This window comes from Molossus molossus, unplaced genomic scaffold (genome assembly GCF_014108415.1).
Source record: "Molossus molossus isolate mMolMol1 unplaced genomic scaffold, mMolMol1.p scaffold_m16_p_5, whole genome shotgun sequence".
In the NCBI taxonomy this organism is placed as follows: Eukaryota; Metazoa; Chordata; class Mammalia; order Chiroptera; family Molossidae; genus Molossus; species Molossus molossus.
In genome coordinates this window covers 21133107-21203564 of record NW_023425388.1, presented here as the reverse complement: position 1 = coordinate 21203564, position 70458 = coordinate 21133107, and the positions used below count along the sequence as shown (strand labels likewise).

Sequence of the window (70458 nt, the reverse complement as noted above, 5' to 3'; positions counted from 1 at the left end):
TAGTCAGAATCTCTTCCAGAAATGCTTTTAGTTCAGGTCCACACCACCTGTACCCTGTGAAACGAGCTAATACAAAATCAGTTGTGTAACCTGAAGAGACCTATTGGGTGTTATGAAACTTAAGAGGACAGAATTCCATTTTAGGCTATGTCTTCAGCTCCTCTCATTTTAAATTTCTGTTAATCCAGAGTTCATTCTAATTGACTTCGTCAGGGATTCTCACTGATAATTTCATTTGAAGCAACGATCAAACATTTATTCTAGAAATATTATTGGTAATCATCAAACATTTAAAAAAAAAACGGTGTTCAAGCGTTTCCATGGGAGCTTAGCATCGGTCAGGCACGGCCCTGTGTCTTCCAGGCAAAAGCAGTGGATTCCACTTGACACCTAAGAGACTCGACACTGTCTTGTTGAGTCAGCCAGGATAACTTGAAAAGAAGTGATACCTTAGTTCTGTGCTTTGAATATGTAGTTTACAGGTGTTTACTTATTCTAATATTCCCATTAGAAGGAAAAAAAAAAGAAATCTGCCATGAAATTGTTACAGTGGAAATACAGCCAGAGTGTGTCTTAGGGGGAGGTTAATTCAAGAAACACAATTAGATTATCGGTATGAATTAATATCTGATTTTTATTAAAAAGATAATTTTCAAGATTGAGTTTTATAAATTAGGACTAAGTGAAGAGGCGAGTAAACCTTTTGATTAAATATCAAAAGAACTCATTGCATGAAGTTGGATATCGAATTCTGTGATGTATGGCATTTTAAAATAACCCTCTCTGTCCCTTTGTATGCGTGCAGCATGTAAATTTGAAGTTATGTGAATAGTTCAAGTTTTTCTTCATCTCTTTTCACCTCCACAGTGTTTAGGGCTTTCAAATGCCTTATTCCAGTGTGAACAGAAAATGTCCATATTATGTGGCTAATGCTTTGATGTGTCATGTAAGGGGTAGTTTGTAGAAAATGTTGGCACCATTTTAACTTCTTAGTGGCTTTTGTGACATTATATATATTATATATATATGTACATACATCTTTGTAATATTCTGTGTTTAGTAGTATAAATGTTCTGGGCAAGTTTTAATATTTCAAATGCCTTTGGATAGTCTTGCAATAAAGGCAACATAACATGCTCTGCAGTTGGATTTTTTACTTGTTTGCCTATTTTGACACTAAAATATGGTCCATCACTGAGCACAAATTCTACTTATTGTTCTAGAAGCAGGGAAGAATAATTTGTGAATTGCAGCAGTTCTGTTTGTCTTACAGATAGTAACACCAGCAAATATTTTATGCCTCTGGAGTCTTACTATTAATTAAAATCAAGTTTTACAAAGTGTCCTGTTTCGTAATTTAAGAGTGTGGAAAATGTTGGGTTTGGTTTTGGTCGTGAACACTAAAAGCTGCAATCAAGGGAGAACTTTGTGTTTTCTACTAACTTACTTAATAACACAAGTGTTCAGAAAACCACAATTCACCTATTCACTTATTCTCATCCCTAACTGTGAATTTTTATAATAAATACACATGTACTACTGAGAAAAACTATTTTAACACTTCACATATGCAAGTAGAGAATTGATAGTGTCAGTTTCAAAAATGACTTTTGTATTCTGGCTTAAATATCCAATGGTGCAGATTTTGAAATTTGTAAAAACAAATTTGGTTAAAAAAAGCAAGAACTTGCTCTAGTTTTGTGAACTTGTGTACTTTTCAAATAAAATTAAGAAAGTAGTTTCCTGCCTCATGGTGTGGCTTCATTGTGCTTCTTTTTTAAACCTACTTTGTAAAGCTTCAATATGATGTTCCTCCTTGCTTTTCTGAGTCCAGGTTTCCTTCCCCCACCCCTCGCATCCTTTATTAAACAGTAAAGATCAGAACAATCACACACCAGTGGAAATGTGAAACATACATCTGTGTTTCCCCACCTGCATTTATAGGACAGTGTATAACTTTATATTGGGGTTGAAACCTCCAAAGTTCTGCGATCATTTCAGTGTTTGCAGCATAAACTCAAAGCATTTTTCAGCTGCATTAAAAATGTGCATGCATATATGTATTAAACACATCTGGTTCTGTTTAAAGCTATTTTCATTGACTCTAAACATTGATTTCCAAAAAAAGCAGGGTAGGGTAGTAATGCGTCTATAAGGCGACTTTTTGAAGAATATTTTGTTTATGCTATAGTTTCTCAATCTTGGCACTTTTAACATTTTGGGTTGGGTAACCCTTTTCGGGGGGAGGGTGTCCTATGCATTGTAGGTTGTTTGATATCATCCCTGGTATCTACCTACTGGGTACCAGCAAGCACTTTTCCCCCCGTTCCCAGATGTGACAACCAAAAATGTCTCCAAATGTTCCCTGGGGTGGGGGACACAATGCGCCCCCCCCCCCCAGGTTGAGAACAGCTGGTTTATACTAACATGAAATTTTCTGCTGAGAGGTTTAAAGGAGAAGAGCATAAGCCTTAGAGCCACATGTTTGAACACCACTCATTACTAGATGCTTTATTAGCTTCAGTCTCCTAGTGCTGAAAATGGGAATAAAAACACCCACAGCACAGAGCATGTTGGACGGTTCTAAAGAAACAGAACTGATACAATGAAAAGTCTTTGTATTCGTTCCTGGTAGCTGGGATGCTGATAGCGATACACAGGTTTTCAAGGAACCAGTATTACAACAAAATATGCTACGTGAAACTACTGATTCTAATTTAATGCCTTTAACTTAGACCATATTTTAATCTTGCAGCTCTAAAGGCCAGATCTTATTTCTGGTTAATTAAATCCCAAATGGCAGAACTCATGAAATTGAAACAAAATTGAAGGAAGTAATTTGTTATTAAATAAAAGTGGTTTAGTTTTAAGTCTAAGGCATCATCAAGTTTAATTTCTAAATGCAATAAAGGCATCAGATTAGGAGGGCAGTCCTTAGAATTCAGATCAGTTTTTCTTGCTGGTATTTCTTTTTGTTGTTGTTCAATATGGTTTTTATTGATTTATTAGAGAAGAAAGAAGAGAGAGACACGTCGGTGTTTCTCACATCGATCAGCTGCTTCAGGAAAATGGGGATCAAGCCCATAACCCAGCCAGGTGCCCCGACTGGGAATCGAGCCAGGACCTCTGTCCATGGGACCGCACTCAATCCACCGAGCCACACCTGCCGGGCATGGTTATTTCTAAAGTATAAATCAAATGAGAATTGTTTTGTAACCTAAATGATTTTTCTAAATTTGATAACTATGGGGGGAAACATTGTCCTAAGGTAATTACAGAAAAAGAAAAATTCCTGGAGTTAATGAAGAACCAAGAAGTAGATTTCAGTCTACATAACCAAGGATTAGCTCCTTGAATCGTTTGCTTGTGGTTTCACCGCTGAGCTGTGAAAATTCTAACTGATGGGGAATGAGAGAGGTGGGCGGAGATAAGGCAATTGCAGAAGTAAAGCCTGATGTTAGTCCTTAAGAAAGTAGGACAAGCCATCATGATCTTGTCTTGCCCTGAGTCATTGTCCCCACTCAGAGTAGGTTGGTTGTCTGAAACTATAAATCTGATCATATTAAAATCCAGACCTTTTCAATCGGATATAAGAGATCTCTTGTGGTCCATTCCATTTCTCTCTAGTTGATTTTCTCCACACCTTTAGATGCACCTCTGTGCACCTGCTGGGGGCCCGGCGTTTATACCGCATATTGCCCTACAAGTAAATGTAAGTCCAAACACTATCTCCTTGGAGCCATTCTCCTGATTTGAACCCCTGCCCCTCACTCACATGCTAGCTTAGGGGTGCATCTGGGCCCCTTCAATATTGCTAGGACAGGTCTTTGGTGGCACAAAGCCTTTTGTATTCTAATTACTTAGCATGCTTAGTATACCCCCTTTGTGAGTTGAGCTTAGTTTGCTCACCGTCCTCCCCAGGTCCTACTTGGGCACACTGCTCAGCACACGCTGAATGACGTTTTAGAAGAGAAGTGGCACTAGGGGAAGTATGCATTCCATAAGTTCCCGTCATATGTTCTGCAAGACACCTGGGTTCTTCCCAAAAGGCAGTATCGAGAGAGTGAGTGAGCCCGTGTGGCAAGAAAGTCTGCACCGGGCTTGAAAAGCCACATGGCACAAACAACGGGGCGGCCCGACTCCACGGGAGCCAACACAAAACAAAAAAACCTGAAGAAGTGGAGGAATTAGAAGGAAATTTCTAAAACCCCCCTGAGATTCTGAGTAGGCCTGGAGTGAAGTCAGTGACTGTCATCTCGGTTATAGTCTGTCACAACTGGCCCTCCACTACCGTACTTGACTTGCATATACATTTTTTTAGATATATTTTTATTGATTTTTATACAGAGATGGAGAAAGAGAGAAACATCAATCGGCTGCCTCTTGCACACCCTCCACTGGGGATCAAGCCCGTAACCTGGGCATGTGCCCTGGCTGGGAATCGAACCAGGACCTCTTGGTGCATGGGTCAATGCTCAACCACTGAGCCACACCAGCCGGGCAACATTTTTTTTTTTTTAATTTAACAAATCCTCTCAGATTATTCTATGTTTACATTATCTTGTTTCTGTCATCTGTACACCTATCTACCTATCTTATTTATTTTTAAAACCATAATATTTACATCAGAGTGATAGAAAGTAACTTATTTAACCAGTCTCCAATCGATGGCCATTTAAATCTATCCCATCTTTTTGATGTAATAAGTAAAATTTGTTTGTGTATGCATCGTATGTACATGTGTACATAGATCTTTACGGTGTACTCCTAGAAGGGGAGGTGCTGAGTGTAGAGTGTTTTGATAGCTTTTATTTTATTTTTCTTTATTGATTTTAGAGAGAGAGGAAGGGAGAGGGAGAGATAGAAACATTGATGAGAGAGAACATCGATTGGCCACCTCCTGCATGCCCCCCACTGGGCATGTCCCCTGACCAGGAATCGAACCGGCGACCTCTTGGTGCTTGGGTCGACGCTCAACCTCTGAGCCACACCAGCCGGACAGCTTTTATTAAAACAGCTTCGTACACGATGCAGCAGCCTCTGCTTGCAATGGATGAGAGTGCTTGTCTCGCCCCCGTCCTAACCAGTACCCATATCCAACTTTTTGATCTCTGAGAAGAAAATGATCTCATAGTTTAAAACTGTCATTTGTTCAGTTGAGCATCTTATGTTTAAAAACCATTTGAGCCCTGGCCGGTTTGGCTCAGCGGTTACAGCGTCGGCCTGCGGTACAGAGAGACCTGGGTTCGGTTCCCACTAAGGGCTCGTACCTCGGTTGCAGTTTGTCCCCGGCCCTGGTTGGTCGTGCGGGTGGCAGCCACTCGATGTGTCCCTTCACATCGATGTTTCTCTCTCTCTCTCTCTCTCTTCCTCTCTCCCTCCCGCTCTATCTAAACAAAAAATGGAAAAATGTCCTTGAGTGAGGATAAAAAAAAAAAAAACCATTTGAGCCCTAGCCGGCTTGGCTCAGCAGTTAGAGCATCGGCCCACAGACCAGAGAGACCCGGGTTCGGTTCCCGCTAAGGGCACGTACCTCAGTTGCAGTTTGTCCCCGGCCCCGGTTTGGGTCGTGTGGGTGACAGCCACTCGATGTGTCTCTCTCATGTTGATGTTTCTCTCTCTCTTCCTCCCTCTCTCCCTCCCACTCTAGCTGAAGATAAATCCTAAAATGTCCTCCGGTGAGGATTAAATAAATAAGTAAATAAATAGATACCATTTGAGAACTGTGTTCATGTGCTTTGCCCATTTTTCTTTTATATTACTATCCGCTAATTTTGAGCTCTTAAATATAATAAAATTAGTCTTTTGTGATATGAAATTAAAATTTTTTTTTTGTCAAGTTAGCCTTTTGTTTTTTACTTTGTTTATGGTCTAAGCCTTCTGACCATGCCGTCCTTATCCTTCCTAAATGGTCCTGGTTCAACCTGACTCCCCTGCCCCCCCCAAAATTGTGCCCTCAAAAGAAGCCGAGGGTTGCCTGTTTTTCATGTATGTGTTTCCCTTCCCTAAGCAGATGTGATTTCTCAGACAGAGGAAGTATCTTCACAGCTAAATGTTCAGCACACAGTCGACTCACTGTCATCTGGCAGCAGCTCTGGCCGTGTTCCAGGCCGGCCATCGCCACATGTATTCCCACAGTGTATTTCTTCCTTTATTTTTGGTTTCTTCAAGTTTCTGCCCAAAGCAGTTTTGTGACATCAGCACAAACTAAACTAATGAAGAAAATCAGTTATCTTGCACTTGAAGAGATGTGTCCAGGTCACGTGTTCGGTCAGCTGTCACACACTGCTCCAAGCTGAGTGCCGGCTACTGGCAGTGTGCTCCTTGAATGTTGCTAAGGAGGACGTTTTTCCTCTCACGTAGTCCCAGAACTGTCAACACTGAGAACATTTCTAGGGAACAGTAGCCTGACCTTGCAGTTCTGAGAGAGAGTGTGTAACAGCAGATACTAATGACTTGCAACCTGTTGGAAAATCACAGTCCTGTAGACTCACCCTCCAGCAGTCTTTTCCTCTAGTGACAAGGAGGGACATTTTACTCGTTCACAGCACACAGTGAAATAATTCTGTGAAAGGAAACATAATCTGTGCCCTGCCCACTAAAAGATACTCCCTTCGATGACCAGGACAAGGTCAAGAGGCACTGTCCAGCGCCAACGGGGCTTTGTGAAATGTGTTTATGTGGGTTTGATTGAAACGTTTTGTATTATGGGCAAAAGATTTGTGATACAGTTAAGTGAAGAAAATTGACATAGCAGTTCAAATGTTGTAAAAACAGAATATCCATAGGCTATATTATCTAGTTCAATATCATTTTATGAAAAAAAAAAATCAAGATCCAGAAAGTGTTGATTTCTCACGGCCACAGTTAGAAACAAAATCCAGGTCTCCTGGTTTCTAGGAGCCTGGCGTCCTTGGCAACCCGGCTCTGAGAGATCAATATGACAGAAAAGAAGGGAAGGGCTAGAATGTATGTCTCTGTCACCCCCCCCCCCCGGCCCCCAGCAACACCAGCCTGGGGGACAGCCAGTGAAAACAGCTGCACTCTTCTGTGAACGCCCCTGTAGGGTGTGTGCCCGAGTCACCTTGTTTGGTACCAAGCCTGCTTCTGCTTGCTATGTTGCTGATTGGATAATTTGAGTCAATTATGCATATCAACTGTACTAGGTATGGTGAAGACAATGTAACTGAGGAAATGATTCTGCTGGCACATTGCTTAAAAAATGTATCATTTTTACTCACTGCAAAGAAGCCACACTTTAAGATTGATATTATTATGGATGTATGTTACGAAGAAGACATCCTTAGCACTAGACTCATATTCTAAGGAAAATTCTTAATTTTACATTAAAAATTTGGTGACTGAAAGTATATTGCTATATGTTAAACATTTAAAAACATGTTTAAGGGATATATAATTTTTAATGGTTTTCCATTTAAACTTTCTGATTGGCACTCCAAATTGTGTCAGGGAAGGATTTTACTGTAAATTTGCATGCCGATCCCCTATTCAAGATCCTGTATTTCAACTTGTGTGTGTATATCGCTTCCCAGATTTCACGGTATCAAGCATCACAATGGTATTTTCAAAATTATTTACCAAAGGATCTTATTAACTATCAATATCAGATTTTAAGTGTGGTCTGTCTTATCCTTGAGCAATCTTAGGAAACGTGAAATAGTGAGGTTGCATTTAGTAATAACTCAGATGACAAAAGTGAGTTTTACATTTGTTATGCTCCACTTCCTTTAGACAAAATTCAAAAATTTAAATATACGTGTGTTTTTTTCAATTTTTATTAATTTATTTTTGTTACAGATGTTTCTACTTTTTCCCCCATAGACACTGTCCACCCCATCCCGTCCCCTTACCCCCAAGCATTGTTGTCTATGTCTATTGGTTACACACACATGCATATAAGTTCTTGGATTTATCTCATCCATCCCCCTGCCCCCCTCCTCTGAGGTCTATCAGTCTGAAATGTATTCCCATCTATGTCTCTGAATCTATTTTGTACATTATATTCCACAAATAAGTGAGATCATGTGGTATTTGTCTTTCTCTGATTGGCTTATTTCGCTTAGCATAATAATCTCCAGGTCCCTCCATGTCATCTCACAGGATAAGAGATCTTTGTTACAGCTGCATAGTGTTCCATTGTGTATATGTACCACAGCTTTTTTATCCACTTGGGCTGTTTCCAGATCTTACCAATTGTAAATAGTGCTGCTATGAACATAGGGGTATATATATTCTTTTTGATTGGAGTTTCAGGCTTCTTAGGATATATTCCTAGAAGTGGGATCACTGGGTCAAATGGCAGATCAATTTTTAATGTTTTGAGTAAACACCGTAGTGTTTTCCATAGTGGCTGCAATAGTTTGCATTCCCACCAGCAGTGTAGTAGAGTCCCCTTTCTCCACACCCTCACCAGTATTTGTTATTTGATGACTTGTTGATGGTGGCCATTCTGGCAGGTGTGAGGTGATACCCCATAGTTATTTTAATTTGCATCTCTCTGATGACTAGTGATATTGAGCATTTTTTAATATATGTATGTCCTTTCATATTTGTATGTCCTTTTTGGAGAGGAATCTATTTAGGTCCTGTGCCCATTTTTTAATTGGGTTCTTTGTCTTCCTTTCATTGAGTTGTGTGAGCACTCTATATATTTTGGAAATTAACCCCTTATCTGATGTATCGTTGGCAATTACGCTCTCCCATACAATGGGTTGCCTTTCTATTTTGATGCTTGTTTTTTTTGCTGCGTAGAAGCTTTTTAGTTTGATGTAGTCCCGTGTGTTCATTTTTTTCTTTCTTTCTTTTGCCTTAGGCATTGTATCAGTGAAAGTTCTGCTGTGTATGATGTCTGAAATTTTGTTGCCTACATTTTCTTTTAGGATTTTTATGGATTCATGAGTTACATTTAAGTCTTTTATCTATTTTGAGTTTATTCTTGTACATGGTGTAAGTTGCTGGTCTAGTTTCATTTTTTTGCATGTAGCTGTTCAATTTTCCCAACACCATTTATTGAAGAGGCTGTCTTTACTCCATTGTATGTGCTTGCCACTTTTGTCAATTAATTGAGCATAATGTCTTGGGTCAATTTCTGGGATCTTCATTCTGTTCCATTGATCTATACGCCTGTTCTTGTGCCAGTACCAGGCTGTTTTTATTACAATGACTTTGTAGTATAACCTTTTATCCGGTATTGTGATCCCACCTAATTTGTCCTTCTTTTTCAAGATTACTGTGCTATTCGGGGTCTTTTTTGGTTCCAGATACATTGTTGAAGTATTTTTTTAGTTCTGTGAAATATGTTGCTGGTATTTTGATGGGGATTGCATTGAACTTATAGGTTGCTTTGGGTACTATGGACATTTTAATGATGTTAATGCTTCCAAATCCATTTCTAGGTATGTCCTTCACTCTTTTTATATCCTCCTCTATTTCTTTTTTCAATGTCCTATAGTTTTCTGCAAATAGTCCTTTATTTCTTTGGCTAAGTTTATTCCTAGGTATCTAAATTTTTTTGCCACAATGGTAAATGGGATTGGTTTTTTAGTTTCTCTTTCTGTGAGTTTATGATTGGTGTATAAAAATGCCATCAATTTCTTGATGTTAATTTTGTATCCTACTACTTTGCCGAATTCATTTATTTAATCCAGTAGGTTTTTGATGGAGTCTTTAGGATTTTCTATGTGAAATATCATGTCATCTGCAAATAATGAGTTTCACTTCCTCCTTTCCAATTTAGATTCCTTTTATTCTTTTTCATGTCTAATTGCTGTGGCCAAGACTTCCCGTATTATGTTAAATAAGGATAGCAAAAGTGGCATCCCTGTCTTGTTCCTGTTCTTAAGGAAGATGCTTTTAGTTTTTGCCCATTGAGTATGATGTTGGCTGTAGGTTTTTCATATTTGGCCTTTATTATGTCAAGATAAGATCCTTCTATTCCCACATTGCTGAGCATTTTTATCAGAAATGGGTACTGGATTTTGTCAAATGCTTTTCCAGCTTCTATTGATATGATCATATGGTTTTTATATTTTATTTTGTTTATGTGTATCATATTTATTGATTTGTGAATATTGTACCAGCCTTGCATCCTTGGGATGAATCACACTTGGTCATGGTGAATAATTTTTTTAATGTATTGCTGGATCTGATTTGCTAATATTTTGTTAAGGATTTTGGCATCTATGTTCATCAGGGATATTGGTCTGTAGTTTTCTATGTGGTGTCTTTATCTGGTTTTGAAATTGGAATTATGCTGGCCTCATAAAACAAGTTTGGAAGTCTTCCTTCTTCTTTAATTCTTTGGAATAGTTTGAGGAGAATTGGTGTTAGTTCTTTGAATGTTTGGTAAAACTCTCCCATGAAGCCATCTGGGCCTGGGCTTTTGTTTAGTGGGAGAGTTGATTACATCTTTAATTTCCTTAGTTGTTATTGGTCTGTTCAAGTTTTCTATCTCTTTCCAGTTCAGTTTTGTGAGACTATGTGTTTCTAGAAATTTGTCCATTTCGCTTAGTTGTCTAATTTGTTGCCGTATAATTGTTCATAGTGTTTGTTAACAATCCTTTGTATTTCTGTGGTGTCAGTTGTTACTTCTCTCTCATTTCTGATATTGTGTATTTGGGTTCTCTCTGTTTCTTGTGAGTCTAGTAAGGGTTCATCAATCTTTATTTCATTGATCTTTTGAGTTGCTTTTTTGGGTCTCTATATCATTTATTTCTGCTCTGATATTTACTATTTCTTTCCTTCTACTTGCTCTAGAATTTTCTTTTTGTTTGCTTTCTAGTTCTTTAAGTTGTGAGATTAGATAGTCAATTAGAAAATTTTCTTGTTTCTTGAGGTAGGCCTGTAGTGCTATGAACTTCCCTCTCAGGACTGCTTTTGCTGCACCCCTTGGATTTTGTGTTGTTGTGTGTTCATTTTCATTGGTTTCCAGAAAGTTTTCAATTTCTTCCTTGATTTCCTCGGTAACCCATTCATTGTTTAATAACATGCTATTTAGCCTCCATGTGTTCAAATGTCTTTGCAAGTTCTTGTTGCAATTGATTTCTAGTTTAATGCTGTTGTGATCTGAGAAGATGCTTGATATGATTTCAATCTTCTTGAACTCGTAGAGACTTAGTTTATATCCTAACCTGTGGTCTCTCTTTGAGAATGTACCATGTGCACTTGAGAAGAATGTGAATTCTGCAGTTTGGGGGTGTAATTCTCTGTAGATATCTATTAAATCCATTTGATCTAGTGCTTCATTTAGAGTCTCTGTTTCCTTTTTAATTTTTTGTTGAGAGGATCTATCCAGTGATGTCAGCAGGATGTTGAAGTCCCCTGCTATGATTGTATTGCTGTTGATTTCACCTTTAAAGTCCTCCAGATAACTGTTAATATATATTGGTACTCCTATATTGGGTTCATATATGTTTACCAAGGTTATATCTTCCTGTTAGATAGATCCTTTCAATATTATGTAGTGGCTTTCTTTGTCTCTAGTTATGGCCTTCATTTTGAAACTTATTCGATCAGATATAACTATTGCTACCCCACCTTTTTTTTTCCTTTCCATCTGCTTGTAACATTTTTTTCTATCCCTTTACTTTCAACCTACGTGAGTCTTTTGTTGTGAGGTGGATGTCTTTTTCTTTTTCTTTTTTTTTAATCTTTATTATTGAATGTATGACCCGTCCCGCAGGTCGAGCAACGAGGACTCTAGAGGGGGAGTGAGGATGAGGAGGGACAAGAGACACGAGAAATGGAGACAAGACAGGATTCTGATCAAGTCTCGTTTATTCTGGGGAGATCCACAGTATATATAGGGCAAGGAGCAGAAAAACAAGAACATTTGTTGCCAAGCAATAAGTTTGTGGTAACCACCCTGAAGCAATTTCAGGTAAATATCATGTAAATATCCCGGGTGGAACAAAAGATAAACAGCATAACTGGCTGAGTAAATGGTTACTTAAAGGAATGCAGAAACATTGTATGCAGAGATGCAGAGATATCCTGCCTTGGCGCAGGTGATGGCAGAGCAGATTTTAGCAAAATTGATGCCATGCAGTCTCCCACAAATGTAAATGTATTACAGATGTTCCTCATTTTTCCCCCATTGACCCCCTCCTCCCCATTCTCACCCCCCTCCCGCCTTTTCCCACACTATTGTCTGTGTCCATTGGTTATGCATGTAAGTTCTTTGGTTTATTTCTTCCCACCCCCCAACCCCATTCCCTTTGAGGTTTGTCAGTTTAGCAATGCATGTGTACTTCTTAATCCCTTCACCTTTTTCACCCATTCTCCCCCCCCTCCCATCTGGCAACCAAAAAAATGTTCTCTGTATCTATGAGAATGTTTCTGTTCTACCTGTTCATTTTGTTTGTAGATTCCATTGTTGATAGATATGTATTCATTGCCATTTTGTTTGTTCATATATTTTATCTTTTTCTTCAAAAAGACCCTTTTTCATTTCATATAATAACGGTTTGGTGGTGATGAACTCCTTTAACTTTTTCTTGTCTGGGAAAGTCTTTATATGGCCATCGATTCTAAATGACAGCTTTGTAGGATAGAGTAATCTTGGTTGTAGGTTCTTGCTTTTCATCACTCTGAATATTTCTTGCCACTCCCTTCTGGCCTGCAAAGTTTCTTTTGAGAAATCAGCTGACAGCCTTATGGGAACTCCCTTGTAGGTAACTAGCTGCCTTTCTCTCGATGCTTTTAAGATTCTCTCTTTTACTTGAACCTTTTGCATTTTGATGATGATGATGTGTCTTGATGTGGGCCTCTTGGGGTTCATCTTGTTTGGGACTCTCTGTGCTTCCTGGACTTGTATGTCTGTTTCCTTCACCAAGTTAGGGAAGTTTTCTGCCATTATTGTTTCAAACAGGTTTTTGATTTCTTGTTCTCGCTCTTCTCCTTCTGGCACCCCCAAGATGCGAATGTTGGCACGCTTGAAGTTGTCCCAGAGGCTCCTTACACTACCCTCATTTTTTTTGGATTCTTTTTTCTTTTTGCTGTTCTGATTGGGCGTTTTTTGCTTCCTTATATTCCATGTCGATGGTTTCCTCCTTGGATTTACATACTCTATTATTGAAACTGTGTAAATTATTCTTTATTTCAGTGAATGCCTCCTTCAATTCTAACTGTGCATCCATGATTTCTGACTGGTCCTTTTTTATGCCCTTGAGGCCCTCACTAAGTTCACTGAGGTTCTCACTAAGTTCACTGAGCATCCTTATCAGCAGTATTTTGAACTCAGCATCTGTTAGGTTGCTTATCTCCATTTCGCTTAGTTCTTTTCTTGGGGTTTTGTTCTGTTCTTTCATTTGGGACCTGTTTCTTTGTCTCCTCATTTTGGCTGCCTCCCTGTGTTTGTTTCAGTTTATTACCAAACAAGAGGTATGGGGCTCGCTGTGACCAGATGCTGCTCGTTTGAAAGAATTTAGGAAAAACCTGAAGCAGGATCCAAGACAGGCCAATCCTATGGTTAAGCAAGTGGCAACAGCTTGGGTGGGCCTAAAAGTTGGGTAGTGCAGGGTGGGGCTACCAGTGTGAGCCAGGTTGCTGGGGTCCCAGATATGGCTTCTGTCTGCCACCCCAGGGAAGGGCTCACCAAAGGAACAAAGGCCTCTGACAGCATGTTTGTCCCTGAGAAAGCCCCCTCTCCAGCGCTTGCTCCAGTGCCAAACAGCTCAGTTCTTCCCTGTATGTCTCTGGTGCCCCTCGCGCTGCCTCCCCTCCAAGCTTAGAGGGAGAGAGTCCGATAAGTCCGTGCGCAGGCCCTTTAAGGAGCTGCCTGGGGCTCCAGCCGCTTCAGCTTCCCTGAGCCTCAGGTTTTGCTGGTTTTCCAGCCAGAGGTGATGGGGATTCTCTTCCTGGCACTGGAACCCTGAGCTGGGCACCTGGTGTGGGACGGGGACCCCTCAGTCCTCAGGGAGGACCTTCCCAGCCGAGGTGTCCTCCTTATTTTTATCCGCCACACGTGGGTGTAGGACCAGCCTGTCCCCTCCGCCCTCCTCCCAGTCTCAGTGTGGCTGCTGCTTTAATCCCTTGTTGTAGGACTTCCATTCAGCTTGGTTTCAGGTGGTTTTGAAAGATGGTTGTTCTGTAGTTTATTTGTAACTTTGATGTGGTTGTGGGAGGATGTGATACCGCGTTTACCTACACCGCCATCTTGACCGGAAGTCTCGAGGTGGATGTCTTGTAAACAACATATATATGGGTCATGCTTTCTTATTCAATCAGCTACTCTGTGTCTTTTGATCAGAGTGTTCAATCCATTCACATCTAAGGTGATTATTGATATGTACTTATTGATTGCCATTTTTGTTTAGTGTGGTTATGTTTTTCTTCCTATTTCTTCTACTAATAACAGCAGGGTTTTTTTAGCATATGTTGCAGTGCTGGTTTGGTGTTAATATATTCCCTTAGTCTTTTTTTTGTCTGGTAAGCTCTTTATTTGACCTTCTATTTTGAATGATAGCCTTGTTGGATAGAGTAGTCTTGGATTCAGATCCTTGTTTTTCATGACCTTAATTACTTCATGTACTCCCTTCTGGCCTGTAGTGTTTCTGTTGAGAAGTCAGCTGAGAGCTTTATCGGGTTTCCTTTGTAGGTAACCTGTTGCTTATCTCTTGCTGCCTTTAGGATTCTCTCTTTGTCTTTAATTTTTGGCATTTTAATTACTATGTATCTTGGTGTGGGACTGTTTGGGTTCTTCTTACTTGGGGCTCTCTGTGCTTCTTGAACTCAAATGCCTCTTCCTTCACCAAGTTAGGAAAGTTTTCTGTCACTATTTCTTCAAATATATTCTCTAACCCTTGCTCATTTTCTTCTTCTTCTGGAACTCCTTTGATGTGAATATTATTATGTTTCCAGTTGTCCTACATTTCTCATAAACTGTCTTTCTGTTTTTTAATTGTTTTTTCTTTTTGGTTTTCTGGTTGGGTAATTTCTTCTACCCTGTCTTCTAATTCACTGATCTGATCCTCAGCTTCTTCTACTCTGCTGGTTATTTCTTCCAATGTGTTTTTTATTTCTGCTATGTCATTCTTCATTTCCACTTGGTTGGTGTTCAATTTTTCTATATCTTTACTCATGGTGCTGAGCTCTTGACTCATACTGTTGAGCTTCCTCATTGTCATAGCTCTAAACTCTACCTCTGATAACGTGCTTAACTACATTTCATTTATCTCATCTTCAGTAGAGTTCTCTTGTTCTTTAATTTGGGATTTGTTTCCTTGTTTCACTATTTTGGCTGTCTCAGTGGCTTCCAAATTTTCCCTGTGGGTGTTAGTGTTCTGCTGTTTGTGGCCCCCTCTACTGGGTTTAGATGAGTGTAGAAGGACCCATGTTAAACACCACTGCCAATTCTTACTTCCCTGGGTAGATTTGCAAGCCCAGGAAAGTTTCAGTTATCCTCTAGCTTTTTGCCTAGAGGCTATTAGTCTCAGTTACTCGATAAATTTTGCATTGTAGCCCTACACTGAATTTTAAAAATCCCTCAGGTGTTCAGGGTAAGCAGATTTCCACAGAGTAGGGCAGATGCTAGCTGTTAATGAGCCTCAATTTGCATTTCTTTGGCCCAGCTGCGTGGAGTTAAATTTCTGAGGGTGGGCTGTTCCTTCTCCCAGCAGCTCTGGAAGGGACTATTTGGGTAACATGTCTGCTGTCCTGTGAGGGAGTGATTCAGCACAAAATTCCCAGTGCCCTCTCAGCTCTCCAAGCTCCCATGTCTCCACAGCATTCCAGTCCAGTCTGCCCTCCCTCTACCAGAGCCCAAGGTGAGTGGGTGCAGCCAATTTAGTACTCCATCCTGGCCCTCTGCACTGTGGAGCCAGCTTGGGATTTTAACCCCAAGGGAGCTGCTCACAGCTAAACAGCTGCTGTTTGTGAGCTCCCAGCCTGCCCTCTCATACCTCCGCAGATCCTTCCAGGCACGATTCAGTGTCCTTTTTTCCTGCCCTGATTATATGTGTCCTCTCCAGCTGCTTTTCTGTTGTTTTTTTTCCCAACAATTTATCTTTATTTTAGTTGTAATTCCAGTTTGGTCCTGGGAAATGGTCTGTGTAGCTTCCATTCACTCTGCCGCCATTTTGGAATCCTCTATACTTACATTTTTAATCAGTAAAGTTTATTTTGCTTCTTTAGAAGCATTTGATAAATGATCTATAAGATACAAAAACAGCCTGACCGATGTGGCTCAGTGGTTGGGCATCGACCTGTGCAACAAGAGGTTGCTGGTTCGATTCCCGGTCAGGGCACATGCCCAGGTTGTGGCCCAAATCCCCAGTGGGGGGCATGCAGGAGGCGGCCAGTTGATGTTCTCTCTCATTGATGTTTCTATCTTTCTCTTCCTCTCCCTTCCTCTCTAAAATCAATAGAGAAAATTTTTTTTAAAAAAAGATACAAAAACAATTTTTTCCATTAAATTTAGTGAAACAGATAGTTAAATGTGCTGGCTTTTTTTCTGTTAATTTTACAGTTTTACTTATTAATATGGCTCTAAAATATTTATTATCTTTAATGTTCATTTTCTTTTTAAATATTTCATTGATTTTAGAGAAAGAGAAAGAGAGAGGGAGAGCGAAACACTGATAGGCTGCCTTCTGCGCACCCCCTACTGGAGATGGATCCCACAACCTGGGCATGTGCCCTGACAGGGAATTGAACCAGTGACCTCCTGGTACATGGGACAATGCTCAACCAACTGAGCCAACTGGTCAGGGTCATCTATAATTTTCTTTGTGTGATTTCAAAAATTTGGCAGTTCTAAAATCGGTTTGCTTTATTTCTGAACTTAAAAGGATTTTTCCCCTCTCCCCAACCCACTCTCAACAAAGGTGGATTGAAAAGACATTTCCAAAAGAGATTTGTAGCTTTATATCTAATGATAAAGATGAGTTACATCAAGGCACATATATATGAAATATTAAACTATTAAAAATCATGTTAAAAAAAAATCAGTGACATAATAAAATGTTTCACATTTTCAAATTGTATGACCATAAAAAGCATATATTTCATATCATAAAAAATAGTGTAGGAGTATCTAAATGAAGAGCTCTCTCTTTTGGGCTTCCGGTCAAGATGGCGGCGTAGGTAAACACAGTATCGCGTCCTCCCACAACCACATCAAAGTTACAAATAAACTACAGAACAACCATCGTTCAATACCACCTGAAATCAAGCTGAATGGCAGTCCTACAACTACAGAATTAAAGCAGCAGCCACACCAAGACTGGGAGGAGGGCGGAGGGGACGGGTGGGCCCACACCCACGTGTGGCGGATAAACATCAGGAGGACACCTCGGCTGGGAAGGTCCTCCCTGAGGACTGAGGGGTCCCCGTCCCACACCAGGCGCCCCGCTCAGGGTTCCAGTGCCAGGAAGAGAATCCCCATCACTTCTGGCTGGAAAACCAGCAAAAACTGAGGCTCAGGGAGGTTCAGGTTGCTGGGGCCCAGGCAGCTCCTTAAAGGGCCCACGCACGGACTTATCGGACTCACTCCCTCTAAGCTCAGAGCGGAGGCAGCTCCAGGGGCGCCAGAGACATACAGGGAAGAACTGAGCTGTTTGGCACTGGAGTGAGGGCTGGAGAGAGGGTTTTCTCCGGGACAAACGTGCTGTCAGAGGCCTTTGTTCCTTTGGTGAGCCCTTCCCTGGGGCAGCAGACAGCCACCATATCTGGGACCCCAGCAACCTGGCTCACACTGGTAGCCCCGCCCTGGTGACTCCCTGAGGCCCCGCCCCGCCCCACCCAACTTTCCGGCCCACCCAAGCTGTTGCCACTTGCTTAACCATAGGATTGGCCTGTCTTGGATCCTGCTTCAAGTTTTTCCTAAATTCTTTCAAACAAGTAGCATCTGGTCTCAGCTATCCCCATACCTCTCGTTAAGTAATACACTGAAATAAACACAGGGAGGCAGCCAAAATGAGGAGACAAAGAAACTGGTCCCAGATGAAAGAACAGAACAAAACCCCAAGAAAAGAACTAAGCGAAATGGAGATAAGCAACCTAACAGATGCTGAGTTCAAAATACTGCTGATAAGGATGCTCAGTGAACTTAGTGAGAACCTCAGTGAACTTAGTGAGGGCCTCAAGGGCATAGAAAAGGACCAGTCAGAAATCATGGATGCACAGTTAGAATTGAAGGAGGCATTCACTGAAATAAAGAATAATTTACACAGTTTCAATAGTAGAGTACGTAAATCCAAGGAGGAAACCATCGACATGGAATATAAGGAAGCAAAAAACGCCCAATCAGAACAGCAAAAAGAAAAAAGAATCCAAAAAAAATGAGGGTAGTGTAAGGAGCCTCTGGGACAACTTCAAGCGTGCCAACATTCGCATCTTGGGGATTCCAGAAGGAGAAGAGCGAGAACAAGAAATTGAAAACCTGTTTGAAACAATAATGGCAGAAAACTTCCCTAACTTGGTGAAGGAAACAGACATACAAGTCCAGGAAGCACAGAGAGTCCCAAACAAGATGAACCCCAAGAGGCCCACACCAAGACACATCATCATCATCAAAATGCAAAAGGTTCAAGTAAAAGAGAGAATCTTAAAAGCATCGAGAGAAAGGCAGCTAGTTACCTACAAGGGAGTTCCCATAAGGCTGTCAGCTGATTTCTCAAAAGAAACTTTGCAGGCCAGAAGGGAGTGGCAAGAAATATTCAGAGCGATGAGAAGCAAGAACCTACAACCAAGATTACTCTATCCTGCAAAGCTGTCATTTAGAATCGATGGCCATATAAAGACTTTCCCAGACAAGAAAAAGTTAAAGGAGTTCATCACCACCAAACCGTTATTATATGAAATGAAAAAGGGTCTTTTTGAAGAAAAAGATAAAATATATGAACAAACAAAATGGAATGAATACATATCTATCAACAATGGAATCTACAAACAAAATGAACAGGTAGAACAGAAACATTCTCATAGATATAGAGAACATTTTTTTGGTTGCCAGATTGGAGGGGGGGGTTGGGGGAATGGGTGAAAAAGGTGAAGGGATTAAGAAGTACAAATTCATTGCTAGATTGACAAACCTCAAAGGGAAAGGGGTTGGAGGGGGGGGGGAATAAACCAAAGATCTTATATGCATAACCAATGGACACAGACAATAGTGTGGGAAAAGGCAGGAGGGTGGTGGGAGGGGGGAGGAGGGTCAATGGGGGAAAAATGAGGAACATCTGTAATACATTCTATATTCAACAATAAAGATTACCAAAAAAAAAAAAAAAAAAAAGCTCTCTCTTTTTTTTTATCCTCACCTGAGGACATTTTTTTGATATTTTGTTCAGATAGAGTGGGAGGGAGAGAGAGAGAGAGAGAAACATCGACGTGAAAGGGACACATCGAGTGGCTGCCACCCGCACGACCCAACCAGGGCCAGGGACAAACTGCAACAGAGATACTTGCCCTTAGCGGGAACCGAAACTGGGTCTCTCCAGACCGCAGGCCGATGCTCTAACTGCTGAGCCAAACCGGCCAGGGCAGCTCTCTCTTTTTATAAACATTAACAGTGGTTATCTTTGCTAGAGGTGATTTTAATTATCTTTCTCTGTTTTTAGCTATATTTTTCCTAAATTTGACATTAGTTATATTAACAGAATAATAATAATAATAATAATAATAAAGACATTTTATTGTGTATAATAAGTATGGCATACGAGTTAAAATCATTACCAATGGCAATTTCTACATGTAGATCCATAGGAAAAGCAATGATTTAAACTAACCACTAATGCTTTTCATGGAGAAGGGAGATTATTATTTTCAAATACAACTTTTAGCTGCAAGTTGGAAAAGACTATCTGATGCCATCTTGTGGCCAATAGTTTTTCAAAGGTGATTTGTTTTCTTTCATTATTTCAATCTGAAGAAAAAAAACAAAATATCTCTTCTGTCTTTCCAAATGACAAAGTACTACTACTAATAATAATAACAATAATATTCGCACACTATTATTAGTAGTTTAAAGGTAACCGTTATTAACAGTTTATTCTATCTTTTTAATCTTCTGTCTAGCTCCTAAAAACTTGTGTCCCAGGAGTCATACTGCCTAGGTTTGAAGTTTAGATCACCTGGGGCAATTTACTTAAATACTCTGAGACTCAATTTCAATGATCACCCTGTTACGTTCTATTATTATCTTCACTTTTTACACCTACTTTCACCCCTCACACAATATGGTGGACAGCTTTGCACATCAATATGTGCAATACAATAGAATATTCTTGTATTGCCTCATGCTCTTACATGGTATGGATTAAAATATTTATTATGGGAAATAATGCCGCATCAATTGTACATTGATTTTTATACATTTGCAAAAGTATTTCCACAGGTTATATCCTAGATATATAGAATTTGAATTACCGAGTAAGAGAATATACACATTAAAACATTCTTTTGACATTGTCAAATTGCCTTCTACAAAGAATGCAAGCCACAATCTTCTCAATCTTTGTCCATTTGGTAGGTGAAAAATGGTACTTCATGGTTTCTGCTTTTATTTCCCTTGTCATTAGTGTGCCATTAGCACATCTTCTATTTTTAGCCATTTGTATTTCTTTATATCTGCTAAATAATTTAATTATATGTATAAGCTTTTGGTATATTAAGAATGTTAATTCATTTTCTTTTAAATATTTTGTGGAAATGTTCTCCCTCTTTGGAGTTTGTCTTTTGATACACAGTTGAAACTTTTTTTCTATTCCAAATCACCAATCTTTCTGTCATCAGTGGGAGAAATGTTCCTATGCTAAAGCTTGTAAACATCTCATTTATTTCCTCAGTACTTTTGTTTCATAATTTACATTTTATCTTAACCTATCTGGAACGTTAATGGTTTGAAGTAGGAATTTTAAAAATGCATAGCCAAATAGTTCACTAATAATTTTTTATTAGTAAATTATTTTCAACTTGTAAAGCCACATTCACCATCCATTCAACTTCTGTATACACTCACGCACCACCTAACATTTCCATCAGTGACAGACCGTGTGTACAACAGTGGCATATCATATAGCCGAGGTATTTATTAGGCTGTACCATCTGGGTTTGTGTAAGTACCCATGTTCTCAGGACGAAATCACCTAATGATACATTTCTCAGAATGTGTCCTCTTTGTTAAGTGGCACATGACTATATAAATGTTTCTAGTTCTGTACTCGTAATTCTATCATTAGTGTATTAGTTCACTCCTGTTTTATACTTTAGAATAGTATATATTGATAAATTATGTAAAAGGAAGAACATTCCCTATCCATTGTTCTTTTTTTTTATCTTTACCCAAGGATATTTTTCGATATTTTGTTCAGATAGAATGGAGGGGGAGAGAGAGAGAGAGAGAGAGAAACATCAACATGAAAGGGACACATCGATTGGTTGCCACCCACACAACCCAACCAGGGCCAAAGACAAACTGCAACTGAGGTACGTGCCCTTAGCGGGAACTGAACCCGGGTCTCTCCAGACCACAGGCCGACGCTCTAACCGCTGAGCCAAACTGGCCAGGGCTGTCCATTGTTCTTTTAAAAAATTCTTGAAAATTATTCTTCCATGTAAACTTAAATTAATTTTACAAGTTCCATTAAAATTTCACTGAGATCTTAATTATGATTTATATTGACTTAACATATTATTTTGGAAAGCAGTGCTTTCATAATCTTGAGTCAACTTAGAAATATGGTTATTCTTCTAGTCATTTATTTTTGTTTTTTGACAAATTTTTATACATTTTTCTCCTCAGTAGGACTCACACCTTTCTGTTGTTAAAGTTCATTTTTATGTATTCAATACTCTTTCTTAATAATAGAAATTTTTCTCCCACCAGGTACTATTTAAATTTTTTTATCACAAAATCATGTGATAGATAATTAGAAACACTACCACTCTATTACAAGCATTTATTATTTTGGAATATTTCTTTCTAGATAGAGTATGATCAGCAAACAAAGCTGTGTAACCACCTTGTAATCATTTAATTCAGAAATGTAACAAATCACCCCCGAAACATACATGCAGTTTGGTTACCAGTGATGTTTAGTATTTTTAAACTTACCTTTACTGTGGAAGGTATTACAGATGTCCCCTTGTGTCCCCCCACTAAGCCCCTCCTTCCATTCCCACCCCCCTCCTGCCTCCCGCACACTGTTGTCTGTGTCCATTGGTTATGCACACATGCATAGAAGTTCTTTGGTTTGTTTCTTCCTGCTCTACCTTCCCCCTTCCCTTTGAGGTTCATCAGTCTAACAACCAATTTGTACTTCTTAATCCCTTCACCTTTTTCACCCATCCCCCCAGCCCCCTCCCATCTGGCAAGTAACAAAAAGTTCTCTGTATCTATGAGTCTGTTTCTGTTCTGCTTACTCATTTTGTTTGTAGATTCAATTGTTGAGAGATATGTATTTATTGCTATTTTATTGTTTATATTTTTCTTCTTCTCCTTCTCCGTCTCCTTCTCCTTCTCCTTCTCCTTCTTCAAGAAGACCCATCAGCATTTCATATAATACTGTTTTGGTGGTGATGAACTCCTTTAGCTTTTTCTTGTCCGGGAAAGTCTTTATATGTCCATCAATTCTAAATGATAGCTTTGCAGGATAGAGTAACCTTGGTTGTAGGTTGTTGCTTTTCATCACTTTGAATATCTCTTGCCACTCCCTTCTGGCCTGCAAAATTTCTTTTGAGAAATCAGCTGACAGTCTTATGGGAACTCCGTTCTAGGTAACTAACTTCTTTTCTCTTGATGCTTTTAAAAATCTTTCTTTGTCTTTAACCTTTTGCATTTTGATGATGATGTCTTGGTGTGGGCCTCTTTGGGTTCATCTTGTTTGGAACTCTCTGTGCTCCCTGGACTTGTATGTCTGTGTATAATATTTGTATTATTAAAAAGTCTACTGAAAGTGTCTTCAGTGTTTTCAAAAGTGTTTGTCTTTTTACCCCTCCAGTTATAAAGTAATAAAATCTAGACTGTATAGCTCAGTATAAAAATCTAGACTGCAATACACAATGTAGAAAATTAAAGTTCAGTGTCTGCCCCCTTTCCCCTGCCTCTGACAACACTACTGTTAACAGTTTGGCATTTATTTTCCAGACATTATTGGCACCATCCTAGACAAAACATTTTTCTTTCCCCATTTGCAATATTTCCCCAACTTGTAACATTTTATTTCACGTCATTACAAGTCCATCTTTTGTGGCTACGTGGTATTTTCCAGTGTCTTTTGTTTTGTTTTATTATTTACCAGATGTTCATATTTTAACTGTTCCTCCATTGGTGGCTACTCAGGTTTTTGTTATTTTTGCCATTCACAATTTTGCAATGAATACTTTACTTATGGCTCCCTTGTTTGAGTACTTCTGTAGATGAATTTGTAGTATAGTTACTTGGTCAAAGGATATTTGCATTTACATGTTAGCTGCCCTTCTGAAAGGTTATACTCCTTTAAACCTGTACTAACACTGTATGAGAGTTTCCCCACACACTTTCATCAACACTGAACATTTCCAATCTTACAATTGCCAAAAAGTTCATACATTTATCAGCCATGACACTAAATTGTGCCCTTAAGTTATCCATTAAACTTCTTCCTGGATAGAAATGCTTGACAACTATATTCCCTATAGATTTAATATAGCATATATTAACATATATACAACATATATTTTAAAACATCCACAAGCCAAGCTATGGATGTCTGGCATACTTGGTATTTTCAAGTCCTATCAAATTTAAGCAAGCCTCCCAAGGCTTCCATACTCAGTAAGCTAGAAACCATTTCTGTAGTAAGCTATTCCTTTTTTGAGGGTTGAAACAATAAAATTCAATGCTTTTGTGTCGATCATGTGCTTTAAGAAATAATCAAGCCATCCTAAACAGTGGCGTATCCACTATAATCCAAATGGTTAATTTACTTTTGGTAAGGGTTAGATGGGTTCCCCTTTAAATTATATGTGAAAGAGCAAAGGAAATGGAAGGTGCCTAATGCTATTAAATTGGGAGGCAGGGGATGCTTTCTGCAGTGTGTACATTTTAAACAGGAATGGAGAGTCTCCTCTACAACTAGTGTTTGTGTGACAATTTCCAGTATGAGCTGATGCCATAAAGTTCCATCTGTAATGCCCAGATATTGTTGTTTCCCTTAAAGTCCCAGTGTTACTACCTCACAACTGGAACACGAACTCCAGGGAATAAGTGAGAACATTGTACCCCATGTTAAACCACAGATAACTGAGGGAAAAGGTTAAAGCTTATGATAAACGTGGTCCTCACTAAAACACAATATTCTCTATGTGATCTTTTCTCTTGACCAATCATTGGTACAGCTTGTCATCTCAATCCTGTCGATTGGACTATAATTTCTATTGCCGTTTGATTTATAGTTCAAGCAAATAAAATGACAATCAAGTTATTAGTCATCCTCTTCTCAGAAATATCTGAAGGGTGTAAAAAGGAACTTTGTCAAGACTTTATTAGTCTTTAATACTTAAATGTTTTGCATTCTCATTTGCTTAATCTAATCTTTGCATCTGCTCTTTTTTTTTCTACCCCAAAATTTTGGCTTGATGCTGAACCTTTTCACAAGTTTCAAGAGTTGGTAGATTTTATAGGTAATGAACTGAACCAAGGCACCATGAACATGGGCTCTACAGAGCCCAGTTTGATTTTAAGTCAGGGCTTTATTATTTAGCTGTGATCCTATGCATTTTTTACTTCTCTGGAGATCCTTACTTAAACTGAAATAATACTGGTACCTACCTCATGGGGTTATTATGAGGATTAAACAAGTTACTGGCACACAGCAATAACAAATTTAAGAAGTTAAATCTGTAGAATGGCTACTCTGGCAAGGTAAATGCACAATAGGTGTTTGCAAGTTCTTTTCCCCTCTTCCCAATCATTGAATAAATCATTTTAACCCTGGCCAGTGTGGCTGAGTTGGTTGGGCATCATCCTGTGTACCAAAAGGTCACCAGTTCAATTCCCAGTCAGGGCACATACCCAGGTTTCAGGTTCAATCCCCAGTAGGGATGCATATAGGAGGCAACAAATCAATGTTTTTCTCTCATACCGATGTTTCTCTCTCCCTCTCCCTCTCCAAAAAGTTTTTATTAATTTTTGGAGAGAAAGGAGAGGGAGAGACAGAAACATCGATTAGAGAGAAACATCAACTGGCTGTCTACTGCATGCCCCTTCTGGGGATCAAGCCGGCAACCCAGGCACGTGTCCTGACCGGGAATGGAACCGGCGACTTCTTGGTGCATGGGTTGACACTTCAACCACTGAGCCACACCGGCTGAGCAATAAAAACTTTTTTTGAAAATCATTTTAACAGTGATAGCTGAATAGAAAGTCAACATAAATGCTTATCTTGGCTTGAAACAATAGAAGCTTGCTGAAAAGTTTGAGTTTGAGACAGATGTTACACTAAAAAGCCAGAAGTATTTATCGATATAATAAAACTTACCAAGAGTTAATATTTATTTTTAAAATTCCCAAGTTTAACCTCTAAATTTAGAGCTTTGCAGTTATGCCTTCAAATACAAAATAAAATGGAGAATTAAGACAAATTTTCATCAGGAGTTCTTTCAAACCACTCCTGTTAGAAAGAAACAGCCTGGTTCAAGCTGAAGTTATGCTGCCCCATTCTGTCTTCATGAAAGCAGTCCTGAAGTCATGGAAGAAACTTAGAGATGTTAGAACTCTTAGTCCTAATTAACAACCACTAAGTCAGAGGAACTTCTGTATTCCATGTTTACTAGACTGACATTAAGACCCTGTTGCTGAGAAAGATGGTCTTCATTAGGAATGGATTGGAAAAACTATTTTGATAAAAGCTTTCTTTTGCTCTGAATGAATTTTAGAACAAGGTGGAGGATAGTCAAGTCAGAAATCTACAGGTAGTTAATCTAATACACAAATTCAAAATCAGCATTTTCTCCAAGGCACTCTGCCAATTAGTTGTCAGCACGAATGAATGAGATTTAGATTTTAGAGTAACCTAATGTGGAAAGAAATGTCTGATTACCATGGGTGTGCTAAAAATACTTCCTTGACAGTATAGCTAGTATACTTCTGATTTTCCCAGGCTAATAAAATGTGAGCAAACTAACAGAACAAATGCTAACTCCATGATACAAATACCTGAAACCTGTCACCTTTACAATTGACTACAAATATGCCCTTATCACACAAAACCCTCTCCCATAACAGTAAGTTTTTAAAAATTTCAAACTTAAATAAACTAACCTACCTTATGATGCAAGTTACACCTAGAAAAATAAACGTAAGTTTGAATAGGCATTCACTATATACAGGGGTGGGCAAAAGTAGGTTTACAGTTTTCCGTATTGTAATACATACATTGTTTTGTGCACTCACTATTAAAAACCTATTTTTGCCAATCCCTGTATTCAAGGAAAAAGTAGATATGGTTTGGAAGTATGTTAAAACTTGTATATGGCTTATCAAAGAGTACAATTAACATTAAAACTAGAAAAGTATCTAAGGTTTAGAAATGTTTTATGTAGACATTGCAAACACTAATTTCCACATACTTTCAAATTTGAGTTATGTATCCTCATGATTTGTGTACTTCTCTAGTATTCTATGTAAACAGAATTTATCAGAAAAAAAATTACAACAGGAATATTTAGAATAGCCAAGGCTATCTAATGATTTATTAGCAAGTTATTTTTCTTATAAGTTAAATAATTTAAAGATGTGGGAGATGGGGAAAAGTATATCGATCCTAGTTTTAAAAAACTTACTGTGGTAAAAAAAAAATGCAAATTTTTTTTTTTTATCCTCACCTGAGGACACTTTTCCAATTTTTGTACAGATAGAGTGGGAGGGGGAGAGAGAGAGAGAAACATCGACGTGAAAGGGACACATCGAGTGGCTGCCACCCTTACGACCAACCAGGGCCGGGGACAAACTGCAACCAAAGTACATGCCCTTAGTGGGAACCGAACCCGGGTCTCTCCAGACTGCAGGCCGACGCTCTAACTGCTGAGCCAAACCTGCCAGGGCTAAAAAATCCAAATTCTTATCTCTTTTCCTAGTTCCAGTACACTTACAAGACTGATGGCATTACAGCAGAGTAAATATGGAGGACTAAAGAATCTGAAGTACTGTTCTATTCGGCTTTTTTCTTTGATTTGAAAGCGAGAGGAAGGGAGAGGGAGAGATAGAAACATGGATGAGAGAACATCAATTGGCCACCTCCGGTATGCGCCCCCACTGGGGATTTGGCCCACAACGTGGGCATGTGCCCTGACTGGGAATCAAACCAATGACCTCATGGTGCATGGCTCAATGCTCAACCAGAGCCACACCAGCCGGGTGAGTTCTATTTGGCTTTATTTTGGACTTCTAAAATGTGTTGGGGAAGAGCACATGGCACGGGAATTAAAGTGGCTGAAAGGGCATTTCTGCTTTATGCACATATCTCAAATGTCATATCACAATTAGTCTAGGCCAGCCCTGGCTGGTGTGGCTCAGCACCGTCCCTTGCACTGAAAGGTGGCAGGTTCTATTCCCAATCAGGGCACATACCTAGGTTGCAGGTTCAATCTCTTCTTGGAAGGCGTATGGGAAGCAACTGATCAATGTTTCTCTCGCTCTCAAAAATAAAAAAAATTAGAGGCCAAATTCTTGGTTAGGAGAATCCTATTTATAATGACTTTAATATTTTGAAAAATATTTTATTATATTTATATTTTCAATGAGCTACTACTAACAAATTTAATTTTTTTTTATCCTCACCCCAATACTTTCCATTTTTGTTCAGACGGTGAGAGGGGGAGAGAGAGAAAAACATCGATGTGAAAGGGACACATTGAGTGGCTGTCTCCCACACGACCCCAACCAGGGCCAGGGACGAATCACAAATGAGGTACATGCCCTTGGCCAAAATTGAACTCGCGACTCACTGGTCCATGGGTTGACACTCTAACTGCTGAGCCAAACCAGCCAGGGCACAAACTTAATTTTTTATACGCATATTTTGATACTATAGCTTTGGGAAAAGTATGGTTTTTTAAAAAGCTGACTTTTTAAAGGAAAATTTAAAATTTTACAACTTTTTCTTTGCTAAATGTTTAAACAGTGAAGTGAAATATCCTCTTTACTCTTTCTCCCTTTTTTATGTACAGAACAGAAACACACATTGTCATGCCTCCAAACTACTTTTTATTTGCAAATGCAACTACATGATTTCACACAATTCTAAACGACATAAAATATATTTCCTTGTGTATAAATAACTTACATACTCTCCATAAAGTAAATGCTCAAAGGTGCTAGAACAGATCGTCCACTTCTACAGTGTTCTCGTATGCAACAGAGTTGATGCACAATATATAAATACTCAAATCCAATATTAAAAACTCAGGCACTTGACTAACTTTAATAAAATTTCTCAAACTATATCAATATATCTAAAGTGCATATATTTTTTAAGAAAGATTATTCTCAATAACTTCTCTATAAAAATAAGTTTGATGGTTTAACCCATCTAACTTTACTACTATGAGTATGAACCTTTAACTTTTAATACGTAGTCAGGCTTATTCTACCTTCTCTGAACACCAACTGAATCAAAAGCAGCTAGTGAGGTGCTAACATGTGAGGATTAATCCAGTGATTCCGGTCACAGTGCATTCCAGGAGGAGGCACCCATGTTACTGGAATTGGGCGATACGGTTTATTATTCTTCCGTCCCTGATTTGGATAACCAAATGGAACAGGAGGAGGGTAGTGACTCTGATGGCCATTTCCTCGGTACATTCCTGGCTTTTTTCTGGGTAAAGGGTGCCACATTGGAAGAGGTGGGAATATCAGTTCTGAAATCTGTAGGAGGGAAAAAACAGTCAATTAGTCCAAAGGAAAAATTAGTCATGTGTTATGTAAAAACCAGGTGAATTTTCAGATTCCTCATTAAAGAAAAACAAGACCAGCCCGTGTGGCTCAGTGGCTGAGCCACCCACGCACCAAGAGGGTGCCAGTTCGATTCCTGGTGAGAGCACATGCCCAGGTTGTGGGCCTGATTCCTAGTGGGGGGCATGCAGGAGGCAGCCATTCAATGTTCTCTCTCATCGATGTTTCTCTCTCTCTCTCTCAAATCAATAAAGAAAAATAAAAGAAAAACAAAATCACTCACCTATAACCCTAAGAGTGACATTCCTATGCTTAAGTCTAGGGTGGGGCAAACATAGTTTTACAGTTGTGAGTACTCCACAGTTTATTCTTGTATTATTTATTATTACGTTATTTTCCATACAAATAACCTGTAAACCTATTTTTGCTAAACCCTGTTTATGTTAAAACCTTTACATAAAACTCTCCCTTTATTTTCTTCTAAAAACATCGGACACATTTATTTAGCTTTATGTTTAGGTTTATGTCCATCTAATTAATTTTTTAATGTATGGTGTCCAACAGTAGTTAGGTTCTTTTTTAAAAATACATAGATTATACAATTCTTAGTACCAGTTCTTATAGACTCTTCCTATTGAATTGCCTTGCACTGTTATTTTTTAAAAAAAGACTGCACATATGTGGGTCTATTTCTGGACTCTCTATTCAGTTACATGAATATATTTGTATATCTTTAAACCACTATCACACTATCTTGATAAACATAATGGTTTTATTTTAGTGTGAGGCCTCCAATTTGACTCTCTTTTAAGTTTTAGAATCAATTTTCCACTTTCTAGAAAAAGCCTTTTGGGATTTCGATTGATATTGAGTTGAATATATAGATCAATTTGGGGAAAAGTGACATAATCTCCACTTTTAGTTAGTGGAGAGTTATCTCTGAGGTTACCGTTCAGAAAACACAGACTCCTCAGAAATAAAGACAAAGCTGGGAATTCGTGTCCTTACTTTGATAACTCCCTTTCTAAAGTTCTTGGCAATGCCAGGTTCAAGATGAAAAAGTACAGAGCTCTCGCTGGGTAGCTCAGTTGGTTAGAGCATCATCCCAATACACCAAGGCTGCAGGTTCAATCCCTGGTCAGGCAAATACAAGAATCAACCAATGAATGCATAAGTAAGTGGAACAACAAATCAACGTCTGTCTCTCTCCTTGGCACGTGCTCTCTCTCTCCCCCTTCCTCTCTCAAACCAATAAAAAAATGTTTTACTTAAAAAGCAAAAGAAAGGGACACTCATTTCCTATTAAAATTTTATCCTAACAGTCTTTCAACATGGGGGGAAATAAATACAATTTAATTTAAAAATAAAATCTAAAAATTAAAGGTCAATTTACTCTTAAAATATTAGAAGCAATCAGTTCAATTTGGGACTTAACATTTTGCTTTGTTGAATAACAAATACAATTCGGAGATAAAATTGCCACTTATTTGAATGAATCCCAGGCAATTTAACAACAGTAATTTACTATATATAAAATGCAGAGAAGAAAAAAAGAAAAGCCCAACATATTTAAAAATGATCCCTGAAACATAACGAATACATGTACTTATCTATATAGAAAATCTCTCAGAAAGAATAAAAAAATAACTGGTAATGAGTTATCTCCATGGGAGGGCACAGTACTAGTGCTTGGGGACAGAGGGAAGATTTATCACTATTATTCTTTTATAATGTTTCATGTTTTTATTTATTTTTAATTGATTTTAGAAAGAGAGGAAGGGAGAGAAAGAGAGAGAGATGGAAACACTGATGAAAGAGAACATCAACTGGCCGCCTCCTGCATGCCCCACACCGGGGATTTGGCCCACAACCGGGGCACGTGCCTGACTGGGAATTGAACCAGCAGCCGATCTCTTGGTGCATGAGTCGACATTCAACCACTGAGCCACACCAGCCGGGCATAATGTTTGATGTTTCTAAAAGCAGGTGTGCATGTTATCTTATAATACACACATATACATGTATCGATATGTAATGATCTTCAAAGCTAATCTTCCTCTCAAGCCTAGGAAGGATAATTCAATGAAAAATAAAATGAGAAATCAAAAATTAAGTTATACTAAAAGAATATTCATTATATATGCTGAATTTAAAGGTTTAGTTTTTCATACTCAAAACTCTGATATCTTACTATGGTCTAAATTCTCATTTCATCCCAAATCCAACTCTACCATAAACCTGGTATGTCTCAGTATGTCTAATTAAGGCCAAGTTAATAAAAATGTGTATATTTAAAAGCATACAGTTGACTATTGAACTCTGGGGGTCTGGTACACTGACCCCCCCCAAATCAATGTATTAACTTTTGACTCTCCAAAAGCTTAACTCTACCAGTTGCCCCTGACATCTGCAGGGGATTGGTTCCAGGACCCTCAGGGATACTAAAATCTACAACTGATAAAGTCTTCTATATAAAATGGTACAGATCAAAGCATAGTTGGTCCTCCATGTCCTCAAACTCCCAATCTCAGATTGAAAACAGTATGGGTAATTATTGAAAAAATGTACATTAAATGGATTTGTGTAATTAAAAAACCCATGTTGTTCAAGGGTCAACTGTGCTCAAAATTAGAAAAAATGTTCACGTGTAGAATAAGGCTCAATATTTTACTTTAAAATATTTTTTTCTGTTGAGAAGTACTGTTAATAATTTTTTTAAGTATATTAAATGTTCAATGTGAGATAGAAATAGTAAATAATTAAACATATCTTATAAGTTCATGCATGGTAGCTATGTAACTCTTCAAGTTAAAGCGTAGGAGACATTGTTGTGGCTTAAATGAAGAAGTAACTGAAATATAATTTAGTGAGATTTCTCTTGAATCATGGAAAAACAGAGAACAAGAAAGTTAAACTGAAAGGTACGAATTGGAGGTGTTAAAAACTACAAAAAAATGACTGGTTATTTTTTTTCTTTTTTTCATTTTTAAATTCCTCACCCAAGGATACTTTTCTATTCATCATCAGATAGAGTGGGAGGAAAGGAGGAAGAGAGAGAAAGAGAGAAAAACATCGATGTGATAGAGTCACATGGACTGGTTGCCCCACACACAACCCAACCAGGGCTGGGGATGAACCACAACCAAGGTAAGTACCCCTGACTGAAATCGAATCCGGGACTCATTGGTCCGAAGGCCAACACTCTAACCGCTGAGCCAAACCAGCCAGGGCATGAGTGGTTATTTTTCAATTTAAGGATTTTTAAAACATCAGGAATGTTTTTATCACTACGGATTTTTTTCCTCTTCTTTGCCACACTCTTTGAAATATACATATCCTACTTATTGAGTACTAAAGCAGACCTTCAATAAAGTGACTCAGTACGCCTATTTATATCTCAGAGGAGCAACTTCTGTGGCAAGACAAGAACTGTAATCCCGAATCTCAAATCAGAGAAACCTGAGTAACAGGGAATGACCTGACACTCCCTGCTCATGGACCTTCAACATGCTGTTTCATGGTTACCTGGTACATGGGGCTTGGAGTCACAGTCACCGAACTGGATTTCACCTCTACTTCCTTACTTGTTTCTTCATCTGAAGATGAGGATCCTGAATGATAATCAGAGGTAACCTTATCAAGGGCCCTGGTAACTTTCTTAGAAATCTCATCCTTGTTCTCATCCTCACTTTCAAAGCTGGCAACAATGAATGCATTGTTTTTTTCTCCATACCTAAGAATTAAAAAGCAAAACAAAACAAAAAAAAACCCTTACAAAACTTGAAGTCATATCAACAAAGCAAGAAATGTCCATAAAAACAATTAAACTGGTCTGGCCTCCCAGAACTTGGTCCTACATATAGGATCAAGTTTAATCCTTGATTTTTTTTTTTTAATTCTCACCTGAGGATTTTTTTTCCCCATTTATCTTCAGACAGAGTGGGAGAGAGAGAAAGCAAGAGAGAGAGAGACACTGACTGGTCGCCTGGTTGACCAGGGCTAGGACCAAACCACAACCGAGGGACGGGCCCTCCACTGGAACCAAACCCAAAACTCTTTGGTCCGCGGGCCAACTCTAATTGTTGAACCAAACCGGCCAGTGTTTTATATATACATATAGTCTTAAACCCAGCTCCATACCAACAGTTAGGCCACAATTTTCTACTTCTGGTCTATTCTCTTTCCCAATTTTCTTTTCTACTGCCTCCTAATAAAAATCATTATTTAAAACATCAAAGATAAATTCATTGTTTTTATTACATTTTCTATATACCATTAAAATGGGCTGTACGGTAAAATCTTCTAATGTATTTTTAACTTACTCCTGTAATGTAGATTCCAATAATTCAAATCACAAATCAACTAGACATTTCCAATATTTACTTTTACCATGATTAAATAAAAAAGGGGCTTGTGTTTCCAATATCTAAACTGACAAAAATAAGAACTGAGGCAACTGTTGATGCTGAAGAAAAAACAAACAAAAAAACACCTATTGTTGAGGAAATAAAGGGGATTTGCTTGAATTATGCGGCTTACTTCATACAGATTCCTAGGACAACTGTGCACCTCTCATTTTTAATGTTTTTTTAAAAGTAAAATAAACAAGCCTTTTTATCCTTCCAAAACGTTTTTAAAGACTTGATCTAAGAAAAATAATTGTCAGAGTATGTAACTTTGGCTATTGGTTACTAAAAAAGAAAAATGAATCCTAATGAGGAAAAATTACATAATGAACAGTAAAACTAAGAATTTCACTTAAAGGACAGAGGGAAAAAACCACAAATTTATTTAAATAGACTACACAACATAAACACTATGAAACAATTCCTAGTAAGAGTCAGGACAAAGGAAATAAATTGTTAAGCAGTTCTTATATAATATGTCATTAAAGTTAGAAAGACAAAGTAATTCTAAGTTTAAAAAACAAATACAACTTCAGTAAAAACGGATAACTATGACTGATGTCAATTAATTTCATTTCAAATAACTTGTCTCAACTTATTTCTGAATCACGGTATCTACAATAAGGTAAAAGTCCTACCTGCAATAAAGCCTTTGAAAGTTTATGTAGAAATTAAGTAGTCTCATAAGTGAGTTCTGTGTCTTTATATATTTGTGCTATCTTCCATTTGCACAGGCTGAATTAGATCAAAAATACTACCTAAATATAGTACATAACTCCCTCTTCTATTTTTTTTTTTTTTTCAGTTTTCCTCTTAAAAAGGAGTTGCTATAGGATGGCAGAAAGAATACTGGACACATTTCTGGTTCTGGCTCTGCCATTAACTAGCTCTGTGTCTAGGGGCAAGTCATTTAATCTCTCCAGGCCTCAGTTTCCTATCTGCTGGGCAAGGAAACTGGGCTGGTTGAATACTGGTTAGTCTTGGATTGGTGCTTCTTTGTATAAGATGCCTCAACAACTGGACGAATTCCTCACAACACAGAATTCATGTATTACAATTTCAAGTTTACTTAACATAGGGTTTTAGCAATGGAAATTTACCCTTCTGTCCACTCCAGCATTTATGGACTAAGCAAATCTTGATACAATCAAAGGTTAATTCATATGTTAATGTCAATATTAACAATGGGTTTTAGGCCTGTCTTCAGTTTTGTCCATTAATGGAGTAAAATTTTAAGCAAAACAGAAAGGCAAGCAATTTGAGAAAAATCCGTCTTTGTAGAAGCAGAAACCTAAATCAAGTGCAGACATCTAATGATTGAAAGATTATTAACTCAGATTTCTTTGACGTGCAATTTCAATTAGGTTTTGCAACTTTCCCTTTGTAGTATTTTTGTATGAGTGTTCTCCTCATGGTAAGTGAAGCTGTTTACTCTATCACTGTAACATTAGAATGTGTAGCTAATTCCTTAGAATTAGTAGTGAACAACTTTTAAACTTTCCATTTTTTAATGACACACTACTACATTAAGGCCAATTTAGTTAATTTGACAAATCAATAATATCTAATGCTCTTTATCAAGAAAAAAAGGATCATAGAATTATTTTTTAAAAGGTATAGAAATATGTTGAATATATAATAAAGTTGCCAGATTCTTATTGGAAAGATCTGTTATCTATTCTGAGTTCTCTCAAATATTTCACTAAGTAATAACCTTGTTAAGTACATAACATTCGGCACCCTTCCAATATTTTATCCTAATAAAGTAACTCAGGCTATGAAGAATGTTCTCTTTGAGTGCATTTCAATTTTTTCATAACCTTAGCTAATCTCTAGTTATTATACGAGTTACTGAGTTATTATTTTTAATGACTCTCAAAAATTGTTCAATTATATAACTAACTGCTAGATCAATTTGTTTTGATTTTCAGAATATTTCTTTCTACTTTTGGTCCAAAAGCACTAATCACTATCTCAATCCCCTCTATTAACTTAATAGTATCACCTCTACTCAATTGCTAACCATCTTTCTTTTGGGGGTTCTGTTATCATTGAATGAAGACCCCACATTCTGAAGCTGTTATCTGTGGGGGGAAAATCACATCACAGGCAACCTTTGGCAAAATTTTAATCATCTATAAATTAGAAGGCTACTGAATGTGAAGATTTTCTTATATTAACCAGATGAAAACAATATTACCTAGCATTAAGTAATGAAGTACCCACTTAAGTAGATTGTCTACGTAGCTAGAGCTCTTATCTTCCAGTGCAAGATTTAGTTTAAACATTTCAAATACATATGTACAAAATGTTTATATAATTATAGAACTTCTTAAACATCTTTGGACATAGAAACTTTCACCTAATAATTTAAGATCATTATTAAACATCCATTATTTTACTGTGTAATAATGCCTTTGTACCAACTCTTCAGCTTTTTTGCTTCCACCTCTACATTAGACTATATGACCTTTTTGGTAGCCTGACTACTATGAACAATACCCTTTCAAATGCTGCTTACAATTTTTTATTAGTTGAAAACTACACAACTAGTTAAAGAACAATGTTAAAAAGAGTCAATCAGGATTTACGTGCAGGCCTAATAAAAATGCAAGCAATTTGCCCTGGCAGGTTTGGCTCAGCAGTTAGAGCGTCGGCCCGCAGACCAGAGAGACCTGGGTTGGGTTCCCACTAAGGGCACGTACCGCAGTGGCAGTTTGTCCCCAGGCCCAGCTGGGGCTGTGTGGGTGGCGACCAGTCAATGTGTCTCTCTCACATCGATGTTTTTCTCTTCCTTTCTCTCTCCCTCCCACTCTATCTGAAGATGAATGCAAAAAAAAAAAAAAAAAAGAAAAGAAAAAAAGTGCAAGCAATTCAATATAGTAACTATGTGAGAGCTATTTCTTGTATAATGAGGTCCTCTGCAATGGTTCAGAGGCCAAAGTCTACAAAGTCTGACCCTGTTCTCACTTGAGTCCATATTTAGTCCCAGAATCTAAAATTGTTTGACCTTCTTAAATCAAAACTTGAGACGTCTTGCTCTTCCTTTTCCTAACTGAGAAGAAGGGCATGTTGGAGAATATACTACCTGTACCTGGTTTCCCAAAGCAATAGCTTATAAACAAGCAGCTCCAGGGCAGTCCAGAAAATTCAGTGAAAGAATAACCATGGATTTCTTTTAACATGATGTGTCTTTATCTCCACTTTCATTGTTGGAGAGCAAATTAAAGGCTATTATAATATGTATATTTGGAATGTATTACGGTTACATCATAAATCATCTCAACTACAATAAACGGGTAAATTGTACTTCAAAATTAACAAGAAATACCATGAAGAAACAGCTGTAGGAAATTACTCACAGGAGGTCCTCCAAGCATCAACCTGTTCCTCCACCTGGAAATGTCCTTCCCACCTTGTCATCTAAACTGCAACTCACCTTTCCCCAACCAGCTCAAGTATCACCTACTCAATAGTTTTTTCTGCACTTGGCAGAGCAGTGATTTCCATCATTGTGCCATCAACCACTGCATTTTGTACATATTTCTATTATAGCACAAATCATACTGTTGTAATCTACTTATTCTTTCTTCTAATTTATATTACTTTGAACTACCTGAAAGACAAATGGCACTTTCATTTTTTAAATCTCCACAACTAAGAATGCCTGGCCCACAATGAATGTTTTTAGAATGAACGAAGCACAATTAGATTTCAGACCCAACACTCACTTTTTACAATTCTGCTCATTGGGAGACAAAAAAATAATTTGCATTATGAAGGTAAAACCATGAAAATATCAATCAGTCACTTACAAAAGGGAGGCAAGAGTAGAAAACAAACAGAAACAGAGACAAACCAAAAGTTATAATCCAGTATTATTTGAGATGAGCTTCTTTCCTAATTTGAAGAGGGGAAAGAAATGTGTACTACCAATAAAAGCAGACAATAACTGACCTACAGGAGTCTAGGTATCTAACTTTTACTTCTTGGTCTACAACAAACTTCTTGGCAAAGCTCTAGAAAAACCCTGTCAAATCAGTTTTTGAGGTTTTTTTTATAAGCTATAAACCAGGAATGTAACCAGTCCTTCACTATCACCTTCAGAAAAGTACTTCACAAAATCCACATCTGAGAAAGCCAAGCAACCAACTCTGGCCATAAAGATACACAAGCAGGCAGTACCTGAAAGAATTTCATCAAGTCAATCCCAGCATGGTATTCAGTTCAGCCACCAAACTACAAAACTCACCGACAGCACACCTCACATGGGTCCACCCACAGAGTGAGTTCCTTTGGCAAGCCCAGGTCACTGTACAAGATGCAGCTGTTCTCACAGGCTTTCAAGACGTCAGGGTCAACTCTCTGAAACTTATTGACACGAATGCATCTACAACAAAGTAGAATAATGTTAATAGCTTTAATTGAATCATAATCATAAGCTTTGTTATATCTTTTAGTATTTACCAACATGAATTTAAAAAAATAAAAAATACCCTAGCAGAGAACTCAGGAGTGTATATCTATCCTAAACAGATGATAAATATGAACTAAAGTCAAAGAGCAGCATCAACAAGGCTACCCAGTCTGGTAAAAAGAAAAGGGCATTGGTGGCTCAGAGAAATAATCAGAACTGGCTCTACTTCATTTTTCCTAGAAACTACTCAATCTAACAAGAAATTACTTAGAGCTTTGAAGGTAAAGTTTTTTTTTTTCTTATTTTTATTTTTTTCATCCTCACCCGAGGACATTTTTCGATATTTTGTTCAAATAGAGTGGTGGGGGGAACATGGATGTGAAAGGGACACATCGAGTGGTTGCCACCCACATGACGCAACCAGGGCCGGGGACAAACTGCAACCGAGGTACATGCCCTTAACCGAACCCGGGTCTCTCCGGACCACAGGCCGATGCTCTAACCGCTGAGCCAAACCGGCCAGGGCTGAAGGTAAAAGTTTTAAAAGGCCAAGTCCATATATCAACATAACCTCCAACAGCAGGTTGCATTTTGGGAAGTCAACCAATGTTTCAAATAATATTTGGAAATTCTTATGACAAATTTTGATGTCATTACCTTACTTATACATCCCAGGTAATAAAATAAGTGTTAAGGATGTCCTTTGCCTTACCTACAACTGTTCTATAAAAATAGAATCAGTCAAGGACACTGAACCACTCATATCACATACTTAAGTTTAAAATATAATCCAAAAGTATTATTGGCTTATTTCATTTAACTTCTGTTACGCAAAGGTTTTCTTTATTTTTATAGCTGTCAAAATAAGTGAAAAAATTTCTAAAACAATAGAGCCTCTATTCCATTATTTTCTAACCTAAGATATCTACCAAGCAGAATGTTTAAAGACAGCTCCAAGTACAAATTCAAAAATACATATTAAAATAAGCATTCTACTTACATAGAGAAATGGTAGCTACAATGAAGTGCTTATTGCCAACTACTAAGAAATTAATTAAGAGAACCCACGGTTTAAGTACTGGTCCTAGTAACTTATTTATTGGGTGAATTTAGAATAAGTTATTTCAACTCTTCCTCTGACCTGAAGTTCTAAAATATGGAAAATACAATGTAAATGACAAATACTAATTATACCATAAAAACAATGACATCAATAGAATAATGTCATGTAAAGTTTATAAAAGTTATATTATTAGTTGATTTGTATTTCCCTTTAAACAGTGAAAAAGTTCTCATTTGATAGCAGCTAGCATGCCTATCTAAATACTAAAACAGTGGGTAAAAATAACAAGGGTCGGAATTACGCAAGTCTACTTATATGCAAATATTTTTCAATAAGTAGCTGTACTCTATTTTCGATCCACAGTGGGGAGTCCGTGGATGCAGCAGGTAGACTGTATGCAATGATAATATGCCATTTTATATAATGAACTGAAGCATCTGTAGATTTTGGTATCTGAGGAGGGTCCTGGAACCAATCCCCCAGGGATACTGAGAGGCGATTTAAATTTTGGGAAGTCAAAAAGTATACAAAGATTTTTCAACTGTGCACAGGTCAGCACTCTTAACCCCCATGTTGTTCAAGGGTCAACTGAAATTAACAACTCTCTGAAGGTGTGCTGTGCAATGGACAATTTCTTAAATGTTTTGCATGTATTAACTCTTTTAATTTTCATGATTTCCCTGAGTTAGATACTATTTTCCCATTTTAAGAAAGGAGGCAAAGAGAATTTGAGTAGTTTGTCCAATATCACACAGCTAAAAAGCAGTGAATCCAGATTTCAAATCCAGACTACCAGACTCCAAAGTTCACTCTATGATAACACCCTATTCTGTCTGTACCTATCTTAACTTCATCATTAACAATTAAGCAAATTTAGATTTAAAAAAATTATTTTACAGTATGTTCCTTTCTATAAGATAGTCCTATGTTACACATTCTAATGTTGTGTAGGTTGAATCAAAAGTCCCATGTTGCCCAGAATCAAAAGAAGTTAAGGGTTAGGAGAGATCTTAGATATTATGTGTTTTTGTTATGTACAAGGAGAGTGATGTAGGCTCTAAGCTTAAATATATATATGTAAATATAGGTGCTTAGAGATTCTACTTCAACAAAATTTATATACCTTCCATATTTTATGCTGTCTTCCACTCTATGTATTGTGACTACTTATCTATTAACCACACTTCAAAAACAGGATTTTAAAAGTTGCCTAAAAATAGTCTATCAATTACTTAATGTTACCAGTTTAATTCTTTCCAATTTTTTGCAATTATAAAGTGTAAGAAACATCCATATTCATACATATTTGTATGCATTTCTGATTATGTTTCTAGAATACATTTTTAGGAGATTTACTGTTCAAGAGTATGAATATTTTTATAGATGCTGATAATGCCAAATTGTCCTCCAAAAGAATCTTATTTGTATCTATTTCAGAGAAACAATTTTAATTTCTAAACACTTTAGAAGAAAAAGAACAGTTCCAACCTACTTTATCGATTAGAATACACTAACTCTGGTTAATCCTATAATCTATTCATTTTTATAACAGTAACGACCCACCATTAAATCTAATAGTTTTCCAGTTCAAAGACGGCTTCAAAATGACTTAATAAAGATACTTCTGATCACATGCCAATTTAATCCTGTTTGGCTAACTTTTTTCCCTCAAGTTTTTAGAAGTAATGGAAATGAAATTATACACTGTCTGACCTTTAAGCATTTACTTGACAGTGTCTCCTTTTTCAGTAATAGTACGGTGGCTTGGCACTTCCAAACGCCTTCGTCCAATGTCAATTACATCAGTATAAAAGCCTCAACAGCTCTAATGCACAAAAGGTTCACTCTATCAGTAATGAAGATGTGCAACAAAAAAAAAATTAAGAGAATCGAGTGACAAGATAAAAAAAAGAAACTTGAGTCTGCTTTATATAGAATATCCACATTTCTACTTTAACTCACCACATTTTCCAATTTACAAGGACACCTCTTTGGGTAAAAATGAAGGGGAAAATACATGGATTACTTTGATTCTTTTCTTTTCGATAGAACACAAGCTCACCTGGCTTTTAGCAAATGAGAAATAAATAAATCATATTTTCAACTCCCTGTAGATCCTTTGAAGTCTTGTACTTATAAGAACTCAGTGACTAAAAGGAAATACTTTTTACATCACAGCACAGAAGTGCTAATTTGCGGAAGAAATTTGGGGGGCAGCAATACTCATAAATAAAAGAATGTCTGTAATCATGACAGCCACGACTGTTCCACTTTTATTTTTTGTGGCCATATCCACAAATGGGGCAAGGTTTGACAGACAAGTTTAGCAGAACATTTTCAATCTAGGTTCCCAAGAGAGCGGTCACATCAATACTAGAGAGTGAGCATGCCAGGACATGTTCTGCAGGAGTCTGGTCTTCTTTACTTTAAGCTGTAAATGTAACTTATAAACCAGAATACAAAAGACAGCAGCTAGTGAGAATTACCTTCTCTCTCAGAGTCAAGGTAGTGGTCACACTGTGGTATATAGAAAGCCCATAAGACTTTAGGGTCAGTTAGACATGAGTTCAAATCTCAGAGCTAACATTTTACTAGTTGTGGATCTTACTTAGGTAAGCTACCTTCATCTATAAAATAGTTACACTGGCTTCTACAATAAAAAATTATGTATAGTATAAATAAAATTAATCCTGTGTCAAAAACATATTAGGTGTATAATAATGTTAGTTCCCATTTGCTATAAAAATTTTATTTTTTGAAAACACATGTAACATGTAATTTACTTTTAGATTCAAGGAGACTTATTTCCCTCAACTCCTACCATACCCATTTATGGGTGATAGCTTTAGTGGCCCTCTAGAATTGTGAAAACCCCCAAGTACCTGTGATACAGAGAGGAATGCACTCAATTAGGAGCCAAACTATAACCACAAGTCCAACTCCTGGGAGACTAACTTTTGGGAACTCCCAAGTTAAGGCAGGGGGACTCCAACAACAAATACAGGTATTTTAAAATAAGGAAAAAAAATACCAAAACACCAGAGTTCTATGTTTCGCAGATAAACTATGCCGGGCACGGACTGGATACCCTTCAGTCCTTTGGCTTTGCACTCATTTCATGAGCTGATCAGCCTCTTCACTTAGTCCAATCCAATCCTTTACCTGTAGGCCTGTCCTTTTGATGGTTTTTCAGGATACCAGTGATTTTTATATTTTTCCTGAAGTATCAGAGTCAATTTCTCAGCAAACCTCTCAACTGCCTCTTTTTTCAACTTATCATGTTTTCGAACTAGCCTTGTGAAAAAGAAGACAACAGCAGCAATTTCATTCTTCATCTTTCCTGCAAAGATAAAATAGTTTTTCTCAAAACAAAACATAAAAACTGGAAGATAAAAACTTGCAGCTTCCCTTCCTCCTCCCAATTTTATCTTGTGTTTCACTGGCTCATATCTGGAGTAGAGAACAATCATTAATTTATGCTGTAAATACCTTATAAAATACTATTTAAGAATCTTATCACTTAGCTCTGTGAAAAAAAAATCAGTAAAGAGAACACATCGAATTGCTCCTATAGGTTAAAATAAATCAGAGTATCATTCAAAGAGTACTATAATAATACCATTATATAGTGTTTACTAAATGTCAATATTTAGCTACAATAACTTAAGTTTAAAATTCTGTGCAATTATTTGAAGTTTAAGACACCAGAAAAGTTCACTTTAAAATTCAGTATTGTAGCCCTGGCCAGTTTGGCTCAGCGGTTAGAGCATCGGCCTGTGGTCCAGAGAGATCCAGGTTTGGTTCCCACTAAGGGCATGTACCTTGATTGCAGTTTGTCCCCTGCTCTGGTTGGGTTGTGCGGGTGGCAACCACTCGATGTGTCCCTTTCATGTCGATGTTTCTCTCTCTCTCTCCTTCCCACTCTTATCTGAACAAAAAAATGGAAAAACGTCCTAAGGTGAGGATAAAAAAAATAATAATAAAATTCAGTATTGTAGAGTCATTATAGAAAAGTTTGGCATTCCTAAAAAGGTTAGACATAGGGTTAACCATATGACCCAGCAATTCTACTTCTAGCTACATATTCAAGAGAAATAAAAACATATGTCCACAAAAACTTGTACACAAATGCCCATAGCAACATTATTCTTAATAGCCAAAAAGTTGAAATAACCCAAATGTCCTTCAACTGATGAATGGACAAATAAAGTGTGGTATATATATGCAATGGAATAGTATTCCAACAAAAAGAATGAAGTACTGATATATGCTATAACACGGCTGAACTTTGAATACATTAAGCTAAGGGAAAGAAGTAAAAAAGAACAAAATTGTATAATTCCATCTATATGAAATGTCCAGAACAGGTAAATCTACAGACAGAAGGAAGATTAGTAGCTTAGGGAAAGGAGGAGTGATGTCAATGAGTACAGGGTTTCCTTTTGAGGTTATGAGAATATCATAAAATTGACTGAAGTAATGGTTGTACAACTCTGAGAATATACAAACACCAACAAACTGTATATTTTAAATGTAAGAATTGTATGTGACTTATATTTCCATTCAGCTGCTACACATAAAAGAAAAAAATCCAGTATGGAGTGTCTGGAAGCATTCTTTCAGGAAGAGATATCCTTACCTAAAAGATATGGCAAAAATAAGTGGCTCTATCAGAACAGAATGAAAACTCCGTTCAGCTACAGAAAATCAAACTAAAAGAAATAATCAGAGATTTAGCTGCATTTTGGAAGTGCCTCAAGGAGGACTCTTTAAATGGCAGATCTGATTTATCATTGATTAATCCATAAAGGCAAAAACAACCTTGTCCTGGGGTTGTTTCAATGTATATTCGGTCTTTATGCGATGAGCTCATTCATTTGGCTGCTGTTAAGTAACCTGGAGTTATTCAGATGCTGCATTTACTAAGCAACATCACCTTTTTGTAAGCCAATTATTAAAGACTTACAGCCTCTGCTATATTTAGTATAAAACCCGACTAACCTGATAGTTTGTGTTCTCACACATTCAAAAAATAAAGGTGATTCTGTTAGCTTCCTTTTTTTCTTTCTTTCTTAAACCTACTCTTAAAAGTCTCTCTTCATAATATGATTCCTTTACTCCTTGTACAAATTCAAACAAGGGAGCTCACTGTGAAATAAATTCTATATAGTTATCTGAGAGGTGTGCTGGCAGCCCTAGCCACCCCGATCCTGCATGGGAAGACACCCAAACCTTCCTCCTGGAATCCTAGAATGCCAAATCCACTTTCTATGGCCAGCTACCAGGCACCAGGTACTAGGCTGCGCACCGGTGTGCAGGCACACACACCACCAGCCCTCCACAACTGCTGTGCAGCCTCCCGGGGCGTGGGGAATGTGAGCCATTTCCATTTTATAAAGCTGTATTTATATAGAACCACGTTATGGTGGAAAAGAAAACTCAGTGCAATTTAATATATGGTTTGGGGTAAAAGTTGCTGATGGAACTGCATTAGCCTCCACCCCACCAAACAAAACAAGGAACCACACTTCAGAAATGGACCGAAATGGTAACTAGAAGACCATTCTCCTCATTCATTAAATCTGCCAACTGTGTTCTACATTATCTCGGTTTGGGACTTTGTTTCCCCTCTCATTTTTGCTCTGTTTCATATCAAAAATAAGAGGAAGGAAATAACCACTTAGTGGTTGCTGTTGGTTGTAACACAGGATGAGTCATATGGAATTACTTTTTTTTCCAGTTTGAAGGAATGATGCCCGAACAGCTGCACACCGAACCCACCGCCAGTCCCATCCAGGAAAGGTAATCGAGCTGTTACCCAGCCAGGGGAGTGACCAGAAGCGAGCAGGGCCCATCAGACCTCGGTAACTGGCCGCGATCCCTCCACCCACACGCGGAGCGAAAAGCTCCCATTTTAAACATCGCGGTGACGTCACCCAGGGACGTCGTCCCCGCTCCTCAAGTTGTACTTTGTTCCGCGGGGTCCGGGGCTCCCGGGGGCGTGCACCGAGCCAGAGGGAACCAGCCCTGCCTTCCAGGACTTTATAACTTTGTACTTTCTCTCTGAAACGAACAGCTCATCGCGACCGTGTTTAGACCGTGTTTCGATACAGTATCTCTCCTGCTGGACGTTCCCAAGGTTGGGGAAGCGGGCTCCGGGTGGGGGCGCCAGGGGGCCGGCGGCCGAGGCGGGCTGGGGCGGAGGGGGCGCGGCGGGGACGCGGGGCTCCTGCGGGGCCGGAGACGGCTTCCGAGGCCATTCAAACCCGCAGCTGCTGCTCAGCCTCACACTCGGGCTGACGGTGCGAGGTGAGGGGGACCAAACGTGTCCAACTTGTGCAATCGGGGCTTTCCCCGAGTTCGGGGGGAAGGGCCCCGGGGCCCCATCCTCCCCAAGCAGCCTGGCAGGGGCCGCCCCCATACCGGGTCCGGTCTCCGAGGGGCCTGGCTCGAAGACCCGGCTCCCCTCGGGCCGACCCCTCGGACAGCCAGGGTCTCGGGCTCCAGAGCTCACGGACTGGGAGGGGCGGCGGCGGGCAGGGGCAGGGCGGCCGCCCACCAAGGGGAAGGTAAGGCGGGTGGAAACGTGGCAGCAGCCTGGAGGCGGCGTCTCCTCCGTCCCGACCCCGCCGAGGGCCCCGCGGAAACCTCGCCGGAGCCCCGCGGCCCCCAGCCCGCCTCAGCGCCGAGCCGGAGCGATGCAACCCGGTCGATCCCGTCCCCTCCCCGGCTCCCCGGCGCGCCTCCCCAACGAGCCTTCGACGTGGCCGCTGGGGCGCCCAGACCCTCGCCCCCATGCCCTCCGCCCCAGCGTGCCCGCCTCCCCCGCCGGGTCTCCTCACCGCTGCCGCTCTGGGACCTGGATTCGGCCCGACTGACTCCAGGAGGGAACCAAGGACTCCGCCTCAGGGGGCCGCCTCTGGCGGCAAGGAGCCAGCAAGCCGAGCCCGGCTCGTGCGGCTCCGCGTCGTCGGGCGGGCGGGCGAGCGCGAGAGTGCAGAGTGCGGCGCTGAGGCAGTGCGCTGGGGGCTCCAGCCGGAAGAGGGGAGGGGCGATGACCCGGGAAAGGGTTGGCGCTGCGCGGGACGGGCTCGCGCGCCCGAGGGGCGGGGCCTGGGGCGGGGCTTTGCTGAGAGCCCGCCCCCGAGTCCCCACCACCCTGCGCGGACCCAGCCCGACGGCGGGGACCTCGCTGCGCCCCAGAGAGACCTGTTCCGAGTGCAGAGCGAATCCTTGCTGCCAGCCTACTTGCTGCACAGCCTTCAGGGGTCGCGCGGGCCTCGTCCCCGGGCCGCCTGCCTCCCTCGTTGGTCTCTGCTTACCACTCTGCGCCCTGACATCCTCCAGTGTTGGGGGTGCGAGTTCTAGATCCAGCTCTGTGGAGCTCTAGTTCTCTAGACCCAGAGCTTGGTGGGGGCGGGGGGGGGGGGGCTACGGACCAGAAGGAGAGGAGATTGTGTATGGGCTGGTGGCCCTCGATCTCGCTGTAGTAACGGCAGGCTCGTCCAGTGTGCAGCCGCCATGCTACATTTTAGGTTATACATTTTAGGTTAGGTTGACCGCCTAGGTGGGCCCTTCCCTGACCGGGCAGGTGGCTCCCTGGAGCGGGGACTAGCCCTTGTTGACCCGTATGTCCCGCCCTGCGGCCTGGCACTTGGCACTGAGCCCAGGGTCTTGCATAAAGGAGGGGCTCCTGGGATGAATGAAACTTTGAGAGTCTAGGCTTTCTGCTAACGAGGTTTCTATTCAAGGACTTCCCAGATACAAAGCTTCACCTTTGAGCAAATACAAATGTGGAAAAGGTACATTAACTTTCTGAAGAAAAGGAGGAACATCTGTTCAACCTTTTATTTTGAATTGGCACCATGGTATTCGTTTTGTGAAAGAACTTGAATACATCAAACAGACCCCCCAAATACTTTTTAAAAATTATTATTAAAAGAGGGCCAGTTTTCACTCTTTCTGACTGAAACATATTGTAAATTACTCAAGAACTGATTATTAGGTTACAGATTGACCAGATTCCTCACGGCCCACTAAGCCTTGGAGCATGTTTTCAGCCCAGTTCTATGAACATTTAAAATTTTTGTTACTGATGGTAGTGATTACAGCCTATTAGTAATTCGAAACAATACTTTTTTTTTTTTTTAGCAAAAATAAATAGGCAATCCCAAACCCAGTACAATAGACTTAATTTTTAAAAATTATACTCTTCTACCTAGGACTATTAGACTGGTCAATTTGAAGAGAGTACTTATACTCTGGAATAGTCTAGGAGATGGGAGGGTGTTTTCATTCTAAACTCATAACAATATGATTGAGGTTACTTTACTGCTGAAGGCTTTTATTGCTGCAATTTCATAAAAGAGCTAGGAAGCCACAAATATTACTCAAAATACTTTCTAAAATTCCTGTTGCTCAAGATTGCTATTTTATGTCACGTTTAGAAATCTGTGATCCACGTGGTCCAGATTTAGAGCAGTACCATGTACAAAAAAACACAGGCAAGTACCTGAAATCGAATTTAAAAGTAACTTTTTAAAGTTCTCATAGCTTGAACACTGTGAAGCAGATAAAGAACGACACATCTTAAACACTTCTTTCTCCTCCACTGTTCTCACACAAGGTCGCCGCTTGTGTGCTTTCAAGATGTGGCCAGTTCTTCTCCAGTCCTGCCTGTGGGCTTCAGGTGTTTTCCCCTAGCTCTCTTTCCTCCAGACTTAGAATCACAAAAGCCCCCAAAAATTGGTCTAACAAGGCCGGACCCTCCTCTTTAGGAGGCTGGAAGAGGGGAGCAGAGTTGATACAAACAGTTACACACTAATATGCATAGTTCCTTTCACAGCTGACTCCTTTTCACAGTGAACTCTAAATGTTCACTAAGATCGTGCATTAATAGGTCTAGTTTAGCACAAGTGGTTTCTTTTGAAAATGAACCATCTTAATAGGTCAGAGGCTTTACAATCACACACGTCTTGTGGCTGTATCCCAAAGTCACAGAAAACACGACTCACACCCAGTTCCCAAAACTATGAATAGTTTTCAAAATTAGGACTTATTTTTCACAAGATAACTGTGTAACTCTTTGAGATCTGTTATTCCTTTGAGTATAGAGAAGTTCAGTATTAAAAACAATAATCTCAGGTACCATCTTCTTAATCCACGTGTCAAGTTGGAATGTGAATACGAAACTCACTTTTATAGCAGACAGAGAGCTCTGTTATATTACATCAGGGGAAAGTATACAGCCTTTGGGGACCATTGGAGGTCTATCAAGCGGGATCTAAAACTTTTAAATTCTAAAAACACTTCGATATATTTCTTCAAAGTTTTCCAGGACTTAACCAGTTGTCTAAATTAAAATAAATTAAATCTGTTTTCTTTGCTTCAATTTCTTAAATGTCTATAAACTAACTGGCTGTGGGTTAAGAAAACAAGCATAAAGAAAATTTGTAATCTTCATTATTTTCTCCATTACATCATGCAATGAAACGACTTCTAAAATTCACAACACAAACTCGGTGGATGAATGAGGCGATGGAAACTGGATATACCAACTTCCTATTCTGAGTTGTATTAACTGGTAAAACCCTCCTCCCTGCCCCAACTGTGCCCCAAACATGTCCTATCTTTTTTCAGAAAAGGTGTTGATCCAACTTCCCAGGTTCTTTGCTGGTAATTATTTAGGATTTGTTAATTCGTGTGAACTAGGTTAGGAAAATGTATAGGTACAGTGCACAGGATGGGCCCAGGTAGAGCTTCATATTAAAAATGTCCCTTCTTGTTAGGAGAGGGATCATTGTTGTTGAGTTCCTTTGACAATACTCTCTTGTACTCCATACCAGCAGAGAAACTGAATTCTGTTAGTAAGTAGTGTACTAATCCCTACTCTTATTCCGTGTAACAAAATTAAGAATACAATTATATTCAATTAGCAAAAGGTTCACAAATGTTACAAAAGAAAGAACCGCTTTGAAATACAACTGTTAGTCAGGGTTCTCCAGAGAAACGGCACCAGTAAAACGCAGGTATGGAGAGAGATTTCTTTTAAGGAATTGGCTCATGCAATTATGTGATCTGGCAAGTATGCAACCTGTAGGGCAGGCTGACAGGCTGAAAGCCCAAGGGAGAGTTGAAGTTGCAATCTTGAGTTCAAAATCCATAGACAGGTTTTCTCTTACTGTCTTAAGGAAGTAATATTCATTTGACTCCAGAAAATCTGTTTTTGTTAATAAGGCCTTCAACAGATTGCAGCCAACCCACATTATTGAGGGTAATCTCTTTTATATAAAGCCCATTGATTAAAAATGTTAATCACATGTACAAAATACCCATCACTGCAACATCTAGTCCAGTGTTTGACCAAACAGCTGGGCACCATGGTCTCGTCCAAGTTCACACATGAAATTAACCATCACAACAACCTTCATTCAATAGTATTTCCTCAAAGGCACAAGATAAAGTAAATCTCTTTATACATTTAAATCCCTTGGTGAACAACATAAAGCAGGTTTTTGTTAAGAAAACAAGTCCCCTTGTTTTTACTTTTTTTTTGCTCTTTTCAGTCAGTTGTGTAGTTGTGGGAAGGGTAGGGATGGGGCGAGGATATATTTTCAAATATCTTCAGACAGAATAGGAGGGGTGGGGGGAGAGAGAGAGGAACATCAATATGAGAGGTACACATCAATTGGCTGCCTTCTGAAGGACCCAGACCAGGGCCAGGGATGAATGTGTGACTCTTTGGTCTGCAGGCTGACGCTCTAACCAGTGAGCCAAACTGGCCAGGGCTGTATGTCAGGTTTCCGGGGTCCTCTTCTGCATAACCATGTCAAATATTTGTGCTGCAACATTGGGAACAGTGTATCTATTAGGATCAAAAAATGAACAAATAAATTACTCTCAATCTGTGGAAAGCAGAGACATGAACAATCTACATATTATAAGTTTTATGATAAGTGCTACAAAAAGATATAAAGGCAATAGTGTTGCAGAAATATAAAAGGGTTTGGATTTGATTGTGCTTCCAGCGGAAAGAAAGTTCCATAGACCTGTGAGGGCAGCATTGGGCACCTTCCTTACTACTTCTTCAAAATAAGCAGGTAGAAGGGGGAGAAGCTATAAACATAAGGGAATTATTTCCAAGGCAGAGTCATTCCTTTTTATGTGGTCAATGTCAGTTGCACCACAGAAATGGCTAGAATTAATAAAATTTACACAGCAAGTCCTGCCATTTGATGGCCTAATTAGAACAGTTATGGATAAGGTCTAAAATTCTGCTTTGTCATCGGCCTGCAGTCCCGAGAGACCCGGGTTTGGTTCCCACTAAGGGCATGTACCTCGGTTGCAGTTTGTCCCCGGCCCTGCTTGGGCCGTGTGGGTGGCAGCCACTCAATGTGTCCCTTTCGCATTGATGTTTCTCTTTCTCTCTCCCTCTCACTCTATCTGAACAACAACAAAAAAAATGGAATAATGTCCTCAGGTAAGGATTAAAAATAAATAAATAAGTAAATAAATAAATAAATAAATAAATAAATAAATAAAATAAAATTCTGCTTTGTCAGCAGATGATCCAATGAAGTGCTACCATAAAGAGCGTGTTCCCACCGCACAGCTGGCCCAGGAGAAGTTCAAAACGTGGAGCCACAGTTACCGCATTAATAAGTATTTGTGATGTGGTTGGCAAAAGCAGTTTCTAATTGTGCTTATAGGAGTACTTCAGGCAGACGGCTGTAGCAGGTCAGGTTTTTCTCTACCTTGTAGGAAGGTTTGAACAACTTACTTTTTGTGTGATACAAAAAGCATATAGAGCCCTGGCCGGTTTGGCTCAGCGGTTAGAGCGTCGGCCTGCGGTCTGGAGAGACCTGGGTTCGGTTCCCGCTAAGGGCACGTACCTCGGTTGCAGTTTGTCCCCGGCTCTGGTTGGTTGTGCGGGTGGCAGCCACTCGATGTGTCCCTTCACATTGATGTTTCTCTCTCTCTCTCTGTTCCTCTCTCTCCCTCCCACTCTACCTGAACAACAACAAAAAAAAAAATGGAAAAATGTCCTCGGGTGAGGATAAAAAAAAAAAAAAAAAAAAAAAGCATATAGAGAGAGATTTATGACAGAGAGGTTTTTTAAAAAAAATTTTAGTGTTTTTTTACTAGCCTAAAACACTCAAATACTTCTTTCTTTTCAGAAAGAAAGTTGGTGAGAATAATAAACTAACTGTGACCCATATCAATAGTAGCAACAACTGAAACACAATGGGGCAGTATGTTATGTGTGGAAGGAAAAAGAGTAGAACAAAGTTCTTGTGTTTGTATTTTCCTGTTTTGTTTTGCCTTTGTTTTCCCACTGCAGACATGTAAATACTGAATTTTCACAGTACTGAGGAACCAAAATGAATTGGAAGAATAATACTCCTCATCAGATGTTCAGCATTAATATTATATAAAAATGTATATAATTCTAGGACATGAAAATGTCTCAGAGCAACAACTATTGGAGGACTAGAATTCAGTAGTCTTTTGATATGGGTGCATAACTTACGCAAATTTCAATGGGCTTTTTCAACTACGTGGTCTGTGTTTAATTTGGAAGACCTTAAATTAGTGATAACTACTTCGGATTTTCGGGGATAGAGTGGATTTCATTCCATTTTATTATTTTTAGGGCAGGTGGCTCATTAAATTCATAACTAAATATTTTAAGAATATTTAGCTTGTGGGATCATGCATATATTTGTATTTACAAATTAGAAAAGAAAAAAAAGGCGATCTAGGAGAGGCTTTCAAAAAGGGGTTAGCCGCAGAGCTCCGCTCTTCTCTCTGACACTCATTTCCTCGCGTTTGAACTGATCACCCTCTGGCTTTGAACACCTTCTGTGAGAGGACTTCCTAATTAATAGTTCCAGCCCCAGACAGTTCTCTGAACCCCAGACTTGTGCGTCTAACAGCTTAATGAACATCTTCACTTAGATGTCTGATAGGCATTTTATTCATAACATGTCCCAAGGTGACCTCTTGTTTGCCCCTGCCTCTCTCCTCCCACTAAATTTGCTCTTCCTGACTTTGTTATCTCACCTCAGGACAGTTCTTCTACCCTTGGCTCAGGCGATTTTGGAGTCAACAAACTTCTCTCTTTGCCAACACCCAATAGGCCATCAGTGAGCAAATTGTCTTGACTCATCCTTTGATTTTCAACTGCTTTTGGCCCACTCGAATGGCCTTATAGTGCTCTACAAGGGCCACACAGTAGTTGCCACCTCATTTACCTTCTTCCAATCCATCCTCCTCACCTCTCATATCGTCTCCTATTACACTCTCCCTCATTTCAATCCAGTGTCATGATCTGCATTCGTTTTCTATTGCTACCATAACAAATGACCACAAATTGAGCAGCTTAAAACAATACAAATTTATTATTTCACAGTTCTGTCTGTCAGAAGGTGGATTGGCTCAGCTGTTTTCTCTGGTTGTTGGCAGAATCCTGTGCCTTATGTGTACAACTGGGGTCTCTGTTTCCTTGCTGGCTGTCAACTAGGGGCTGCCCTTAGCTCTCAGAGCCCGCTCCCTGGGCTTTGCTCATGGGACCCTATAGCTCAGAGTCAGCAACAGTACATGGTGTTCTTCTCGCACTTGGAATCTCTCTGATTTTCCCTTCTGCTGAATCAGAAGTGAACTGAGTTTGAGAACATGGAAACATCAAGTGTAGACATTAAGATAGTTGTAGAAAAAGTAATATTATATTAAGAGGACAATGTAAATCTGAACAGTGAAATTTATTAACCCATTAACTAGATTATTGTTACATTGACGTTGTAGGTTCTTCAGCTGAAATGTAGAACTGACAATTTTTTCTTAAGGAAAGGACAGATTATGACACTTACTGTAGCATCATGTAGAATTCAGTGGTAGATGGTTAGGTAGAGTTTTGCAGGCTGTTGCTTTTATAGTCTTAGACCATAAAATAAAACAGTTGAACTGCAAATGTCTCATGCTCTTACCCAGTGTCATTGCCCCAGTGCCGCCCACACTCTTGCTTTTTGTCGGCCAGCTTACTACTTCTCTATAAGCCAAATATTTGAAAGTGTCAAGTGAAAGTACTGTTATAGCCAGGTGGCAGCTGACTTTGCTTTTACTTGCGTGTGAGATAGCACTCACAGATGTCAACTTGTATTCTTTTTTAATGACATAGTTTTTATGAATTCCAAATACACTGAAATGTTGCCAGAATAACCTCTCAAAACTGAATGTACAGTAATAAGTGCAGACTCCAGCAACACCTCAAATATATCAGATAGCCATTCTCACAGAGGCCTGAGGGGATCAACGTGACAGTATTAACAATTTTAACTTAAAAAAAAAATTCACTCTATGTATTGTTTTCATTGTATGCATTTCTCTACAGATTATCGTTTTACATATTTCTCCACATTACTGCCATCTATGACAGGCTACAAACTAAAGACATTTATTGGTGCTACCCAGCCACCCCCAAGTGCGATAGACTAGACACCGCTTGATTATGGTGACAACAAAGGGAAGATGAGATTTACATTATACTGTTTCAAAAACGTCTGAATTTGGGTAAAAAATAACTAACTTATTTCCAGTCTCAATACCACATTCTAAGAGTGAAGGGTCTGTCGGTTAAGATTGGGGCCTGAGTTAACCTATGAAATACAAAGTTTAAGGGCTTAGAGGGAAACTTAAGAGAATACAGTGTGAGTTAACAGCCTTAAGAAATTTCAAGAATGGAAAGAGCCATGAAAGGAACTATGGAAAACAAGAGATAAGGAAAGCACGCAGAATAACAGAGTTGCATGCTGGTGTTGGAGGCTCAGCTAAAAAGGGCTTAGGACAAACTGGTCAAGGTCTACAAAGGGCAACATTTAGGAGACACAAGCCAAGTTGGCAGTTCAGGTGGTCATCAATGGTATAACTTCTACTTAAAACTAAAGGAAACAGACTTGGGTTGGAGCCTGTGTCTATGATAGGTATGAAGGGTTTTAAGGAGGGAGCTTAGATTCTCACTTGAGCAATGGTCAAGATGGCTGCAAGGTTTAAATCTAATTTTTTAAACCTGTGCTAAGGTAATTGTATCACATGAGACCGCACCTGGAATATTCTTTAACTCTGTAAAGCTTATATCTCAAAATATCCTTACACGCACTAGTAAAGATTAGCAGGTCTTTCGGATTCATGGTATGTTCTGTAATAAAATAAACAGAAGAAGAAAATTTCAAAGTCATGAACCCAAGGGTATGATCGTCAGAGGAGAGATTTTATCTCTCTTAAACTCCACGCAATAGTGGAGCCTTATAAGGACAATCTGCCATTTGAGACCTGCCTGGGGCAGAATAAGGTAGGGCTAGCTCATCTTATCATAGCTAGATTTAAGACAAAGTACTTTCCAATACTTTACAATATTTTGTTCATTTTGCTTGTCTTTTGAATTCTGGCTTTATGCACTTTAAGAGATCAGCTAAACAGGGCTCTTTTTGGACTAAGATCCTTATATGCACAATAGCTCTTCCAGTAAGTAAGGGAGGAATCAGATTTACAAAAATATTGGAGAGAAGATTTCAGATGTAGCTAGAAAGTGGTCAGTTGGTGAACTTGAATTAGTTATTTCCACTTAGAATGCTGTAAGTTTTATTTTTAATATGATTTTATTGATTTTTTTTAAAGAGAAAGGAAGGGAGAGAGAGAGAGAAACATCGATGTGAGAGAGAAACATCAATAAGCTGCCTCCTGCATGCCCCATGTGCCCTGACTGGAAATCGAACTAGGACCTCTCAGTCCATGGGATGAAGCTCCATCCATTGAGCCACACCAGCCAGGCTAGGATGCTATCAATTTTCAAATTTATTATATATCCTCTTATAGTCTAGCTTGCTATGGGAATCAATAGAAAGAAAACTGGTGGTATTTTATGCGTGTGATTGTCAAAGACTACCTTTTGGAGGACCGCAGAAAGAAGGAGAAATAGAAGTATCTATAACCAGTGGTAGAGACATGCTAACTGCCTTCAATACTGGTACTGAATGTGAAAGGGAAAACCATTTTACAGCCCCTGATTTCATGAACACAACCACAGCAACCTCATGGTGACGTTTCTATTAAAGGTACATAAGTTACAAAAAGTTGGATTCTGTAGAGAAGAAACGAGTAGAAAATGTAGTAAAAATGAAAAAAAAGTACAGAAAGCTCTAAAGATAATTTTTAGTATAGAAATGAAAGGGGTCCTTAGAAATCATTTTTTTTAATAACCTTTTGAAAATGTCAAGACTAAGACCAAGAGAGGTCAAGTTACCCACCCAAAGGCTGGCTAGTAACAGATCCCATACTAAAGTTTTAGGTTAGCAGATTCTCAGTTCAGTGCATTTTCTGGAGCTTCTAAAAATTGATGTTATTACTCTTTGTTCTACTAAAGCATAATTGGAAGCATCAGCTCTTTGTAAAATATCGTCTATACAATAGGAACATTTTCTTTTTATTTATTAGTAAATTTATCACTATATTAATTGGTTTCATAAGTTAGATTTTCTTCTCTCTGTCCATATCATACTTCAGTAGCAGGTAGTCTCACACCACACCCTCACCCCATCCTATTTCATTCTCACCGGTATCTGAAGGATGGAATCACTCAGGCATTTCTCAGGCTCATGACAACTACTAATTTGCTTTTAAAATATTTCAAATCTAAAAGGTTTTAAGCAGCAGAATTTACTTTAATAAGACTGGTTTTTCTTAAAGATATTTCTCACCTTTCATCTAATCAATTATACTCCTAGAAATGACTTACTAGAAAAATAGTTTTTAAAAAACAAAATGTCCTCTAACTTTGTTCTTGTTTTCCCCAAGTTCTTTTGGCTATTCTGGATCTTTTGCATTTTCATATAAGTTTTAAAATTAGTTTGTTACTTTGACAAAGTAGCCTGCTGGAATTCGACGAGGATGCCTTGAATCTATAGATCATTTTGGAGAGAACTGACATCTTAACAATATTTAGTCTCTAATCTATGGACATAGTATATCTATTTATTTAGATCTCTAATTTTTCTCAGCAATGTATGTACTTTTTAGTATATAAGCCATAAATATTTTTTTGTCAAATATCCTTAAACATTTGAATTTTTTATGCCATTATACATGGTAAGTTTTGATTTCTGATTGTTCATTGGTAATATATAGAAGTACAATTGTTCTTTTATTAAAAAGTTTATTGATTTGAGAGAGAGAGAGAAACATCAATTTGTTATTTCACTTATTTATGCATTTAGTGGTTGCTCTTGCATATGACCTAACCAGAGATCAAACCTGAAACCTTGGTGTATCAGGATGACACTCTAACCAACTGAGCTACGCAACCAGGGCAGTTTTTTTATATTGACTTTGAACTTTACCATCTTACTAAACTCAGTTTTACTTCTAATAATTTATTTGCATATTCTTAAGGGTTTTTTTTTATATATGATCACATCATTTATGAATAAAAAGATTTATGCCTTTACAATCTGTTTGCTTTTATTTCTTTTTCTCCCTTATTATACTTTTAGAATCTTCAGTGCAATGTTGAATAGAAATGGTGAGAGTGGACATTCTGGCCTTGTTCCCCATTTTAGGGATGTGTTCAGTCTTTAATATGACACTAGGTATAGGATTTTATTTTTACTTTAATAATTTGTATTTTTTAATTACAGTTTATGTACGATATTATATTAGTTTCAGGTGTACAGCCCAGTGATTACACATTTATATAACTTATGAAGTTATTACCCCAATAATTCTAGTACCCATCTCACACCATTATTACAATATTACTGACTGTATTCCCTATGCTGGACTTTACATTGGTACCCATTAATTTCTTTACCTTTTTACCCATCTCCCCAATTCCCCTTCCATCTGGCAACTGTCAAAATGTTCTTTGTATCTATGAGTCTGTTTATGGTCTGTTTTTTAATTTTGTTTTTCAGATTCTATATATCAGTGAAATTGTATGGTATTTGTCTTTGACTTATTTTACTCAGCACAATACTCTCTATGTCCTTCATGTTGTTATAAATGGTAAAATTTTATTATTTTTCTTTTTATGGTTAAGACATATTTCATGGTATATATGGACCACTTTTTTATCCATTCATCTATTGATGGACACTTAGGTTGTTTCTATATCTTGGCTTTTGTAAATAATGCTGCAATGAGTGTATGGATGCATATGTCTTTTTGATTTGGTGTTTTGGGTTTCTTTGGATAAAGACCCAGAAGTAGAATTGCTGGCTCCTTTTTCATCTCTTGTTCTAGCCTTTGTTTTAAGTCTATTTTGTCTGGTAGAAGTATTGCTACCCCAGCTTTTTTCTTTCTTTCCATTGTTATGCAGTATCATTTTCCATCCCTTTACTTTCAGTCTGTATGTGTCTTTGGATCTGAAGTGAGTCTCTTGTAGACAGCATATGTAAGGGTCAAGTTTTGTTATCCATTCAGCCACCATAGGTCTTTTAACTGGAGCATTTAATCCATTTGCATTTAAAGTAACTATTGATAAATATGTATTTATTGTCATTTTATTATTCATATTTTTAATCTTTTTTTGTTCTTCTTAAAGAAGACCCTTTAACATTTCTTACAAGACTGATTCGCTGATGAACTCCTTTAGCATTTTCTTGTCTGGGAAACTCTAATTGTCTTCTAATTCCAAATAATGGCTCTGCTGGGTAGAGTAGTCCCTTGCTTTTCATCACTTTGGAAACTGGACAACAAATGGGTCTGGACTGCCTGTCACTACCTGAGCCAATTAAGCAGAGACAAATTTGAATCACGTATGAGCGTCTATTCCAATATTGCCAACAATATGGGAGAGCAGCCTGCAAAAATCTGCTCTTTTCCCCCCTCACTAGCCAGTCATTTCTCAAGGGTAGCTACGTGGGGAAGAGCAGGTAAGCAAAAGGGGGAAAAAATGGGTAAAGTGGTTACAGGCGATTACAATCAGAGGGAAGGAATGCAGGCTGGGGGATTGCAAAAGATGGTCACCGGTGTGTGCCTCAGGGTTCCAATACTCTGATAACCAGGTTGTTAAAATCTTTCCATGATGTCACACAGTCCCCTTATTCTCAGAATAAGAGAATGGACAGCATTCCTGAGGTAAACTCCCAGGGCGTACAGCTCCCAGCCAGGTCAGAATGGGCTTTCTTTAATCAGAACGAAGCAATCAAGATTAACAGAGCAAGGATGATTAACATTTCTTATAACTATGGCTAGTAGCCCCTATGATTAGTTCTCTATTATTCTATTATTCTCTCCTGCCCCTTTCACTTTGAATATTTCATGTCAATCACTTCTGGCCTGCAAAGGTTCTGTTTTCTATCTTCATTTTTATGTTTCCCGTCTCTGTTAAAGTTCTCACTGAATTTGTCTATTCTTCCCCTAAATTAATTGAGCATCCTTATAACTAGTGTTTTGAACTCTGCACCTGGTACATATTTACCTGTATTTTACTTGTTTCTTTTTCTGGAGTTTTGTTCTGTCCTTTCATTTGGGACATGTTTGTCTCCTCATGTTGGCTTCCTCCCTGTGTTTGTTTCTATGTATTAGGTAGAGCTGCAACATCTCCCAGCCTTCAAAGAGTGGCTTTCTGTAGTAGGTGTCCTGTAGGGCCCAGTTGCACAGCCTCCCCAGTCACCCAAGGTGGGCCCTCCAGTTGTGCCCCCTGTGTGGGCTACGTGCACCCTCCTATTGTAGTTGAGCCTTGATTACTGTTGGTATGTCAATAGGAGCATTTACACCCAGGTTGATGGGCTAGAGTGAGGACTAGCCACAACTGCAGTGGAGGAGCTACTGCGCAGGGGTGGACCTCATGTAGCAGTACTTAATTCAGTGAGGCTCTGATGCACAATAAGTCCACCCCTTGAGTGTGGTGCTTTAGTGTGGTCTAAAGCTGATCACTGGCCCTCTTGGGAGCTGCTGGCCAATATTAGCCATCTGCATGAGCTACAGAGCAATCTACAGATGGCTGCTACTTATACTGAGCTCGGAGGTGTCCCCGAGAGGCTAAGCTTTGAACAGAGGCCGGCTGCCACTACTGCAGAGCCTCAGGCCAATTAACAAGAGGTATGGAGCACTGCTGAGACCAAATGATGATTGTTTTGGGTTGGTGAACCTTTGAGAGATTTGAGTGATCCTGCAACTTGGGGAGGGAGGGAGTTGCTCAGGGAATCACCTGGGTGAGGCAAACAGTGTGAGCCAGGTTAATGGAGACTCAGATATGGTGCCCTCTTGTTGGCTCTGTGCAGGGAGGGCTCAGCAAAGGAACAGTGGTCCCTGCCAGCACCTCTATCTGGATGACAGCTGCCCCTTCAAGTCTCACCCCAAAGCCAGACAATGCAGCTCCTTCCCATATATCACTGGCACCTTTTGAGCTGCTGCACCAGCACTGGAGCTCAGAGCGAATGAGTTCAACTAAGTCTGTGCACAGGCCCTTTAAGAAGAAGGTCTGGGATTCTAACTGCCCTTCTTCTCACTCAGCCACAATCCCTGCTGGTTTTACAGCCAGACATTATGGGGACTTTTCTTCCTGGCACTGGAACCCTGGACTAGGGGTCTGGTGTGGGGCCGGGATCCCTCACTCCTCAGGGGGTACTTCCACAGCCAAGATATCCCTCCTGATTTTTACCTGCCACACGTGGTTGTAGGACCAGCCCATTCCGCGTCTCTGCCTCTCCTACCATTCTTAGTATAGCTGCTTCTGTAGATTCTTAGTCATAGGACTTCAGTTAGACTTCAGGAGGTTCTGAATGATGGTTATTCTGTGGTTTCATTGTAATTTTGATGTGGTTGTGGGAGGATGTAAGTACCACATTTACCTATGCCACCATCTTGTTATAAATTTTCATTCATTTCAATTGCATATTTTGAAGGAATTTTCCTTCTGGTTGTATTTACTGAGGTAATATGCTAACTACAAAAGTAATTGCTTGGCACAATTTTGAATAATTAAAATATTATATCGCAATTATGTTCTTCTATCTTGATGTATATTGCCTTTTCCATAAAATGTTCAATAATACCTGAGTCAGTTAGAACTCCTTTCTTGTTTTGGACAGAAAAAAACCACATTGGCCAAGGTAAAGAGGGGGGTTATTTGATCACGTAACTGAAAGTTGTGCGCAGGGCCCAGTGTCTGTCTCCGGGGATCTCTGATCTTCTTTCTGGCACCATTCTTAGACATCATCTCTTCTTGTTGTGGTAAAAATAGCCAGCAGTTGCAGATCTTATGACTTCCCATACTAAAGGCCACCAGAAAAAGTGTGTGTCTCTGTCCTGGAAGTCTCAGAAAAAGTCTTGCAGCATCTTTGGCTGGGTTGGGTCACTTGCCCATCCCTAAACAAATTAGCCTGGCGTGGGGAGTGTGATGAGTTGATTGGCTCAGGCCTGTGTCCAGTGCACTGCCTGAAGTTGGGGTGAGGCCAGAGCCACCAAAACCACACTGTCTGAAAGTATAGTTACAGTGAGTGATTAGGAATATTGGAAAGTTGGTAAAAAAAAAGTGAAATTTCAAGTTGATGATGAGGTTGGGGAAAAGGTCCTCCATGTGGGTGGTAGTCGATACTACCTAGGGTTGAATTTTGTGGTGGTGCAGAAATAATTTTTTTACTAGATTTCCATTAGGGCCACTGTGCACAGAGGTGGTAGAATAAATGCCATAGCTGACAACATGTAGGGTCTAGCTCACCTCAGCCTTTATAGTCTGGGCTACCAGCTAACACTCTTGGGGCACTTGGGGCCTGAGCCCAAGTTGACACCGATAAAACCACAGAACCGTGTTAGCTGTTAATTCCTTTCATGGCTTTCATGGCTGTCACCCTTAGGTCCAGAGTGCAGGCTCTTCAGGCATCTCTTTTTTATGCTTTTCCATCTACTCTGTACATTCTTTTCTCTGAGTCATCTCATTCCTTCTCGGTGCTGACCTCTCTTACAGCCTTCAACAGCTGCTCCCTGGAAATCTAACCCTATTCTCTACAACATCCTCAACTTCTTCTCAGAACTCATTATGTTCTTGTCTTAATGTAAACTTGGCTTTTCTTTGACATCATCCCTTTTCAGGTAGCTTTTTAAAAAAGATACTGGCTATTCTTTCTCCACCTGTATCTCTTGGCCAGCAAGTGATACTCACTTAGATCTTCATTGTCACCCTCAAACCTTGACTTTCCAATCATATCCCCAAAGCCCTCTCTGTTTGGGTTGTATGATACCCAACTCTAGCACCCACTACTCTGCCTCAGCTACTCTGGTCACTTCCACTGTCACTGAAGATAATGACAAGTAGTCCCTCATCAAGAAGGATATGAAATGAAAATGCTCTTTCCCCCATGTCTTCCAGTCCCCCATTCCCCCTCTCTGGAAACAACTATTTTCACCAATTTTTTTATTTATTCCAGATATATTTTATGCAAATGTAATTGCTGGGAAGCAAAACCTCAGCAGATTGAGATAATGCTCCTGAGAATGGCAGCTTTGCACCTTATTTTATACAGTATAATCAAAAGAGAAGACGTAAGTGGGTTACATGAAATCCATTAGTGATAGATTAGGGGGGCGGGAGAAAGCAAAGGAGGGGGACCTCTGGGATTGGATGACAAGTAAGATGATGGACACATGCTTCTCTTACATAGGGGGGTACAGGATAGTTAGCAGAAAACAATTAACATGATATTAATAACAATGAGGGGCTTCATGGTCTCTGTCTTTCATCCTGGTGCATAGGTTGTGTCCTTTTCACGGAGCAGGGTGGTCCTTGGGCGGGGGGGGGAGGGGGGGTCCCTGCCGGCAGGTGGCCCACAGCGCCCAGCTAGGCCCCGGTCACCGACCAGGGTCAGCCGCTGACCATGCCGGACAAGCACCAGCACTTCCAGGAACCCGAGGTGGGCTGCTCTGGGAAATACTTCCTGTTCAGCTTCAACATTGTCCTCCGAGTGCTAGGAGCCCTGTTCCTGGCCCTCGGCCTCCGTTCTCTCCAACATCTCAGCGATGACAGATCTGGGAGGCCTTGGCCCCCTGTGGGTGTTTGTGGTTGGAGGCGTCATGTCAGCGCTGGGTTTTGCTGGCGGCATGGGGCGCTCCAGAGAACACCTTCCTGCTCAAGTTGTTCTCAGTGTTCTTCAGCCTCATCTTCCTCCCGGAGCTTGCGACAGGGATCCTGGTCTTCGCCCTCAAGGACTGGCTACCAGACCAGCTCAACCTCTTCATCAACAACAACGTCAAGGCCGATCAGGATGACACTGACCTCCAGAGCCCCGCTGACTTTGCTCAGGAATACTGGTCCTGCTGCGGAGCCCGAGGGCCCAACGACTGGAACCTCAGTATCTATTTCAATTGCACTGACTCGAACCCGAGCCGGGAGCGCTGTGGGGTGCCCTTCCCCTGCTGCGTGAGAAACCCTGTGGAAGATGTTCTCAACACCCACTGTGGCTACAGCGTCTGGCTCAAACCGGAGCTGGAGCAGCAGGGCTCCGTCCACACTGAAGGCTGTGTGGGCCCGTTTGAGAAGCGGCTGCAGGACAACCTGATGGTCGTGGCCGGGGTCTTTGTAGGCGTCGCCCTCCTACCGACCTTTGGCATCTGCCTGGCCCACAACCTCGTAAGCAACATCAGGGCAGTGAAGGCCAACTGGTAAAGCTACCACGCTGGCCATGGCTACCCACCTGGCCTTCCCAGGGACTGCCGCTGTGCTGTGATGGGCATGGCCGCAGGAGGCATTTCTGCTCGGGCCTGAGCCCCATGTCGGGCTCGTGTGTGCTATGTGCCCACAGAGAAAGCCGCATGACTCTGCCTGGGCTGCCTGTTCTGGACTTGTGTGCACGGAGGGTGTGTGTTAGTGCATGCACAGGGAGCCACTGTCCTGGCTCTTGTTGTGTGGTGGGCTCTCCAGGGGACTGGGAAGGGTGCAGGCTGGGACACAGCTTTCTGCACGGTGGTATGGGGCGGGCGTCCGGGCCTGCTTTTGCCTGAGATATGGCCTCATGCAGCTTCAGAGCTCTCTTCTCTATTAGCTGTGACCTTGACCCTTCCAGGATCCCACTTCAGCCTAGTGTATCAGACTCTAAAACGAGTCCAAGAATTTTCTCTCCCTTGCTTGCCTCTCAGGCTCAAACATGATGATGGCTACAAACTACTCAAATGAATAAAACCTAAACCCCCTCCCCCCAGAAAACATTTTAATTTCGGACCATCCTTTGTGGTTATTTTCAATCTCTGATTTTGTAAGGCCCCCAGCAGGCCTCCTCTTAGTTTGTCAGGTTAATATGTGGCCCCCTTCCATTCCCATTAACAAAACACTTAGAATACTTTTTAAAATATATGTATACTTTTATTGATTTTTATTTATTTTTTTAAATCCTTACCTGAGGATACTTTATTTCCATTTTTATCTTCAGATAAAGTGGGAGAAAGAGAGAGAGAAAGAAAGAGAGAGAGAGAGAGAGAGAGAGAGAGAGAGATTGATTGGTTGTCTTCCACATGACCCCAACCAGAGCCAGGATCGAACCGCAACTGAGTTATGTGCCCTTGATCAGAATCGAACCTGTGACTCTTTGGTCCGAGGGCCAACATTCTACCGCTGAGCCGAACTGGTCAGGATACTTTTATTTGTCTTTAGAGAGAGAGGAAGGGAGAGGGAGAAAGAGATAGAAATATTGATGTGAGAGAGAACCATCAATCAGCTGCCTCCTGCACGCCCCTCACTGGGGATTGAGCCTGAAACCAGGAATAAAACCAGGACCTCTCAGTCCATGGGATGATGCTCAATCCACTGAGCCACACCAGCTGGGCTAGAATACCTTTTCTTATTAGTACATACACATTTTCCTTTTTAAAACAAAGTCTTCTGCCATTGCACGTAAGGCTGCTATAAATAACATTTTACCTCTGTCATTTTTTATATTTGCAAGTTATTTGTGGCATCAGTTCTTAGAAGGTTGCTGGGTCAAAACTTACTTTTAAGTTGTAGTAGATATTGACAAAATTGATCTCCACAGGCGGTGTGCTGATTTACATGCATCAGCAATGTTTGCGTCAGTTTCCGATTATCCTTGCCAACAACATATTTTATTCATTTTTTCACCTTTGCCAATTTGATCATCGAACAATGTTTCGTGGAAGTTTTAATCTGTGATTTTCCGGCTTTGAGTGAGGCTGTGCATCTGGTCAAATCTTTAACACTCCTCTTTTCTGTGAATTGTTAGCCATCTCCTTTGCCTGTTGTGATATTGTGATTTATAATAAGAAATATATATTTTGGTCTTGGTTCCTGTTTTTGACACAGGGCTCCTTTGGAATTTTCTAATGGATGAGAGCAATATAGGTGTTCTTTGTATGTTAATGAGGTGACTTTTGGCACTTAAGGTTGGGGGCTGGTTGGCTGAGAACCAAACATGTGATTAGAGGGTTTGAACTTTCAGTTTCATCCCCTCCTGGCCTCCAGGCAGGGGACAGGAAAAGGGCTTGAGGTCGAATCACTCATCAGTCACCAATGATTTAATCAACCACAGCTATGGAATCATCGATTAAAAATCCCAAAGGACAAGGTCTGGAGAGCTTCTGGGGGGGTGAACCAGAGCTCTTCCAGGTGCCACTGTGCTGGACCCCAAACTCCTCAAGGACAGAAAAGGCTCCTTTGCCCTGTGTATCTCTTGATCTGGCTGTGAACTTTATCCTTTAATATCTTTTGTAATAAAGCTGTAATCTCATGAGTAAACGGGTTTCCCATGCTTGTGAGCTGCTCTAGCAAATTGAACCCAAGGAGGAGGTAATGGGAACCTCCGATTTGTAGCTTTTTGGTCAGAAGCATACATAAAAGCTAAACTTGGGACTGGCATCTGAAGGGAGGGCAGTCTTGTGGGCCTGACTTACCCTGTGGAACCTGATGCCCTCTCTGGGTAGATGACGTCAGAATTGAGTCGAACTGAAGAACACACAGCAGATGTCAGAGAATTGCTTGGTGGTGTGGTGTGTCACGTGTCAGAGGGTTAGTGCAGAACCCTCACCTATTTTCCTGTTTTATCTCAGGTCTTGTATGATAAGGAAACTAGACCTCTACTGAAATGCGAGTTGCAGTATATTTCTTCCTAGTTTGTTGACTTGCCATTTGGTTTTGATGTTTCTCGTGTAGAACAATTTTATTTGCATATTGCTTAGTTGGTCAATCTTTCCATTTTGCTATCTATATTTTATATTATACCAGTACTTTTTCTAGTTTGAGATAATTTAAAAATTGTACTCCATGGTGGCTATAGTTAATAATACTGAATCGCGTATTTGAAAGTTACTAAGAGGGTAGATCTTAAAAATTGTGTCACAAAAAATAATTTTTGTAACTAAGTATTGTGACAGACATTAACTAGACTTATGGTGGTGATCATTTTGCAATATATATAAATATTGAGTCATTATGCTGTATACATTAAATTAGTGCAATGTTATATGTCAATTGTATCTCAATATATATAAAAAAATTCATATTAGTTTTGGTAGAAAAGAAATACTTAAAATGTATTTAATTTTTGTAAAACTTGATTAAGGAGCTTCCAATATTCCACTTAATATAAATTTTGTCACTAAATGGCAACTAAGAAAAAAATTTCCTTTGCTTCTTCTAGTATTTCAACTTTTTTTTTTTTTTTAGGTTATTAATCTTTAATTAGAAAGCAGGCCTAGAGTTGTCATTTGAAGTAGTCATGTTAGCTGGTGAAGGGATATTTGGTTATCTTTTTGTGATTGCACAATGTGTTTTTATCTGTTCAGGCATGATTCTTTCCTTCTTCCGTTCCGTCAGAGAGAGAGAGATCTCATCGGTCAATATATTATGACGTTGCTTAATGTCATAAAATCAGGACATCCAAGCTAGATAACAACTGTGACTCTCAGGGCTGCTTTTCTTTTTAGTGCTGCACCTGATCATAATCAAGATGGTAGGTAAAAGGAGACTGCTTATATGACAACTGGCAGTCCCTGGTACTGCTAATTCCAACTGTGTACATGTTCCTCACAAAGGGCTGGCAAGTTCAGTCTTGGAGCAAAAACACAGGTGGCCCAAAACACACACACACACGCGCGCACACACACACACACACACACACAAGTGGCCTGCCTGGAGGTGGCAAATACACAAATGATACTGAACTGGTGCGTGTCTCTCTGGCAGTGAAGGACTTGTAGTGACACCTTCTGGCCCAGCACTTTGTCCCTGAGGACCAGAGGCCAAAGCCCTGACCCCTGGACAGATCGCGAGCCAGGTGGGGCTACTTAACCCTGCGGAGCAGCGACCCCAGAGCAGGGAGCACCCCTCTGTCCACTTCTCAAGCCGTTGGAGCATTATCCGTCCCCGATTCCCTTTCCACCTCGGCAGGAAACGGCTCTCATTTTCTCTTCTCAGGCTGGTCTTCAACCCAGGCGTCCTTTGGGCTCACCGTTTGGGGGCTCTCCTAGTCAGTATCTCCAAGGACTCAGGAGCGTCGGGAGACACTTGCCTCCCCTCATGCCGGCTCGCCCCGGCTCGCTAATCCCCTCCCCACCCCTAGTATTTCAACTTTTTATGTGTTTATTTGTATACACACATCCTTGGTCTATCTAGAATCCTAGTCTTTCTAACTCCTGCCACGGTGGGGGATCACTCAGCATTAAAGACCTTCTCAACCTTCTACCAGTCACTGTCTTTGATCTGCTTTGCTCAGACAGCCCCTCCCTTCTAGCCTCTGTTCAGCATATCTCAGAACTTTTCGTCACTTAGGAGACCCTTTTCCTTTTCCAAAAACTTGAAACTTTTCACATTCCACCAACTCATCACGACCCCTTATTCTTCTAGGTCTCTTGCTCTCTTAATTGGATTGCTAATTTAAATAGTTTAATCAAGATCTCTGACCCTAAATATCTCCCCTTTTTCTCCTATTGTCTGCCTCTCCTAGGTAGGTCCATGAATGCTTTTCATGTGTCCTAAACATTTTTGCCTCCATTGGCCTCTTGCCCACTAAAAATTAAAATAAAATTGAGTTATAGTTCATAACTACATTTATATAAATATGATGAAAAAAATAAGCCGACAGCCTGGCCGTTGTGGCTCAGTGGTTGAGCATCGACCCATGCACCAAGAAGTCACCAGTTCAGTTCCCGGTCAGGGCACATGCCCAGGTTGTGGGACTGATCCTCAGTGGGGGCATGTAGGAGGCAGCCAACTGATGTTCTCTCTCATCGATGTTTCTATCTCTCTTAAAATCAATAAAGAAAAAAAATTTTTTTTTTTTAAAGCTGATAAACAAAATAGATCCAGAGACATGGAAGTTGGGAACAGACTGACAAATCTCAAAGGGAAGGGGGTGTGGGGTGGGGTGGGAAGAGATAAGTCAAAAAATGTATATTCAAATATCCACCACCAATGGGCACAGACAACAGTGCCGTGCAGGTAGCGGGAGACGAGAGCCGGAAGGAGGTGTCAATGGGGGAAAAAAAGGAGAGACATCTGTAATACTTTCAACAATAAAGATAAATTTTTTTAAAAGATAAATATATTTACATACATATTTAACATTTTCTTTGACCTTAAAGTTTATTTTCCTTCTGTTTCTAAAAGAAATTAAAACATTTTTGTGGGCCTTAAGCTCTGTGCTTTAAGCATCCTTCAACCCTGCTTCTAGGTGCTGATTTACTGCTTTAATCACTTTCTCAACACCGTCCTCCACTCTTTCGGCTCCTTGTTTTTCTGTGTGTCTGTATCGCCAAACCTCAAACTGATATGAATCTTTTGAGCTCTATTAGAGAAAAATCATAAAGGGGATTGGTGTCATCACAGATTTAGGATCTATGACATGAACTGGGCCTTCAACATGTTCATCTATTTTTCTACGTGTTCCTGAACAATTACCTGTTTCATTCCTCATGTTTGCTATTTCAAGTCATTCAGCATTCTAGTCAACTAAGAGAAAATAAAGCATGAGCCCTTTTAACTCCCCATTCTTCCATGTTCTGATTAGCCTTGGCTGGGTAACAAAACATTCCAAGATTCAGTGGCTTAAAAGAAAAATTATTTTTCTCTTAAGATTTTGTGGGTTGACAGGCACAGCTGGGCAGTTCTTGCTTTGGGTCTCTCATGTGTTTGCACTTCACCTACAGTCAGTTTGATCGAGAGCAATGGGAGATTTGACTGAGCTGGATGCGCAACATGTGGCTCTCACGTGCTGCCAGTTGATGCTCGTAGTAAGCAAGGAGCGAGGGTAGGGCTGTCAACCAGAGTACACACATGGGGCTAGCCTCTCCGTGTGGCTCCATTGGCTGTTCACAGCCTGGTGGCTGGGTCTGAAAGGGAGACCCCTGAGAGCAAGCACTCCAAATCTAGGTGATAAGCCATGGAAGTCCCAGAATGTCAGTTCTACGGCATTCTATTGGTTAAGCAAAGCACGAAGAAGAATCTAGATTCAAGGGTAGGAGAAAGACTCCATCTTTTGATGGAAGAGTGGGACAGTTACAGTACTGAAGAATATATGGATGGGAAAATGCAACCTGCAATATGCTAACACAAAATCGGTTGCTTCTATACCCATTTTCGCTTTCTTCATTCCCCTCTCTGAGGAAATTGCGTCTATCTTCATAGCTGACCTTTTTTTTTTTTTTTTTATCCTCACCTGAGGACATTTTTTCATTTTTTATTCAGATAGAGTCGGAGGGAGAGAGAGGAAGAGAGAGAGAGAGAGAGAGAGAGAGAGAGAGAGACATTGAAACATTGACGTGAAAGGGACACATCGAGTGGCTGCCACTCGGACAACCCAACCTGGGTTGGGCCAGGGACAAACTGCAACCGAGGTACGTGCCATTAGCGGGAACCAAACCCAGGTCTCTCTGGGCTGCAGGCCGATGCTCTAACTGCTGAGCCAAACCGGCCAGGGCCATAGCTGATCTTTTAACACAGCAGCTAGCTTTGTGCTTAGCCTTGCCCACCTCTTCAGAAACCTCATTTTATCAAGTATCTCTCTTCTTGTGTGCTCAGTCTTTTTTCTCTACTGGTTGTTTTATGAATATCCTCAAGTCTCCCCTTTAAGAATGAAAATTTTGCCCTGGCCGGTGTGTTAAGTGGTTAGAGCATCGGCCTGTGCACGGAAGGGTCTCAGTTTTGATTCCCAGTCAAGGGCATGTACCTGGGTTGCAGATTTGATCCCCCACCCTGGTCTGGGCGCATGTGTGAGGAAACCAATCAATGTGTCCCTCTCACATTGATGTTTCTCTCTCTCTCTTTCTCCCTCCTTTCCACTCTCTCTAAAATAAATAAATAAATAAATAAATAAATAAATAAATAAATAAATAAATAAAATATCCTCAGGTAAAGATTAACAAACAAACAAACAAAGAATAAAAAGTTTATCTCCACTCTAAATAATTGCCTTATATTTCTCTATGTACAGACATGATTTTTGAAAATTGGGTCTATCATTGATTTTGTCTTTCTGCCTTCCCATTCACTGTTCAATCTACTGCATACTGGACAAGGGTTGCCATCCCTAACACCAGATTCAAACTATTCTTGTGGTTATTAAAGACTTCATAATTCCCTAGTCCAACAGGCATTTAAAAAATCTTTTATCTCAAACTTTCGGTAATATTTAAAGATGTTGGTTGCTACCTCGTTCTTGAGATGATGCATAGGCTTCATGAATCCTCTACTGATTTCCTATATGACTTCTTGGCTCTATGTAGATAGTGAAGTCTTAGAGAATGAAAGGAAAGAGTAGGATGGTATGTCAGTTTCCTGTGGCTCTGTAACACTACACACTTGGTGGTTTAAAGCAATAGGAACTTGCCCTTTCTCAGTTATGGAGCCCAGCAGTCCAAAATCAGTGGCACTGGGCTGAGCTCAAGGTGCTGGCAGGCTGTTCGCCCTCCAAGGTTCCAAGAGAGAATAAATCCCCTTTCTCTTCCGGCTTCTGACTGCTAGTGGCATTCCTTGGCTTGTGATCACTTCAATTTTCAAGTCTAGCAGGTTAAATCTCTCTGTTCTGTCTTGACACTGCCTTTTTCTGTGTATGCCCCCTCCCCCTCCCCACCTGTCTCCTATAAAGACATATGTGAGAGCATTTAGGGCCCACACAGATAATCCATGACAAGCTCCTCATCTTAATTTAATCAATTCAAATACTTTCCCAAATAGGTAACATTTACAGGTTCCAGGGATTAGGGCATGGGTACATGTAGGGGTTCCATTTCTTAGCTTATCATAGATGAAAGAGAAAACGAACCTAGTAATTCAAAATCTTACAGAAGGTCATGGACAACTGGCTGAGATGAACCTAGCTAATATAAGCAAAACGTGAATTTCAGAAGAGCAATGGACATTATTATTTAGCGAGAGAGAGAAAGGGGGAGAGAGAGAGAGGCATCGATTTGTTGTGTCACTTATTGATGCATTTACTAGTTGGTTCTTGTATATGCCCTGAGTGGAGATCAAACCCGAAACCTTGGCTCACTGGGAAGACACTCTAACCAACTGAGCTACCGGCCAGGGCAGCATTGGAAATTATTGAGGGTGTTGTTGTTGTTTTTTCTTTTTAAAGCTGGAAACCAAGTTTGGGAGAATAAAAATGGCAACTCTTGCAGATCTCGGACTAGAAGAAGGAAGAGGCTGTCATGAAATGGGCTGTTAAATTTCAGTTAAGACAAGAAA

At 39.8% G+C, this 70458-nt stretch overlaps 1 protein-coding gene and 1 pseudogene across 1 annotated transcript; one reads left to right on the top strand and one right to left on the bottom strand.

Annotated features, from left to right (window-relative positions):
- Nucleotides 1-28184: 28184 nt before the first annotated feature.
- Nucleotides 28185-45691, bottom strand: BTG3 (BTG anti-proliferation factor 3). The gene is made up of 5 exons (XM_036243251.1): nucleotides 45620-45691; nucleotides 41940-42117; nucleotides 37550-37687; nucleotides 32417-32624; nucleotides 28185-28864 (listed from the first exon to the last, which is right to left on the bottom strand). The coding sequence occupies exons 2-5, from the start codon at nucleotides 42110-42112 to the stop codon at nucleotides 28622-28624; spliced, it is 762 nt and encodes a 253-aa protein (XP_036099144.1). The 5' UTR covers nucleotides 42113-42117; nucleotides 45620-45691; the 3' UTR covers nucleotides 28185-28621.
- Nucleotides 45692-61645: 15954 nt separating this feature from the next.
- LOC118617751 lies at nucleotides 61646-62940 on the top strand (annotated as a pseudogene).
- Nucleotides 62941-70458: the final 7518 nt, after the last annotated feature.

Bases quoted from the DNA above. Each gene is read 5' to 3' on its own strand.
- BTG3 (XM_036243251.1), bottom strand. From the start codon at position 42,112: ATGAAGAATGAAATTGCTGCTGTTGTCTTCTTTTTCACAAGGCTAGTT. The intron at 32,625-37,549 runs GTGAGTTTTGTA...TTTAATTCTTAG, and splicing joins CCATGTGAGGTGTGCTGTCG to GTATGGAGAAAAAAACAATG. The intron at 28,865-32,416 runs GTAACCATGAAA...TCCCTCCTACAG, and splicing joins CTCCAAGCCCCATGTACCAG to ATTTCAGAACTGATATTCCC.